The following is a 70,557-nucleotide window of genomic DNA, read 5'->3' as shown; positions in this document are numbered from 1 at the left end:
TTCAATAAAGTTTGTCTTATTGGCCCTCGGCTTGGCCGGGGCTTTTTGATCACCATACTTCACTTGTCTTCTTGCGTTATTTAATTGAGCGTTTTTTCGTTTTTACCTTCGGCCTGGCCGAGGCAGTTAGAATGCGTATCTCAACTGTGTTTAACGTCTTTTTCTTGAACATGTTAGCATGTTGGTCGCCTCCTCTTTCACTCTCGGTCTAGCCGAGGCGTCGGAGTTGCGCTTCCCAACCGCCGTTGTGAACATGTTAGCGTATCGACCGTTGTGTCCTCTGCCAGGCCTTCGGTTGGCCGAGGCGACTAGAGGTTACGGCGCGACAGCGTATGTTGGCGTATCGACCGTTGTGTCCCCTGCCAGGCCTTCGGTGGGCCGAGGCGACTAGGGGTTACGGCGCGACAGCGTTTGTTAGCGTATCGACCGTTGTGTCCCCTGTCAGGCCTTCGGTGGGCCGAGGCGACTAGGGGTTACGGCGCTACAGCGTCTGTTAGCGTATCGACCGTTGTGTCCCCTGCCAGGCCTTCGGTGGGCCGAGGCGACTAAGGGTTACGGCGCGACAACGTTTGTTAGCGTATCGACCGTTGTGTCCCCTGCCAGGCCTTCGGTGGGCCGAGGCGACTAGGGGTTACAGCGCGACAGCGTTCGTATCTGCCAACTGCGCTGGTAGTGACGGCCGTGGCTTCTATTTCTTGGGGTGACTGCCCGGCTTGGGCCGTGGCGTCTACCTCGATATGACTAAGGAGGGGATAAACACTTTGATGGAAAACTTGGATGATTCTTCATTAGATGTGAACATGCGTCGGGGTGCCAACAATTGTTTTGGACACCTCCGCCGCTATACAAAGTATTTCCTGAGATTGTCAGTGTTCCAATGACTCATTAAAGGCACACCCTCCATGTCAGTCAGCCGGTATGTACCCGGCCTCATCTCTTCAACCACTTTGTAGGGACCCTCCCAGTTGGCCGTTAATTTACCATGGACGTTTCCTTTGTTGGTGGCGGCCGACTTTCTTAGGACTAGATCCCCTACTTTTAAGTCCCTTTTGTGGACTCTTCGGTTGTAGGCTCTTCTCATTCGGTTTTGGTACACTGCCAGGTTGAGGCGTGCTGTATCTCGGCTTTCTTCGACCAGGTCAAGGGAGGCTTTCAGGGCTTCCTCGTTTTCAACCGGGTTAAAGGTGGCCGTTCTGAATGTCGGCACCGTGGCTTCAATTGGCAGGACTGCTTCGGACCCGTAGACTAAGTGGAATGGACTGTACCCCGTTGCTTCTTTCTCCGTGGTTCGAAGGGACCACAGGACGCCGGGTAGCTCATCGGCCCATCTTCCCTTTAGGTCTTCAAGTTTCTTCTTCAAACCGTTGAGGATTGTTTTATTGGCTGCCTCCGTCTGTCCGTTGCTCTGTGGGTGGCAGACGGAGGAGTATGCAAATTTGATACCGAGCTCTTCCAACCAGCTCATTATTGTGTCACTCCAAAACTCTCGGCCGTGGTCAAATACCATGACTTGGGGTAACCCAAAACGAGTTATGACATTTTCCCAGTTTACCTTTCTCACGGCCGCCGTGGTCTTCGCAGGTACTGCTACAGCTTCAACCCATTTGGTGAAGTAATCAACGGCGACGATCAAGAACTTTCTTCCTCCGGAGGCCGTCGGAAATGGCCCTAGCAGATCCATCCCCCACTGTGCAAAAGGAAGGGGACTAAGTACCGGCTGCAGGTCTCGGAAAGGGGCATGTATCACCGGGGCATGCATTTGACAGTTGTTGCACTTTTTGGTTTTGGCTCTGGAATCCTCAAGCATGGTTGGCCAGAAGTAGCCGGCTCGGAGAGCTTTGTGGGCTAGTGTTCTTGCCCCCATGTGATGGCCGCAGATGCCTTCGTGAATTTCTGTCAGAATTAGCTCTGCGTCGGCTGGGCCGACACATTTCAGGAGTGGCCTTATCACGGACCTCCTGTACAATTCCCCTTCAAATACCAGGTACCTTGCTGCGATCCTCTTTATCTTCTGCGAGAGACTGCGGTCCTCCGGTAATTCATTCGTTAATTTGTATTTCATTATCGGAGTCATCCACGTCGTCTCGGTCTCTATGTTACCCACCATGCCGACGGCCTCAGTAATGCTCTTGGCATTCCCGATGTCCACCAAAGCACGGTTGGTGACATTCTTGATGGTTGAACGGCAAGCTTTGAGAGAGCGTCGGCTCGGTTGTTCTCCGACACAGGAATGCATTGTATCCGAAAAGATTTCAATTTTGAAGTGTCGCCTTTTACCCTTTCCGGGTATCTTACCATCCCGTCGTCTCGAGTCTCGTACTCTCTCCTACGATTTGATTAGCCACTAAAAGTGAATCTGTTTTCAGAATGATGTGCTCCGCCCCGGCAGCCCTAGCTAGCTCGACTCCGGTTATCACCGCCTCGTATTCGGATTCGTTGTTCGAGGCCGGGAAGGTAAATTTCAAGGCATACTCAAACTCGTCCCCGTTTGGGCTGATGATAAGGATGCCGGCTCCTGAGCTGTTCGTCGTTGAGGATCCGTCGGTGTATACTTCCCATACTCCGGGGTGTGATTCTTCTTGGTAAGTGCACTCGGCAAGGAAGTCCGCAAGTGCCTGCCCCTTTATCGAGGGCCTCGGCTTGTATTGAATGCCGAAGCCGGATAGCTCTACGCCCATTTGATGAGCTGCGGATTGCTCAAATTTTTCCAATGCTTTCTCCAATGGTTGGTCTGTTAAGACCGTCACGGGATGTGCGTCGAAGTAGGGTTTCAGTTTCCTTGCGGCGACGACGACGGCAAAGGCTGCTTTTTCAATCAGCGGGTAATTTCTCTCGGCGGGCAACAACGTATGGCTAACAAAGTAGATTGGGTGTTGCTGTTTGTCTTCTTCCCGATGATCACTAAGATCGACCGTGGCCGAGGTAATGCGCTATGTACGGATATAGCGTCTCCCAAAGATCGGCACCGGACGGGGTTGGGAGAGTCTGAAGATGAGCTTTCAGTTGCTTGAAAGCTGTGCTCTGTTCCTCCCCCCAGCTGAAGTCCTTATTCCCCTTCAACACTTTGAAGAATGGGGTGCTCTTGTCGGCTGACCGGGAGATGAAACGGGCTAGAGCCGCCATCCTCCCAGTCAGCATCATAACCTTTTTTCGATTTTTCGGCTCCGGCAGGTCCAGGATTGCTTGGACTTTGTCTGGGTTGGCATCAATTCCCCTGGCGCTGACAAGTACGCCGAGGAACTTACCTGCCCGGACACCGAAGTTGCATTTCATTGGGTTGAGCTTCATCTTGTATTTCCTTAGTGAACAAAATGTCTCGTGTAAATCGGCTAAGTGCTCGCCATCAGACTTGCTTTTTACAATAGCATCGTCGACGTAAGCCTCAATGTTTTGCCCTTTTTTATTTTGGAACACTTTGTCCACCAGTCTTGTGTAAGTTGCGCCGGTGTTCTTCAAACCAAACGGCATCATTTTATACATGTATGTGCCGTTAGCATTGATGAATGCGCATTTAGGCATGTCTTCCTCGGCCATGAATACCTGATGATACCCTGAGAAGGCGTCCAGTAGGCTCAGCATAGTGTAGCTTGCCGTCGCGTCGATTAAACTATCTATTCGAGGCAAGGGATATCAATCTTTGGGGCATGCTTTATTAAGGTTGGTAAAATCCACACACATTCTCCATGCCCCTGATGATTTCTACACCATTACAACATTAGCTAACCACTCAGGGTAAGTACAAGGCATGATAAAGCCCGCCGCTAGTAATTTGTCTACTTCGGCTTTGATGGCTTCGTCTTTCTCGGCTGATGAGTTCCTCATCCTCTGCTTGACAGGGCGAGCGGTGGAGAGCACGTTCAGCTTGTAAACAATTACCTCCCGGCTCACGCCTGGCATCTCGGCCGCTGAGTACGCGAAGACGTCTTTGTTTTTCTTCAGCAGGTCTAGGAGAGCGGCCCTGAATTTCGGATCCAGGTTAACACCGATAGTTACGGTGCGCCCTGGGTCAATTTCCACCTCTTCAGTCTCGGCCCCCTCGACCATGCCGACAGTTGCATCCATGTGGTCGCCCTCCTGTTGTAAGGATGGGCTCTTCCCCTTCTCGGACTTCTTTGCCACTTTGAGGGATTGCATGTTGCACCCTATGGCAGATATCTGGACGTTGACCACCTCGTCCTTTTCGTCCTTTGAGACGAGCTTATGCGCTTCCCCCCGGTCCGAGACATACATCAGTGTCAGGGCCCGGATGGACATTCTGCGTCGGCCTCGCTCGAGTGACTCGGCTATGAGGCGTTGTAGGCGGACGAGCCGTCAATGACCACGAACTCGGCTAGGACATTCTTAGCCGCATTCCCCTCACCGAACATCTTGGCGTCGATTGACCCGGGGTACCAGGCCGGCCCGGAAAAGTCAGACACGGATTGGTGCAGGGCTCAAGTCCTCGACTTTCAGGCCGAGGTTGAGAAAGCACTCCCGAACATGATGTTTGTGTAGGCGCTGTGTCAATCGGGCACCTCTTCACCAGGTGGTTGGCTATGTCCAAGTGGACTACAAGTGGGTCGCTGTGAGGGGCGATGACTCCCTCGTAGTCCTTCCTCCCAATAGTCATATCGGGGATGTTGGAAGCGGGGGTTGCTGTGTTGGGCACAAAGTTGATGGCCTGATATAGTTCATTCAGGTGCCGTTTGTGCCCATGAGCGAACCCATCGTTCTCGTTGCCCCCGATGACAACATGGATCACTCCTATCCTTTCAAAGACGGATTTCTTATTTGAGCCGCCGGCGTCAGTCTTTTGGCCTTTGGCAACGTATTTGTCGAGGCTCCCCTTCCGGATCAGCTCTTCGATGGCATTCTTGAGATCTAGCGATGCGTCGATTAGGTGACCGGTGTGGCCATGGTACTCGCAGTACTGGCTCGTGTCACCGTCACACCTCGGCCTGGGGGGCCTTTCCCACTTCTGGCCCTCGTTCTTGCTCAGGGCGAAAACCTCGGCGGCAGATACGACCAGGAGGGTGTGGCCATTGAACCGTTTCTGGTAATGTGGCCCTGAACTCCCCCCGGCGCCCGCCGAGTTCTGTTTCCTAGCAGATCTGTCAGACCGTGACCTATTATTGTCACGGCGTCCTTCGCCCGGGTTGTCCTCCCGGTGGCTCTTCTTCTCTAAGTGCCCAGCCTCGCTGTGGCTTACCCAGGTCTTGTGATAATCCTCCACCTTGATGGCTTGGTCGGCCATATTCCTAGCGGCGTCTAAGCCCAGGCCTCCGTACTTGATGAGTTCGTTTTTTAAGTCTCCCCTTGGGAGGCCTTTCATCAGCGCGAAGGCCGCCAGCTCGGGATTCAGCTCTCGAATCTGCTGAACCTTGGCGTCGAACCTCTTCACATAGCTTCGTAGAGACTCGCCCCCCTCCTGTCTGATAGTCAGGAGATACGATGTCTCCACGGCCCTCCTCTTATTGCAAGAGTACTGGGCTAAAAAGGCGTCCCTTAAGTCGGCGTAACAGTATACCGAGCCGTCGGGCAGCCCCTTGTACCAACTTTGAGCCATCCCGTGCAAGGTCGTTGGGAAGACTCGGCACCAGACCTCATCGGGTTGTTCCCACACCGACATGTACGACTCAAAGGCCTCGGCATGGTCGGTGGGGTCGTTATCCCCTTTGTATGTGAGCGCCGGCAACTTTAGCTTGGTTGGCACGGTGGTGTCAAGGACGTAGGCAATGAGGGGCTGTCTGACCACGTGTCGAACGACACGCGGCGATCGGCTCCTCGCATTCCTAGTCCGGCTCCTCTCCTCGTAGCGGGAAGGGCTTCTCCTCCGACTCTGGTGAGTCGGGCTTCTTCTCCGACTCTGGTGAGTCGGACTCCTCTCACTCCTCTGGGGCATGCCTCGTCGGTGCTGCGGCGACGCCGTCCTTCCGCGAGTGCGGGAAGGACTCAGGTCTACCACTAGCACTCTGGGCTCCTCCGGCGTCTTGACAGGGCCAGCTTCCTCCAATGCTCCGTTCAAGTCTTTTGGAGTCACATTTTGGGCCCTGGTCTCCTGGACGGGTGTCGCCGCTCTTGTCGGTGTGACAGTGTGAGCCGGCGTACTACCAATTAGGTCCAGGAGTAGCTTCAGTTTAGCTGCGTCAACCACATGTCCCATGATGGTGACCTGGTCGGCGGGCAGCGGCGTATCTGGTATTATTGGCATCCCATATTCCGGTTGGATTACTCGACCGGTGGAGGGCTGCGCAACTCCAGAATTGTGGACAGTATCATCTTGGCAGAATTCGGTTTCGTCAGTCACGAATACCTCTTGTTGTTTCGACATCTTCTTAGCTTTTTGGGTGGTTTTTGCTTTGAGTTTTTTTTTGTTTGGGAATGAATGTGACTAGCTTCTAGTATCTTTCCCCACAGACGGCGCCAATTGTTCCGGGTGTAATTCCAGAGCAGTTATTTGTTACCACCCGTGCTTGTAGAATGACGTCTTTGGTTGAATCCTCCTTTCGGTCTCCTGAAACGATGAACAAACTGAGGGCTCGGCTTTGGACCGAGCGAACTCACTCCGACGCTCAAGTCAGTAAACTTAGAGAGATAAGTTGTTGTTACTTGGCGAAGTATATTTTGTAGAGAGATAAGGAAGATATTACCAGATGAATAGTGATTCTTAGGTTAAATTGTGGATCCTTTCCTCAATAAAAGTTGAGGAGTATTTATAGACTTTCACCTTTTGTCACGTAGTGGCCAAGTGGCCAGCAGGTGGAAAGACTGATCTACCCTCGGCCGAGGGACCCATGGTAGGCCGGCGGGCCCTGTTGACTCGCCGCCGAGGGTTCTTGGATATGAGTTCGCGGATATGTGCCCTGGCTGACTAGTTGTCCCAGCCGAGACCCAAGAGACAGGCCGACGGGCTGCGTCGGTTAGGCTGTCTAAGTCGTTGACTTACTTGTGGATATCTTTGACCTTGCTCAATATGTTGACTCGGTCAGCGGGTGCAGAATATGCCCCATCAATTTGCCCCCAGCGTAGTCTATGCCGTGGTATGGGCTCCGATGTGTGTTGAGCGTATATTCTGCGCAAGTAAAAATTTTTCTGCCCCGGCTTTTTATACCTCGGCTTGGTCATGCTTAGGCCGTACCATATCCCCCCTCCACATGGATGTGTAATGGACATCTGATGTGGAAAAGAAAATGTCGCCGGCTGAGACCAGGGTGGAGAGTGCCGGTGGTTTTTGATTGCCCCCAGCCGGTGCTGTCTAGCTTGGTTGATCATGTGGCCGGCGGAGAACAGATACTTATGAATATGTTGCGGAAGATGAATAGGCAAGGAGATATGAAGTGGCGTGTTGAAGACGCTTGGTCACTGTTGCATTGATTGACGTTCAACTGTTGCAACGATTGACATTCCGTGGTTGCATGTCCGACACGTGTACGCATTGCCGATTGGTGACGTTTCATGGGCTGTGCCCTGATTGGTCCCTCTTTATGGGCTTTCCTCTATAAATAGGGCAGTTAGTCCCTGAAATTGGCCACCAATTTCATTTTCTCTAAAATTTTCTTCTCTCTAAATTTTCAAGGGCTTCTTTCTCTTCAAATCTTCAGAGTCGTTACTTCGGCTAGTGCTTTTCTTCAAGGTAAACAAACAAATTTTCTCAATCTTTTATTTTGTTAAGTAATTGTTGCTACCATGTCTTCTGCGATCTTAGGGACTAGTAAGCTGCGCAGGGGGTTCCTCGTCGCGTCCTGATGAGGAGGAAGTATTGGTTGTCACTCCGTTGAACGTTGGAGGTCCTAGGTCTCCTTCTCCCGAAGTTGATCCACAAGTTTTGGAGGAATGGGAGGATGAGGATGTAGCTGATGAAGACTTTGATGATGACGGTGAGGAAAGGATTCCTACTGGTGATGAGAGGCCGCATCTCCTGGATCACGGCGAGGCCTGCATGACTGGTCCTGACCGTGCCTGGACCAATAAGTTCGCCAGTTGTTCCGGTGGAACTCTTTTCGAGGGTCATTTCTCCTTCGGTGATGGGTACAAAATTGTTATCCCTGAGAAGGGTCAGGCGGTCTGTTGCCCTCCCCCGGGTCATATCGGCGTATATATCAGGCACCTGGAGTATGGGCTCCGGTTTCCTTTGAACGAATACGTCATGGCCAACATCAAAGCTATGAACGTCGTTGTGGCTCAACTGCATCCGCTGGCCATTAGGACGATAGTTGGCTTCGTATGACTCTGTCTCTTTAAGGGGGAGGTCCCTACGGTTAACTTATCCCGCCGGCTTCATCATCTTCGGCCATCGACCCCCGGTAAAGTGGGGTGGTACAGCGTGCAGGTGGAGTCGGGCTACGTTTCCGTTGATAAGCTTTCCTCCTGCAAGGACTGGAAAGAGCGGTGGGTGTACGTTAAGGTCTTGGGATGACTATCCACGCCCGGTCCTTCCAAAGCACCAAGTTAATTTGCGGACGAGAGTAAGGCGGAGCATGACAAATGGGTCTCCGGAAACACCTTAAAATGGATGCCGCCAAGGTTTATCTCAAACGCAGATGAGAAACGGGCGTCTGTTGTTTGATCCGAGAAGGGATGGGTGCCCCCGACTCAGATTATTCTTGAGGATGAGCCGTTTTGCGCGTCGGCCTCATACCGCCCTCAACCGGGGTGAGTAGGGTCGGTGTGAGGCCCGTCTTTTCTGTTATGCTCTGTTATGCTCTTGTTTTTAGAGCTTTGTTTTATTACTTCTTTCATGTAACTCTTGTTTGGTTTCTTGCAGACCGGTTTGGCCAGGATGCATGCGAGAGGACCTTGAAGAGGTTAGGGCTTGATAAGGACGGGAAGGTCGTTCGGCCGGCGTCCTCGGCCGACGCGCGTGATCGTAGACTGGCTCCCAACGAACTTATGGACAAGCAACTGAAGGCACTGGATCCGGCGGCGGCTCAAGCACGGGTTCTCGGTGGCGTGCCGAAGAGAAAAAAGAAGGCGGCGTCCCGTTCGGCGACGGCGTCAGTCCCAACTCCCTCTTCAACCCCAGCGGTCCAGAAGGAGCATGTGGAGGTCGTCGATATCACCGAGGAGGTGGTGACCGTTGCGAAGGGCCCTCCTCTTCCAAAGAAGAGAAAAGAGCCACTGCCGTCTTCTACCGTTGCCGGGGAAAAGAATGATCCATCCGGTCCTCCATTTAAGAAGGTCCAGACTGGTACGGATCTAACCTGTGGTTCAGACTTAGCTGGTTCATTATGCATTCCCGATGACAGACTCTCTGCTGTGTGTCGATGAATGTTGACATGGATGCGCTGTGTGAATTTTTTGTAGATCCGCCGTCGGCAGCCGTCGTTCTTACTGAACGGCAATTAGAGAAGCAGCCTGAGAATGCGGGTGATAGAAATGTCACCATTATACCTTTCTCATTTCCCCTCTCATTTTCTCTCTCTAATCTATTCTCTCTCATTTCACTTACCCATAATCTTCTAATTCACCCACTTACTATTAATGAACAAAACATTAAGCACTGTAATGGTTGTCGGAGGGTGGTGGCTTGGGCGTTGGGTACACATTATACTTCGCCGTGATTAGTTATGACGGCTATATTGCTATGTCGTCAGCGAAGAAGTCCATTGACCGGTCGACCATACAGACCGTGGTAAGGTGCAGTCGTAGCCGTTGCGGTGGTGGGCCGGTGATTGATGGTGATAAGGAATTGTTGGTGTGAACTACTGTACTACGTTGATGTATTACCTGACTTGTTTTATCAATTTGTTTAGTCTGTACTACTTTGTTGATGTACTACATTGACTAATTTGATAATGCACACGTACTATATTGATAACCAACAATCCAACACAGCCAAATCCTCCCACCATCGTACCACTTTTCCAACGCCGGCGGACGACCAACGATGACTGGCTGAAGTAACCAACACCAACAAATCCGCCATACTACACTTATTAGTCATTAGCTCTTAATTAATTTAGACATAAACCCTAATTTTAAAAAAAAGGAACAAAATTATAAAAAAGAGTCAAATTAATAATTATTATAGGATTAACGAATTGAATACTTATTGAATAATTATTCGTAGGTGAAGAATTGAAGAAATTTGAAGTGGTTGGAGAAGGTTAAGTTTCAATCATCGAGAGAAGGTAGAGAGATTTAGGTTTAATGGTTTTTAGTCAAGGGTAGACAAATGGAAAGTTTGATGAAAAAAGTACTGAAATGAGTAAAGTGTACTGCGAAAATAAATTCCGATATTATAATAGCGCCTGTTATTATGACCCGTGCATTTTTTGCACGGGTGTAAAACTAGTACACAAAATCTCATTGAAGACGGCACGTATCCGTCACTTTGGAGTGACGGATACCATTTTCTCTCACAAATGACCCAAATAGAGGAGAGAGGGAAGCACATGAGAGTGCCCCCACCTTGTCCCCCCTATCTGTTTTGTGAGTGACATTACCCGTCACTTGCTCCGACCCGTCTTCAGCAAGACTAACTGAAACTAGTATGAGGTAAATCTGATAGATGATGTATAAAATTGAAAGTTTATATTTCCACGGAGTTTTTTGTTAATGCCACGACATTGATAGAGTAAATAGAAGAATCTTTACTATTCACCCACCAACAAATTTCGTGGTACTAACACTTTCATTCGTGGTGTTATAGCATCCCATAAAATTTAATGTGGCTTTAAATAAAAAAATAATAAAAATTAATAAAAAGTTGATGCGAAAAGTCTTAATAATAATCTCATCCTTACTATCACCATCTCGTTGCTACTTTCCTTTATCCATACTTGGTAGTTGGTACTTTTGTGGGCACTTTCCTTGAAGGCAAATTCGGCGTCCGCACCGAAAAGTCGTCGTCATTTAATAGTTGGTTACTAATTGACTAAACAAAGATTCTCAAGACGGACTATTTTACGGATAGTCTCTTTCTCATAATATGTACTTCCTTTGTCACGGTTAATTATTGTCCTTTTGTTTTGGTACAAAGACCAAGAAAGAAGGATTGAGCCAATTCCCTATTTACTAAATAAATAGGTGAAACTAGGAGTTTTCCCGCTCAAATCACCCTTAACTACAAATGGGGCCTTAATAGTAAATAAGTTTGATTATTCTAAAATATTGGGCTTAAACTTTTATTTATTCTATACAAATGTTGGCCTACTTTATACGAGTAATTCTTATTTCTCAATATTGGTAGAGAAATATAGACTACCATATATTTTACGTATGATATATTTCATGATATATGTCAGTTTGTAAGATTACTAGGAGTATATATTTTACTCTTATTATTGTCGTCGTCGTCGTCGTCGTCATCATCATCATCATCATCACATTTTAACCATTTTTATTTTAATTATTATATTAAATAATTTTCTCCATCACAATTATCTTCGTCTCTTATTTGAAAAATACGTAGCCGAAATACTAATTAGTGTAATTTTATAAAATACGAAAATCTCCCTAATATACAACACCAAAAACACAGTTTTTATTAAAATTAGTAAATATAATGATATTTTGATTTTTCGTATGTAATATTGTCCTCAAGTTTTCGCTTTTCTATCTTATAATAATTAATAGAACACATCAATATTGTAGACCCTAACAATAAATTTAAAGTGTAATTATTAATAATGCTAATTTCTATATATTAATACAATTTAAACAATTTAAAATACCGTGCATTTGCACGAGATCTAAACTAGTTATTAAATGACAGGTGAAACAAATTGAATGTAAATGATCAAATTTCTCATTAAGTTCATTTTTAAAATAGAAATGACAACAATTCATTGAGATACCCTAATATGAAAAAGGACAACAAATGACCGGGACAGAGGGAGTAAGTGGTAAATCAAGTGAGGATTAAATGGAGCATTACACTTGCCCTTCCATTTATGATATTTTGATAGGCGTACTATTCATCTTCAATTTATGACGGATAATGCCCGTTTTTAATGAGAGAAATCGTTGATTAAAAGAATGTAATTATCTTGCGAAGACTTGGAAAAAAGAAATTGATTTAAAAACAGGCAAATTGGAGGCATGAGCTGCATGGAGTATTGGCGCCTAGTGCAGTAGCGTCTTTAAATTATACATCCTTATCCCACGTGATCCACAGATCTTAACATTCATTCATTTACACAAATTAAAACTTGAATTTCCTTATCAATTCCCAAATCAACAACAATGGAGCTTTCTGGGTTTGGAAGAGATGGAATTTACAGATCACTAAGACCATCTTTAAACTTCCCTAAAGACCCTAATTTAAGTATGGTCTCATTTCTGTTCAGAAACATTTCTTCTTTATCTAATAAACCTGCTTTAATTGATTCTGATTCTGGACAAGTTTTGAATTTTTCCCAGCTTAAATCCATGGTTGCTAAGGTTTCCCATGGAATTATCAACATGGGTATTAATAAAGGAGATGTTGTTCTCATTTTCGCTCCGAATTCATTCCAATATCCTGTTATTTTTCTGGGTATTATTGCTACTGGTGCAATTGCTACTACTGTTAATCCTGTTTATACTGTTTCTGAGATTAACAAACAAGTTAATGACTGTAAGCCAAAATTGATTGTTACAGTCCCAGAATTATGGGATAAAGTCAACCATCTTAACTTGCCTGCATTGATCATAGGGTCAAAGGGTAATATTAATAGTAATAAATTAGTTTATTTTAGTGATTTGGTAAATGGGGTTGAGGTAGATTTACCTAAGGTTTTGATCAGACAGACTGATACAGCTGCACTGTTGTATTCATCAGGTACAACTGGTGTTAGTAAGGGTGTAATTCTGAGTCATAGAAATTTTATCACGGCCGCGATTATGGTTACGACTGATCAAGTAAATGAAGGTGAAATGGACTATGTGTTCATCTGTGTAATTCCAATGTTTCATGTTTTTGGATTGTCTGTCATTCTGTACTCTCAACTGCAGATAGGTAATGCTGTAGTTACAATGGCTAAATTTGATTTGGAACTGATGTTGAAAGCTATTGAGAAGTATAGGATTACACATTTGTGGGTTGTTCCTCCTGTAGTGCTTGCTTTGGTTAAGCACAGCGCGGTTAATAAGTATGATCTGTCGTCTTTGAAGCAAATTGGTTCCGGGGCTGCTCCTCTTGGAAAGGAGATTATGTCTGAATGCTCGAAAAAATTGCCTCATGCTTGGATTCTGCAGGTAAATTTTCCATTTGCTGAGTTGCTTTTCTGATGTTGGCTTATTGCTTCAGAGTTCTTTTGTTCTTTAGTCTTTGAGACGCGATAATTGGAGGACGATTGTATTATTCTAGGTCCAATTGGCAATACTGAACTCATAACTCGGTGGTGGAACAGATTTTTCTTTGTGATCTAGAATGCAAACGATGAATGTCAGCCGACCCCAAATCATTTTGGGATTAAGGCTCTTTTGTTGTTGTTGTTGTTGTTGTTGTTGTTGTTGTTGTTGTTGAAACCGGTTATTTCAGATTTCAGAGTTTAGGGCCATAATCAGTTGGTCATTCTCTGAAGTAATTTCTGATCTTGTTACTTGGATTAAAATTTGATTGCTTAAGCACCCATTTTTGTGTAATACTTTCAGGGTTATGGCATGACAGAAACATGTGGAATGATAAGTTTGGAACACCCAAAGCTTGGTGCTCGGAATTCTGGTTCATCTGGGTTATTGGTCCCAGAACTTGAAGCTAAGATAGTTGACGTAGGCACACTGAAGCCTCTTCCTCCCAAACAACTCGGTGAAGTATGGGTTCGTGGGCCTAATATCATGGAAGGTATGATTTTCATTACTGAAATATTCTGCAGTTTTTCATATAACTATGCCCGGTTGCCTGAAAACATTTCTTCCAGATAAATGCAGTTATCCTGGAACTATGTAATACTGAAATCGGCAACTGTAGTTTTTTAAGCCTGAGCAAGTATTTAAGTATATGATGTATAGCAATTCTCAGAACTAGAGTTGACTGTTAAAAACTTAAAATGGTGAACTATAGTGCAGCGGAATTGGAATCGCTTATCTATAACATAACATACACCTTGAAGTTGTTTTTGTAATCTCTTCGATCTCCAGAAATTACGCCTCAATTTGAAGTGTGGTAAATGTATGTGTACTTGAGTTAGAAATTTTTCCGCCCAAATAAAAACTTGACGTACTGTCAATCAACAGGTTATTTAAACAATGCTCAAGCCACGAAGTCAACAGTTGATGGTCAAAGGTGGTTGCACACCGGGGATCTTGGGTATTTTGACGAAGAAGGGAAACTGTATGTGGTTGACAGACTTAAGGAGCTTATCAAATACAAAGGCTATCAGGTACTTCGGAATGAAAGTAACTAGAATTGGTTTTGTCGCTTATTTGCATCATTGCATGCTGTCTGATTTTGTAGTCATGTTTCTACATCTTCACTTTTACTTGCCAAATACAAAGGCTATCAGGTCCAATTCTCACCAAGTTTCGTAAATAGCGCGCGCACACATACACAACCTCCTAAAAAAACTATTACTTACATTTTTTCAGTTAGAAATTCAGTTTCGTTTGAATAAACATTATGATCTTGTTTTTCTTCAGGTTGCGCCAGCAGAGCTTGAAGATGTTCTTATATCCCATCCTGAATTATTAGACGCGGCTGTAGTTCCGTAAGTCATTGCTACAAAACACCTTTCTGTAATCTACGTACTGGCCTATATATGGAAGACTAGGCATTTTGTTAACCAATCATTGATCCTTCTTCCTGTTGGCAGTTTACCTGATGACGATGCAGGTGAAGTTCCAATTGCATATGTTGTTCGATCACCACAAAGTTCCCTTAAGGAAGACGATGTGATCAAATTTGTTGCAGACCAGGTAGAGTACATCACCCTCTTTAGCTTTAAGTCAGTACTCGTCCAACAACAACGACAACATTACCTCAGAGACGACTTTTTTTTTTGCGCTTGTGGGACAACCCCATAAGAAAAGATACGGCATTTTGGTGCTTCTTCATAGACAAACTCGCATGAGTCATATCGACTGACCACTGCTTCATCAACTACATCATTGTTTCAAAATGATCATGGATTGTTTTCATTGATACAGGTTGCGCCTTACAAGAGGATAAGGAAGGTTATATTTTTGAGCAGTATCCCAAAGTCAGCTGCTGGAAAGCTTCTCAGACGAGAGCTCATCGAGAGATCACGGTCTAAGTTATGATGTCCTGCATTTGTGCCTGCTGTTATGTTGAAGCTTTCTTGCAGCTGATATGTAAGTGGGAAGTGTGTGTTCAAGCTGCAAAATCAAGGATTTAAAAGCAAAACAATTCATTCTTGTATAATATTTCTTTTCCTGCCCTCTAAGTTAATAAACTGATTGCTTTAAAAATATAAAGTTAATAAATGAAGCACGGGTTTTACTACACGGGTTTTAGATTGAGAATGATGTATTTTTCGATCTAATGTTGTACTGTAATCTAATGTGCATCTTTTTTTCCAACAACTTGAATTTGTGCTTAATGTTGTTGGCTTTGGAGAAAGAAGTACAACTCTCAAAACTCTTGTTACTTTGAGAAAGAAAGGCATTTGCAGAAGACTATATAGATAATGAATGGAACCATTTTCTCAAAAGTGCTTTTTTTTTTTTTTTTTTGGCAAAATATACGATTAAAATCGATTTTGCACTAATATGGTTCTAGGTGTTATTGATTCTCATCGTTTTAAAATTCGCTGTTTACAAATCCAGATGATAAACGTGTAAAATCCTAAAACATTAAGACTAAATTCTATTACCATCTGTAAATCGTGTTAAAATGCTTCTAAGTACCTAAGATCGTAAAATTTACTCTATTACATTACTTTATCCCTTTAAATTTTAATCTATATCCTAAATTCACTTGATTTTTAAATCTTAATACTATTGTTCCTTGATCATGTTAAATTGAAGCACGGGTTTTACTCTCAACTTGTAATAACTAGTGTATTTTTCGTGTAAAAAATGCATTTTTTACTCGAAAAATACACGGGTTTTAGATTGAAAATGATGTATTTTGTAATCTAATGTTTGTAATCTAACGTGCATCTGTATTTCGAACAACTTGGATTTGTGGTTAATGTTGTTGGCTTTGAAGAAAGTAAACTCTCAAAAATCTTGTTTCTTTGAGAAAGAAGCATTTGCAGAAAACTATATAGATAATGAATGGAACAATTTTCTCGAAAGTGTTACGATTAACCTTTCATCGATTTTGCACTAATATGGTTCTAGGTGTTATTGATTCCCATCGTGTTAAAATTCTATGTTTATAAATTCAAATGATAAAATTGTCTTAATGTTGTAGGATTTTAGTCTTAATGTCGTATTAAAATTTGGGCGCCACCCTCTCACATGGGGTGTGTGGGGGACCCTTTCCCATGCACTAATATGGTTTTAGGTGTTATTCTTCATGTAAGTACCTAAGATCGTAAAATTTACTCTATTACATTACTACTTTATTAGTGAGGATCATTTTTCCCATTTTACATTTTGATAGATCAACAAATTAATATATATATTATATTTTGCCACAAATGATGTGTCAAAATATAAGTTGTGTGACACACACAATGGAACACAAAAGTGGGACAGATGGTCCTTTATCCCTCTAGATTTTAATCTATATCCAACTCACTTAATTTTCAAATCTTAATACTATTGTTCCTTGATCATGTTATATGAATCTATTCCTAGTGTTAACTACGGAGTACATGATATAAATCATGAACAATGCTACTCTAGAATAAAGTGTTCATTTTCAACATCAATTGAATGAATTACTAAATTTGTTAAGATTTACCAAATTCATCATATCTTAATGCCTATTGATTATATGTTAAATTCAATAGAATTAAAATTTAACTTGATAGTGTTGACTTAATAATAAAATAATATTTTTTTTCTTATTTTTATTTCCATCAATATTATTTTCGCCATCTAATAAAAGCACACATTTCCTCCATACAAAGAGTTACGTTTATCTAACACGGTTTTACATTAATTTTTAATGGATAAAACTAATTATTACCAAATCCTTTTTACAATAAAGGAAAATGAAAGGACGTCACCGAATGACACTCAAATTGGGCACCAACCTCTCACATGGGGTAAGTGAGAACCTTTCAATTAAGAATGCATGTAAAAGTGTAACACCCAATTTAAGATGACACCCTATCACTACTTTACGATAAATTTATACAAAATCGTCTTACAACATTACTAGAGACATAATGCGAAATGTGGAGAAATAGGGGAATGAAGGAAGTAGAGAAAGGGGAGCGCGTCATAAAACAAAATCCGTAGAGAACAAGTCAGTCCAAAAATACACAAAGACCAACGAAACGACAAACTCACTCCCGTACTCATTACTGCAACAACAACAACAAATACTGCATCAGTCTCCTCCTCCTTCTTCCTCCCCACTAATATTTCTGCTCTTTCTCTCTCTTTTTCCTCCCACTTTCCTCTTAAACCCTTCACAAAACCCTCTCACCATAATTCACCATTTTTCTTCCAATTTCTCTAGATTCTTCTAACAATGGCCAAGGTATTATTCACTACTCGTATTTTTTTCATTTCATTCATCATTTTTTATTTTTATTATTGTTTTTTTCTATATAAATATAACCTTTCTGTTTTCGTAGGGAAAGAAAAACGGTTCAAATTCCGGTGGAGATAACAACAACAACAACAACAACAACAACAACAATAACAACAACGGCGGCAACAACAACAACGGCGGCGGTGGAGAGAAAGGCGGAGGCGGTGACTACTTGAACATCGTTCTGAAGGTTGATCGACACTGCGAAGGTTGCACTCAGAGAATTCGGAAGTGCCTTCTTTCCTTTTCTGGTAGTTCTTCACTCTGTTCCTTTTCCGTACTTTTTTTGGGTGAAAACTCTGTTTTTCAGGTTGTTGATGATTCCGTGTTGTTGATTTTTATGTGGTTATGGTACACAAAAGAAGATGTTGATCAATGTGTACAAGTTTCGTAGTTCCTTAATTTCAACGAATAATGTGATTAATATTAGTAATTTTTCCTTTTTTAAAACTCTGTTTTTCTTCTATTTCTGATAATATTTCTGTTTTATAATTTTTATGCTTTAATCTGACCGTGTTCTTCAATTTCAACGATTAATGTGACTAATATTCGTAATTTTTCCTTTTATAAAACTCTGTTTTTGTTCTATTTTTGATAATATTCCTGTTTTTGTTCTATTTTTGATAATATTTCTGTTTTGTAATTTTTATGCTTTAATCAAGCCATAAAACAAAATCAAAATAAAATTTTTAATGAATTGTTATTATTTACAGTAAAATCGAAATCGAAAGGGGAAATAATGGCCGTACTAGGAAATTGGAGTTTTGTAAAGTGGAAAATGAAATGAGTGGGTTAACATTGTTGAAAATTGGTATAATAATATAATATGGCTAACAAATTTGGGGATTATGTTGTGAATCATGGAATAGGTGTTCATACGGTGAGTTTCGAAGGCGAAACCACGGTGAAGATTGTTGCCAAGAAGAATATTGATGCTGTAAAAGTCACAGAACATTTGAAGAAGAAATTGTCGAAAATGGCGGAACTCATATCTCCTAAACCTCCAAAAAAAGACGATCAAAAGAAGGACAATAACAAACCAGCTGATGATAAGAAGCCCAAAGAGAAAGAGGTATTAATATTTAATTTTAATTTAATTTAATTGTTCAAGTTCATTAATTTCCAGGGTTTTCACAAACCCTGGAACAATTCATTCATCCGTTAAATTTTGACCATTTTGGGTATAATTGAGGTTGTTAATTAATTGGTCTAAGAATTTATGTAATTCATTAAATTGTTGGGTATTTATTTTGAAATTGATTCATTATATTTATAAATTCAAGGCTGATTATTTTGACCACTTTTCTTTCATTCATTCAAAATGTTGCAAGTAATTTATGACTCCGATGTTACAACTTACAAGTAATTCTCATGTACGACGGTTGTACTCGTGTTTTTACTGCCTTGTAGCATTAAATATTAATACCCTTGATTTACTGTTTTCATAATACTTGCTATGGTTTTGCCTGCAGCTTCCTATAGCTACTGTCATACTCAAGATCCAATGCCACTGTACAGGTTGTTGTGAGAAGACCTACAAAGCTCTCTCCTCTCACAAAGGTCTGAAATGTTTATTTTCAAAAACTTGAGATTCTTATTCTATTTTGGTGACTTAGAATTAGTACAATTTCTGAAATCTTAGAGCACGCCAATGTGACGGCAGTGGTGGTCTTGTGGAGCGAGGGGGGCTAGTAGGGCGGCCGCCCCGCTGACGTTTAAAATTTTTGAAATTTTTAGTTCAAATTTTCGAAATTTTTGAGACCCCTTATAATTAGAGCGGGCTATCAGCACGGGCTGACCCGCCCCGCCTCGCCTTGACCCGTTATTTTATGAAACTTGGCCTGACCCGGCTCGGTCGTGGCTTGCCCTGGCCCCGGGCCCGGTCCTAAAGTTCTAGCCCGGCCTTGACCTGCCATTTTAACAAAAACGATAAGGAATAAAAATAAATTGGCAAGGCCCGTCAGCCCGACCCGCTTGTGGCCCGCCTCGGGCCTGGTCCAGGTCAAACATATCCCGGCCCGAGTATAGGTCTACTTATAATATTACCCTTTTGCCTCCGTTGAAAATTTTTCGCGCCCGCTGACTACGCCACTGTGACGGTGAAACTTGTGTATAGGGGTGTATGAGGTGAACATTGACAAGGAGAAGGACTTGGTGACAGTGAAGGGGAAAGTGGATGGGAAGCAGATGGTAGAGAGCATAAACAAAAAACTGAAGAAACCAGTAGAGATTGTCCCTGAGAAGAAAAATCAGAAAGACAAGAAAGATGGAGGAGATGGTGAAAAGAAGCAGGAAAACAACAGTGGTGGCGGTGGCGGTACCAAAGGTGGCGAGAAGGTGCCATATGATGCTGAGGGATACCGGTATCAATATGCTTACGGGTACGGGTATGGACCAATTGTAATTGATCGTGCAACACATTTCTTTAGTGATGAGAACGCAACTGGCTGCTCGATTATGTGATCCATGATGTCCTGGTTAGGTTAGATATAACTAGTAGGGGTAACATTGGAGTATATAGCAGAAGAGCACCACTGTTTTTAGGATTTTTGACTTCTCTGGTATTCATGTTGTTAAGGCATTTGCTATGCTCAACTGTTTGGGTATTTGAAGATCACACTATTACATGTAAGTAAACTTCACAATCTTTTGTAAGAGGTTAACGGAATAGTGTCTCGTCTGAGATTATGAGAATTTGTGTTATGTTATATGGTTTATTGGTTATTTCCGTGATAGTGTATAGTAATTATGCGGTATATTTCATGCGTAAAGCGATTTTAAGTAAAGTAAAGCTAAGTCTTTATAAATACAACTAGTTAAGTAGATGCATTTGTGTTTATGATAGTGATGATCGTGGTAAAATTTGTTGAATGTTGTTAATTTATTGCCTCTGAACTAGTAACTTTTTTGGTGAAGTTGAAAAGGTTGAAATTCGTTAATTTCGTGAAACGGAGTGAAAGTATTTACAAATAAACAAATATTTACTCCGTCTCAATCATTCGTTTGTCATTGATTAAATATCTCACAAAGAATAAAAAAAGGTAGATGAATGATTGAGACAAATAGATGTGACAAGTTAAAGTGAATGAGTTTGTGGTATAAGTTATTCGTATAAGATGGTGGTAAATTTTGTAAAATGTCTTACCGTTTTGTCATCCAATCATGGTAAAATACGTATACCTCTTGCAATAATAATAACAAAGACGAATGCTGTAATAATACTTGAACTATATACAAAAATACAATGGTGCAATTTGTGCGGTATTATTTAAAAATTCAAAATTTATTTAGAGGTAAAACCATACAACTAGTTAAAGCGAACGAATTTGTGATAATAGTGGTCAATTTTAGTCAAAAGTTTAGTTGAAACTTTTTTATGGTGTTGTTTGGCTTTGCTTATGGAAAATGACTTTTCCTTTTCAAAAGGAGTTTATGCACAAGTTACTTTTCGGAAAAGTTTTAGTTGTTTGGCCATACTTTTGTAAAAGCGGTTTCTCACAAAATTTATATGTTTGGCCCAACTACTTTAATACAACTTTTGTTTGCTTATTTGATTCTTTATGTAAAAAGTAGAAGTAGAAGTAGAAGTAGTAAATATCTACTTCTCCTTTTGGGGGTGAATAATCAGTTTTTGACTTCTCAAAAGTACTTTTAAAACTCTCTAATTTACCATGTTTGGCCAAGCTACTACTTTTTCAATTACAAAAGCACTTTTTAAGCTTGGCCAAACAGCACCTATAAGATGGAAAAAGCCTAAACTAGCTAATTAAATGAAATGAAACAAGCAAATTTTATAATAAATAAATAAATAATTTATAAACCTCTCGTATTGGAAAATATGTTTATATCAATGAAATAAACGAAACCTATTAAAACTAATACGAAGCACTCGCTATAAGTTCCTCCCTATAATAATAATCCGCATTAGTCTTCCTTAAGACGGATCAAATGCAAAGATTTGAACATCCGAGTTGGAAAGGTGACAAATAATTGGAAGAAGCGGATAGCAAAGTCAAGGTGGTCCAACAAACAATAGGTGACAAACTGACAAATAATAGGTTGAGGCGGGATAGCAGAATGAGGGTTGTTGAAGGGGATTTGTATGGTTAAAACAGGAAATTTCAGCATTAAAATGATGCTCTCTTTTTTGCAGTCTTTTTTTTTTTTTTTTTTTTTTTTTTTTGTCTACATATCTGCAGACTACAGTGCTCGTACTACACCATTTTTACAACCAGCAGAGATGCTAATGCTACTTTTCATTTCAAAATAGCCTCTTTGTTAAATAAAACAAATGCTCATGTTACACTGCAGTTATTAACGCTTGTTTTACAAAACAGCTTGTCAATGCTCCAAATCTGCAACAATTATGGCCAACATGAATCCATGATCGCGAACATGAAATTGATTGTTGTTCGGTTTGAGGGGTGAGCATCGGTCCATGATCGGATTGGATTGGCCCAAATCGGACCGAGCCGAAAATAATTTTTTTTGTGGACCGAATATTAAATCCAAGACTTTCGGTCTTGTACAGCACCGAACTGAAATATTAGGTCCGGTACAATCTCAGGCTCTTGGAATCTCAGGGGCGGATTTAAAAGTTCAACGGGGGGATCATTTGACAACAACTTCTCTTGTAAATTTTTCAGAATTAAAATTGCTTTAAATCACATGCCAAGGTTAATAATATTTCATGTAAAATACATGACTTGCACTTATTTCTTACTTTATCTATATTTGTTATAAACTTCAAATGTTTTTACCAGTTACAAATAGAGACAAACGGAAAATCACATGCCAAGCTTGTCTTCTGAGATGGCTCATGGCTCCAAATCTGCAACAATTATGGCCTATGTCAGGCCCTTTGTTGAACACAAACGCCTCGACTGCCATCGGCTCGGAATGTTCCCCCGTCAGAACAAACTGTTCGAACATTTTCAATGGCAATTGGCCAACGCCATAAGAAATTCAGCTTTGCTTTTGTCACTCACAGTGTCCATTTTATTATGAACCTACATGAAAAAACTTGGTTTTCAGTGATCTTTATGTATAACAAACAATGAGTCTGGTATAAAACCGTCTCACTCTAACGTGAGAAACCTACATACACCATTATGCATTCCTCGTTTCATTAAGGGCTAATTCGTTGGTCTCACATGTAAGCACTTGTCATAAAGGTTTTCGTTTTACAACCAATCAAAACGAGAAAAAGACAACAATTTACAAATAACAAAACAAGTGTCCCGACTTTGGCTAGTGAACTTTTACCGCTATTCACACAAAATACAATAATTACGACTCTTTTGAAAAGAAAATATAAAGGTAGTTGTTTTGAAAAACGAAATATGACATATTTGCCATGAATATACCTTTACATATATATTTAGTGAAATTAATAGTCTAAGTTGACGATGGAACTCAAAATGGGATAGATAATAATCCTTACTATTGCCCTTCCTAATAACATATGGAGTAACTGATAATATGCAGATCAAACATGATTTCAGCTCAAAAAAGAGAATCTACATGACAGGTTTGGTTTCCATGACTTCCCACATACAAATCGTGTTGCCCAATTAATAGTAACATAATCTTACCATAAAACAAATCTCGACACCTATCCAAAGAGCACGAGCCTGAGATGAACCAATTAGCTACCAAACAGAAAATCAGTAGCCGACAGACTGTGTTCTTGAACCTTCCCACCAATATTTACTATAATTCACACATATCCTAATGATTAGAATATACAATTAATAATTCTCTGCTAAAAGCCCGCTTCATAGCTCATATCTATGTTCCTTAGATACTTCCTTTTAGTTGTATGTCGTATATCGACATGACAGTTTGACGTTTCATTTTCGACCAAAACAAGAATTAGTCACAAACTAGCACATCCGGGTTTCTCACTTGCTCTAGTGTCCAAAGCTGAGTGGCCCAAGCCATGTAACATGGCTTCCAACTATAATTAAATTACAACTAATCTACATATACAAAACTCTGTGTTAGATGATTTTTGAAAATTTTTGACCAATCATATGAAACAAAAAGGGAAAGAGAGAAAATCACCTGTCTGCATGTCAAGAGATACCATCGTGATTGTCTTCAGGTATGAGGCTAACGCCATTATCCTTGAGGGCATTCACAACGGCCCAAACCTTGGTCCTGTTTTTGAAGCCTTTTTTCTCCACCTCCTTATTTATGTCAACATGAATCCCTCGCCCTTGTCCATTTTCTAGGCCCTCAACCTTTAAGCGCCTTGCTAAGACCTCGCCAACAACTGCAGCTGCCTTTGCATTACAAGAACGACCACATTCAAACGTTGTTTTGAGAGCATGCTCAGCTGTTGAGGCCGTTGCAACAATCCTCCCATTGTTCCTATCTATTACATTTGCAGTAATGTACTTCAGAGACATGAACAACTTCAGAGCGTACCTTTTCGAAACTACCATTCTTTATTTGTCCAGGTGAACTAACTAGAATCAAATTGTGGTGGGAGCACGTGCCCTAATGATGTAATCCTAAGTTTTCAAACAAAAGACGAGTAAGGAAGAATCCAATTTAACAGTAGTTATGACTTATGAGTAAGAAAAATTGCCTTGATCAAACAACTCAACACATGATCAGCCAAAAAATGCACCTAAGAAACAGCAGAACCAAACAAGCTTGAGAAAAACGAAATAGTTGAAATATGTCAAAACTTTCACTCTCCACAAGTAGGAATCTCCTTTACAAACAGGGCTTTTCATACAAAACAAAACATGCCTAAAACAAACCCCATAGATCATCAAAAAATGCCCTGATCTCTTTTCTCTTCTATTTGATGTACAGTGGGTTTGAAAAACTCATCGAGATTTTAAACTAAGAGATCCTTTACAAGGCTGGGATAAATGTATTGTATAGTATTCACAAAACTTCTCAATTTCAAGCTGCAGCGACATTAGCATTAACTCGTTATCTATATACCAGCTATACAAAGGTTTAATTGCAGTAGCAGAGATTTGTACCTTTTCCTACTCTTTTGACCTGATTCCTGGTATATACAGTATACTTATAAGATGCAACTACCTTGCCTAAGTGTGTGTTTGGATGGAGGAATTTGGAGGGAAAGGAAAGGGAGGGAGAGTAACGAATTTAAAATTCCTTATTTGGGTACCAAATAAGGATGGAGGAAAATCGAGGGGGAGGGATTTGGAGGAATCCGTTTTCCCTCCTCCAAGGCAAACCAAAATCCTTACACCATAGGAAAGATTTGGAGGGAAATTGTATCCAAACATCCACTCCCCATATTCCCTCCCCTTCTCTCCGCTCCTTTTCCTTTCCCCTATCCCCCTCCCCTTCCTTTCCCTCCTATTTTGCTATCCAAACAAGCCCTAAGTGTTGACTAAAATATACAAGAAGTCACTTTCAAACAACAAAAAATACATATATACAAGAAGTGGAAATGTGGAATATGACAAAATAATATTCAAATAAGACCATAAAATCAAGCAACTTTTTTTTATTTCAGAAATCCTCTGTTCTAGAAATTAGTAATCCCCAAAATCCCAAATGAAAGGACTACTAAAGGATCTTTAAGACTAAACATTACCAGATATTTAAAAATGTACTGTTTGTACATATTCTTAGTTTTTTGAAGAAAAAAATTGCAATGAAGGCTCATACTTAACGAGCATTTACCAATTTTTCGTCAAAATTGCAAGCCTAAAGACGGTTTTCATACTATATAAGTATATTACGTATGTCTAGCAGTCTAGTACACACCATTGTCTTTCATCACATTTAGAGGCAAATCATTATTTGATTAAAAAATAAAAAGAAGATCCACGAATGTGCTAAACTAACATGTAATTAAACTGTTTGATCAAGTAACCAAAAAAGATCCACCAACGTTCAAGTTGATCCTTGATGCCTTCTGAAACTTATTATCAGACACTATCACTTTCAGTCACTGCTATATTATCATTTTCATAACGAAAAACCATCTTATGAATACTACTCCGCAGTTAACGTGGTCTTTTCATACTGAGTCACTGCTAACAGACCTTCCTCGTCATTTCATAACGAATAACCATCTTCAAATTTTACGACTTCAGAGTCCATCCACCAAACATCTCCCCCCCTCCGGATCAAAAATATGCGCTTTGGCTATATAAGTTAATGTTTGAAGTTCTAAATTTTTTGATGAAATCACAATGTACAGAGAATGATCGATTTCTAAGCGCGTTACGGACCAGCAATATGAACAACTTTTGCCCCTTGCACATCATCCATCTTATTAACTTCTGTAGATGTACATCAGTTTCAAACAGTTTTTTTAATGACTTCACAAACATCAAATTTACGCGAACTATGTTGGCTTATTTCAGAGGCGAAAACCCACAAAATATTTCCCCACAATTCGATAACCAACCATCAATTTACGCAAACTATGTTTGCTTATTTCAGAGGCGAAAACCCACAAAATATTTCCCCACAATTCAATAACCAACCATCAATTTAACATGAACTATCGATCTTTGCTTTTTTTTTTTTTTACTAAAACAGGCTCGTCATTCATTATCTTCCAAAACATTGCCAATTCTTTGAGTAAGTTTTGTGCCTGATCGGTTCACGCAATTCAGCAAACACATGGTGTTCATTGTTGAAAACATTTTCTAATCATCGTTATTGTAAAGTAATCGATGTCAATAGTCGTCATAACTTGAGTTTCACAAATTCTCGTTTAAAACGGCATTATCCGTTTAAGCTTAACACGGGTCAAGTATGAGTTCTACATTTGCGTATAAGAAAAAGGAAAAACACCAAAGTGAGAGAAGAAAAGAACAACAAGTATGAGACTGACCGGAAAATGAGGTTGAAGGTTTGAGCACCAAGTGGTATTTGTTTCTGCCTACAAATTCATTTGATAGATAGGATAGGTAAGATCCATCGACATATACACCATTACACCATGATTGCGAATAGGGCAGAGTACGGATCGGGTATTTGATCCAAAGTGCTAGTTCGGATCGGATATCCATATTAAAAATCCTGAAATTAGATATCCGATATCCAAACCAAATGTTTCGGATATCCAATGTTCGGGTATCCAAAATAATCGGATCGGATGCGGATATCCATCGGATATCCATACTTTTGAATTTACTTTAAAATTAAGCTTGAAACACGATTATATTCATAGTCTTACATGATGATTTTCTTTAATATTCTTATTCCAATGTTCTCGACATAAAATTTAAGTACCACCTAGATATTTCTCTAATATTTTAAACATTAATTAAGTTGTTATATCAAATAAAATTTTATTTTCTCGAAATTATACTAGAAAACTATAGTTTCGGATCAGATCGGATATCCAAATGTTTTAATTCTAATATCCATATCCAAACCAAAACCAAAGATTTCGGATCAGATATCCAAACCAAACTTAACTTTCGGATCGGATATCCAAACATTCAGATCGGATACGGATCGGATATCGGATCAATTTGGATAATCGGATTTTTTGCTCTGCCCTAATTGCGAACATGCAATTATTGTTACTTGGTTTTTGAAGTGAGGATCAATTTTAGGGGTGAGCATCGGATCGGATTGGACTGGTCCAAATTGGATCGAGTCGAAAATATTTTTTGGTGGGCCGAAGATTAAACATAAGACTTTCGGGGTCATAGGCATTATCGAACTTGAAATATTTGGTCCGACACGATCTCAGTTTCTCAAAATCTTAGGGGCGGATTTAGGGGGTGCCTACCTTGCGTTTGATATAAGATGGGGTTAAATAGATACTTCATTTGTCCTGGTCATTTGTTATCATTTTTCATTTTTGGGTGTCTCGGTTAATTATTATCATTTCTATTTTAAGAATGAATTTGATGAGCAATTTGATTATTTACACACAATTTGTTTCACTTGTCATTTACTAATTGGCGTCCACCTCTTTCTTGGTCTTTGTGTCAAAAACAAAGGATAACAATTGAACGAGACTGAGAGAGTAAAATTTATGGTGTTGCCACGGACAAGCAGTAGTTGGAGAGCAATAGTATAGAATACTCCTTGGATAGTAACACATTTTCTTCTCTTTCAAAGGATTACATTAATTTAGTTCCGTTAATTTGTATTAAAGATTCTGACTTTATTTAATCTAGCTTCTTCTTATGTTCACCTATTCAATCTTATCTTGGTATGCATTTTCCTTTCCCTCATCTTTTATTTAAGTTATGTACTTTCAATTTCCTAGTTTTATAGATATAGTGTTTAATTTAATTAAAGTTTCAATCTTTAGTAGTTTAATTATGTTTATCTCATGTTTATTGTTAATAAGTAGTTTAGTTAGTGTTTATTTGATTATGTTAGAGTAGAGTAATTAATTAGGGGAAAGTGATTAGTGTATTAAATTGGGATTTCATTTAATGGGTAGTCATTATTATCGCTATCGTTAAGTCATTTGTGTTAATTTGTCACTTAATTGGTACTTTAATGTGTTGTGTAACCCTAATGACGATTAGTGTTATTTGACCTTGTTATTGAGTCGGTGTGGAAGACCCGATACTTGATTAGACGCATTTAGGGTGAGACCGTTTCTTATTATTGTCACGGGAGTGAGTAATAGGGTGGGTCGGGTACTGAGTGACTCGAGAGAGTATTAAGGCCTCGTTTTAGCACTTTTAGTTGTCGATTAGTGAATCTTTAAACCCTATTGAGAACTCTATTAGATACATGAACCTCCTTAATCCCCCTAACTCCCTTAATTAGTCATCTTATATCTACTTTCATTGTTTACTTGTTAGCTGGTCATTCATTTCTTGTTTTAGTTACTTTTAGTATATTTCCAACATCAATCTTATTAACCGACTAGACCACAACGAAGACCGAGACTTATAAACCATTTCTAACACACCATCCTTGTAGATTCGACATCCTACTTCCCTACTACATAGTTTGGTTGTATGGTTAATTTGTTTGATAGGCTTAGGCGACAAAAGCCTCATCAGTGACATGGTGGTTGGTGGTGGTGGGGCAGGTGGTCGTTACAAACCAGAGGATGAGTTGAGAAAATGGAAGAAGGAATAGAAGGATAAAATGGTCAATTATATCCATAATTGAGTCCACCAATGAACACCACCTTTTAAATGTTGTTTATTTATTACCACTAATAATAAATGGTGTTGATTTTCGCAGTACACATTTTACTCATCACAGTACGCAGTTGACAATTATACCCTCTCATTTTCCATTCCATTTTCTCTTTCTAACTTCTCTCTAATGTATTATCTCTAATTTCGCATCTTCATTTTCCTCTAATTTTACCTTGTACTGTACTGTTGTATTCATAAACGATCTATGTACTACATTGAAAAAAAAAATCAAAACAATTACCACTACCACGTACAGTAGCAGACTAGCAATTACAGAGTATATTGAAAAAAATCCCAATCAAAACTATGTACCAGTATTACGCTTATACTACTCCATTCACCACCGCCACACTGCCAACACTCGCCGACGGCGCCTGCCCATGTTGCCGGGCGACATCCGACTACACTCAATATACACACTATTCCACACCAATTAACAATAATTAGTTTGAAACATAAACCCTAATTTAAAAAAGATACGGAGTACAAATTAAAACTATAACAAAGAGTCAATTTGGTTATTAGTAATGCCGTAATGGACTAGTGGATTAAATACACGTTCTATATTCGAATAATCATTCATAATTGAATAATTTGAAGGAGGTGGAAGAAAGTGAAGTATTTAACAATAGAGATAAGGTAGAGAGAATTATGTTTGATATTTTTAGTCAAGGGTAGAGAAATGGAAAGTTTGGTGGAAAATGTACTGAAATGAGTAAAATATGTACTGCGAAAATAAATTACGTAATAAATAGACTTTCTTTTTCCACAATGGAGCCGTCTCATATGGTGTCGGGTGTCACGAAGAATGAATAAAATAAAATAATAAAAAAGTTGATAAAAATATCTATGTATCACACAAAGACGGAAAAGTCGAACACGACACGGTAGAGTAGAGTATAAAAAGTGATATCACCACATGTTTTAGAAGCCCTTTTAAATCCTCACATCTGGGATTGTGAGAGACAATATAAACTCTCTCTCTCTCTTTTTTCTTCGTTACCTAACTTTCCCACCGTCCAAACCCTAAACCTAGATCTATCGCCGCCGAATTCCTTCTCCTCTCATCGCACCAACCCTAATTTCGCACTGGTAATTTTCACTTTTATTCTTCTTCTTCTTAATTATCATTAATCGCAATTGATTTTGAATTATTGTTGTAATTGTTTTCAATCAATTAATTAATTTTGGCAGAAAAATGGTGTCTGACGCAAGCAAGAAGAAGGCGGCGCAGAAGAAGGCGGCGGCAGCGGCGAAGAGAGGTAACAAAGCTGCAGCAGCATCCGCATCGGCGAAAGCAGCATCTATTGGTCAAGGTGGTGCTGATCAGTTAGCTGATGAAGTTGACCAATTGCTTTTATCTGATCGTACTTGTACTGGAATTCTTTGCTCTCATCCTTTATCCAGAGATATTCGGGTATGACCCCTCATCTTTCGGGTTTAGATCTATCTATTCTAATTTATTCTATTTCGTTGGCTCTGATGATTATGGTTAAGGACGATTATTTGTTTGTTTTTAGATTTTGGAAATTTATTCTATGATTGAAGCTATGTTAATTTCGCAAGCTTATTGGATCTGTGTTCGGCTTTCTAATGCCTAGTACTTCGTTGTCGTGTTTAGTACTCCCTCTGTCCCGGTCATTAGTTGTCTTTTCTATTTTGGGTGTCTAATTCAATTTTTGTCCTTTCTATTTTAAAAATGCATTTGATGAACAATTTGGTTATTCACACACAATTTGGTCCACATGTCATTTAGTTATTGGCTCTCCACTCTTTCCCGGGTCTTTGTGCCAAAACCAAATGACAACAAATGACCGTGACGGAGGGAGTATGATATTGTATGATAAAGAAGTGACACGAAGTAGTATTAATACTCCCTCCGTCCTAGTCATTTGTTTACCTTTGGTTTTGGCACAAAGACCAGAGTAAGAGGAGGGGGCCAATCATTAAATGACAGGTGGACCAAATTTGAGTGTATATAATCAAATTGCTCATTAAATGCATTTTTAAAATAGAAAGTTAAACATTCACTGAGAGTCCGAGACATCCAAAAATAGAATAGATAAATAAATGACCGGGACAATGAAAGTATATATTAGCCGAGTGGAAATCTACAAAGTAAACGCCATTGTTGCTTTGTGATTTTCCGGTCTTAATAGTACCTGTGGATCTGCTTTACTTTTTCCGGACAATATGCTTACTCATATAGCATGAGTGGGATTTGTTTGTATCCTAGTTAGTAGGGTTTGGTTTAGTATATAATCAAGGAATTATATATCATTGTTTGCTTTTCTTTATTTATTCTGTTTTTTGGTTCATTCTTTCCAGCTTGTATTAAAAATTTGGTAGCTGTTCAATTTCTAATCATGTGGCATAACTGGACCTAAATTCTAAAGCCGAGTTCTTTATACTAATGTTTCCAGCTCTGTTTTGCATTTGTTAAGTGGTTGTCTGTTGTGCATAATATGAGCCTTTATCTTAAAAGTAGTATTTACATCTACTTGTTTCATATGTTCTGTTTTTTCTACTACTAGTTACTCCCTACGCAGTATTATCTTTGAGGCTGTTGCTGTAGAGTGTAGACATCTACTTAGACTTTGTACCCTGATAATGTTTCAAATACTCTGTATTCTGTAAGCCTTTTGGTCCATGCAAATTTAAAATCGGTTATTCATCCAGGTATACCACAATACTTCTGTGTCTGTGTGGTTGGTGTTAAACATGTGTCTGGGAACTGGTGTGCATGGTTTGTCATTTGGCTTTTGTGCTTCCATGTGTTTTCATGCACATGATTGTTTGGCATTGGCTAGTCTAGCATATAGCCTGTTCTTGTTAGATGTGATACACTTTAGACCAACACTTTTGCAAATTGTCTGTCAACTTGGTGTAATAATTTCATGTAGAATTTCAATAATTTATTCTGAATGCCCAAAAGACAATGTCATGATTCCTGCATTGTCGAAGTTTTTTTTTGGTGTGTAAAATATTGCCTCTATCTTATTCGTAACTGATTCTGTTGGTTTTGTATCTATTTCTGATCTCTATTCTTCGTTCAATTTCTTCATGCAGATAGAATCTTTATCCGTTACTTTCCATGGACATGATCTGGTGGTTGATTCTTTATTGGAGCTTAATTATGGGAGGTTTGTTGCTCTTTTAGACTCTCTAAAATTACATTTTCAGTGAATTATTTCTGGAAGTAGCCTTGCCTGATGCCAATACTTGCATATACAGACGTTATGGTTTGCTTGGGCTTAATGGTTGTGGGAAGTCCACCCTTCTTACTGCCATAGGATTGCGGGAGCTTCCAATTCCCGATCACATGGATATCTATCATTTGACCAGAGAGATCGAAGCCTCTGATATGTCTGCCCTTGATGCTGTAATATGCTGTGATGAAGAGAGGATGAAGTTAGAGCAAGAAGCTGAAGCATTGGCTGCACAGGTATGCACTTTATATGTATTGATGGTAGTAGCAGTAGTTAATTAGTTATTTATATGGTCCTTAAAAAGATCAATCTAATTTTTTTGTTAATTTAATTGAGTACCTGTATCATGACTTGTTTGTTTGGCTTTAGGATGATGGTGGCGGTGACAGACTTGACCGTATATATGAGCGTTTGGATGCTATGGATGCTTCAACTGCAGAAAAGCGTGCTGCTGAAATTCTGAATGGTCTCGGTTTTAACAAGGAGATGCAAGCAAAGAAGACCAAGGATTTTTCTGGTGGTTGGAGGATGAGAATTGCACTAGCACGTTCTTTGTTTATGAATCCTACAATTTTGCTCTTGGATGAACCTACTAATCATCTTGGTAAAGTTATCTTTCTCTTATCACATCCTCCTTGATAGTTTATTGGGGATAAACTTTTTTTTCCCCTGAATCATGTTCACTCTCATTCCATTTCCTTTTTTGGGTTCCCTTTATTTGATATATCATAATAAATGTTAAGGAACTGATTGAGTACTTTTAAAAAAGGTGTTCGATTGCACATACTCCCTCCTCTTCATTGATATCTCCCTCTTTCAAAATGATACTCCCTCCGTCCCGGTCAATTGTTGTCCTTTCGTTTTGGCACAAAGATTAAGGAATGAGGAAAAGACCAATAACTAAATGACAAGTGGAACAAATTGAATGAGAATGATCAAATTACTCATCAAGTTCATTCTTAAAATAGAAAGGACAACAAATGACTGAGACACCCCAAAATGGAAAAGGACAACAAATGACCGGGACAGAGGGAGTACATCATTTGAAAGAAAATAAGAAACAATATGAAGTGGGGAGGGGAAAAAAATATGTTGGCCTCTTGCATGATAGGGGGCCCGATGTATGCAACCTTATCCGTGTCAGCAACACAAAGGGTGTTTCTGAATGACCCATGACTAAACTTCCATTGAGAGCATCAAATGACTGGTATTTCACATAGAAAGGAGTGCAACCACTTTAGTGAGCCATGTTGCTTTATGCCTTGTAATCGAGAATCAAAGTCTCAGAGAGTAACCTAATGAGTCTTTGGCTTCCTTGGGAATAGTAACTTGCATGAGAAGGAGGTACAACAACAAAATTACATCAATTCCTTAATGCTCCCACAAATTGCAGGGTAAGTTGCCCGATAGGAAGTAAATAACCCAAAAGATATAGTAGAAGGAAAAAAAAATTTAAATACTAGATTAACAAGTAAATTGAAGAAATTTAAGAAAAGGAGGATTGCCTTTTTACACCCTTCGTTTTGGTATTTTTGGATGAGTCAAATGGTATTTATGTCCTGATAGTCATCAAGTCATGTTTGGTGTGCTGTGTTGTTTTCAAAGTTATGTTGGTGTTGCTGTCAACATTTTCTATCTTTCTTGTGAGAACCTCACTGATATTCTTTGTTTTTTTTGTCTGCCACGCTACAGATCTTGAAGCTTGTGTTTGGCTGGAGGAGAGTCTGAAGAAATTCAATCGTATTCTTGTTGTAGTGTCACATTCCCAAGATTTCTTGAATGGTGTCTGCACAAATATCATCCACATGCAAAGCAAGCAGTTGAAAATTTATACTGGAAACTTTGATCAGTATCTTCAAACCCGTGCCGAGCTTGAAGAAAATCAGATGAAACAGTACAAATGGGAGCAGGACCAAATTGAAAGAGTACACAGCTAACAGCTAACATGAAAGAGTACATCGCCCGGTTCGGTCACGGTTCAGCTAAGTTAGCCCGGCAAGCTCAGAGCAAAGAGAAAACCCTTGCAAAGATGGAAAGGGGAGGATTGACTGAGAAGGTTGCCCGAGACCAAGTTTTGGTGTTCCGTTTCACAGATGTCGGAAAGCTCCCCCCTCCAGTCTTACAGTTTGTGGAGGTGTCATTTGGCTATACGCCAGAGAATATTTTATACAAAAACCTTGACTTTGGTGTGGACCTTGACTCGAGGATCGCTCTGGTGGGTCCTAATGGAGCAGGAAAGAGTACACTTCTGAAGCTGATGACAGGAGAACTGGCCCCGGTCGAAGGCACTGTGAGGCGGCACAACCACCTGAGGATCGCCCAATACCATCAACATCTTGCGGAAAAGCTCGACATGGAAATGTCAGCTTTACAATATATGATGAGAGAGTACCCGGGGACAGAAGAAGAGAAAATGAGGGCGGCAATAGGAAGGTTTGGGCTGTCAGGCAAACCTCAGGTGATGGCCATGAAAAACTTATCAGATGGACAACGTAGCCGTGTTATATTTGCATGGTTGGCATATAGGCAGCCTCAAATGTTGTTGCTGGATGAGCCTACTAATCATTTGGATATTGAGACGATTGATTCATTGGCCGAGGCCTTGAATGAGTGGGATGGTGGTATGGTTCTTGTTAGCCATGACTTTAGGCTCATCAATCAGGTTGCACATGAGATATGGGTGTGCGAAAATCAAACCGTATCGCGCTGGGGAGGTGATATCATTCAGTTCAAGGAGCATCTCAAGAAGAGAGCTGGATTATAAATTGAAGCCAACAATTTTGATGGGTGTTCCCAGGTATTATGAATTATGCAGTTATATTATTAGTGCTATCGCTCTTGGCGCCTTTTTGAGCTCTCCACTTATTAGTGCTATCTGGGATTTGGCGAGACATTGAAGGCTAGAGGCCGGCTTAGGTCGGGCTTGGGCCCGCCGGTGAAGCTGACTCTTTCCCTCATTGTTGAGAGGTGATATTTTGTTTTTGCTTTTTTTTCTATTGAACCTTTTGCATAAGAGACCTGGTGCCTTGCTAGGAATATTGTCCTGTTTCTGTAAACCAGAGTACGTACTGACGATGATGAACTTGCATGTTTGAGATAATCACATTATTAATAGTATATTTTTCTAGCTTATAATTCATCAGCTACAGCATACAGCCGTGGACAAATTGTCGATCTAGGTTGAAGGTGAGACCCATGATACCCGGTGACAATTTATCGAGATGCTAAATTTCTATATCAATGAAGTGAGAAACTACGTTTATGTTGCTCTTAGCTTGATACAAGTAGTTCTTAACTACTTCCGCAAAGTAAGTGAAGTGTGCAAACAAATTCCTGGTACAAAAACTTTTAATCTTAACGGACTAACAATTCTCAACATATGATGAAGGCCAAAATGAATGAACAAGCGATCGTCTTTAATTAACCTCGTCAGAGTCGTGACGGTTCTGTTCTTGACACCTACCAGTCCAAAGAACCAACTATTTCAGAAGGGTTTCTCATTTCTCCCAACGGATCTCTCTCTTTGTTTGGGTGCTGCTGCTTATCGAAACTAACAGATAATATCGAATAATAAATAATTGATGAACCTTTGATTTGATCCATGGATTGAAAAACGTAAAATTATAAACTGCTATACCGCGCATCATACATTGCTGTACACACAAATAAATTTCGATATTTATTTCAGCATGGCATCTGGAACTTGTCCATCTACCGAATGGAGGGAGTGTAGATGCTTTATAATAAGACGACGAGTGGGCTGTTACAGGCCTATAAATCCCTCTCCAATAAGTCGAATTTAAAATCCAAATAATTCAGACCGATAAGTAAAGGCTTCACTTGACTTTCAATAATGATTTTTGGAAGGAGGGTCTTGATTGAAAAATGATTGATTTGATGAGGACGGACTTTTTTTTTTTCACAATTTGACTCTTTGTCATAACATGAGATTTAAAGTGTTTCCATGTCTTGACCTTTAAAGAAGACTGTTTAATAGAACTTGAAGAAGTGATATATAGTTTTTTAACTGTAGTTTATAAGAAAAAGTAGTGAAACAACCGTTTTCTTCCCAGAAGTCAGTAAGGAAATTGCTGATGCATACAGAATTGTGGGTGAAGTTAAAACTGCTAATCAAGGACTTTCGGTTCTCGGATAATCTCAAGTACAATTAAAACTCAATACCTATAATCACGAGTTCATCGAATTCCTGACAACCATGCACCATCGTGCAATCAGCCATTCAACATGCAAGTAACTAGCAAATTCTCAACGGTTCTTAAAAAAAATCATTAACCCGAACAAAACCATCGTTTACAACTATACTGCATTTTTTGCTGCATACTTAGATACAAGGCTAATCTCATATACAAAGAACAACCGATTGATATCAGGAGTTATGGAATCCCATAAACCTGATGTATTACTCTACAGAGATGAAGATATACACAATGATCGAGAGTAAATTATAGACCGAGTCAAAGGTTAGTCTATTGTATTGTTCCAACGAATGCGGAACAGTGGTCTAAGGGTGTGTTTGGATTGAGGGATTTAGAGGGGAAAAAAAAGGAGGGAGAGTAGAGGATTTTAAATCCCTTGTTTGGTGGAGGGAAATGGAGGGGGAGGGATTTGGAAGGATCTATTTTCCCTCCTCAAGGCAAATCAAAATCTCTTCACAATAGGCAAAATTTGGAGGAAAATTGTATCCAAACACCCACATCCCATTTCCCTCCCTTTCCCTTTCCTCCCTTTCTCTTCCCTCCTTACGCTTCCCCTCCCTTTCCCTCCATTTTTGCTATCCAAACACACTCTAAGACTCTAAGTTACAGACATAAGAGAGAATAGAAGGCCAATGGGATGAAGGCATTGTCTAGTTGTGCTGTATAAGCCTCCAACAACCCACTTGCTATTACTGCTACTATAAGTGAGCTCCAGTTCTGCACAATTTCATAAATATATTTTATCAATGTAAATCTCATTTCACATAAAACCGTGACGCTTGTATAGGGCGGTCTTATACTCTCACATGTGAGGTAAACCCAAATCATTACGTATACCACATTTAATGATTGTGAGTTTTGTATGAGGCGTGAGATGACCCAAATACTTGTATGTTATTCATTTAATTACATGGTTGGTCTCTCCTGTAAGACTGTGTCATATACGTTTTTGTGTCCGCTTGCAGGGGTAACGCGTTGGTCTCACGTGAATAACCGCCTCACACAAGTTTTTTGTTCACATAAATCCAATGCAAGGACATGTTATAAGTATGTAACATGACAAATACCTGTATATATCCGGTAGATGCCAGAAGTGGTAGGAGGAAAGAGCATGCTGCCATGACGGAAGTGATGCCTGCAGCTGTGCCTTCGATGGTTTTCTCTGACCACACAAAGTCGAGACAAGTAAAAGGTTTAGAGATTTGAGTATCCAAATGACGCGTTAATCCAACAGATAAACGCTGCTGTATATACTATAAAGTGACTTACTGCCTGTCTTGCTCCACCGTAGTACACCATACTTGTGGCCAACCATGGACGCCTATTTAGATAGAAAATAGGCACTAAATATCAAACACCGTGACGTGCAAATGTGCAATAGTTCCACTAACCCCAAATAAAGGAACAAAGAGGGAGAATAAACCCATAAATGAACCAAGGAAAAAAAGTTCTTGATTTGTAATCTTCACTTTCTTGCTCAGCCACAAAGTTTGCGGATAAATCAATATGAAAAGGCATATTGTAAATAGTTCCTACCAACTATACAAAAGATATAAAATGAATCCATCATACAACAACAACATTATCCCAGGTGCCTCAATGGCTCCCGCAAATTGAGAGGTACCCAGCCTTCCCCTTGTGTAAACAACACAAAGGCTATTTCCGAATGATCCAATATGAAAATTGTGTCAAGAACCGCATCAAAGGACATGCTAATCACTGGAGAGAAGCGCAACCGCTTTAGTGAGTCATTTTGATTTATTCCATCATAATCCAGAACCAAAGAGTAATGAGTCTTTGGCTCCATTGGAAATATGGAAATAAATTCAACTCCAAGTCGTACATCAAAGAATCAGGCAATCAAACTGTAAGTACTCTGCAATTGCTTCTTTATTGCTTTGAGTGGTAGCCTAATTAGACGTATTCAGTGATATGAAAAGCAGCATCAAAAATTCTTATTGAACCAGAACTAACCATTGTATCTCCAATTCCAAGGCTCAAAATTCCAGCAAATGGTGCAAGTGGTCGGTCATTAAAACCTGATGACATCCACATAGGCAAAGCACATCCCAACAAAAGAGAAAAGTGGCTGAAAGAGAACAAAACTAGGATATCAGTGACTGCTACTGCCTAGCATACTGAAGTATCCTCCACCTGTCATGCATAAGAAGTCTTACCTAACAACAAGAAGATCAGAGTCACGATGGTCAGTAAAAGCGTTCATGAAACCATGGATCATCTCCCCCAAAGGCCAAATTCTCCATACCTGTTCCAGACAAATGGAGATTAGGAAGTGAACTAATAATTATGATATAGCTAAAATCAAGTGAAGGAGATTAAAAAATAGATAGAGACTCAGAGCATACGCAGATGCTTATATAGAAAGGTTACTAAATAACATAGGTAGTATTGTAGTATTCCTCTGTGGATGTAAAAGTATAATTGGTGCCATTCGCTAGAGTTATTTAATTTGCATGGCAATGTATTTTCTCAAGAATTCTTTTAATTACGCCCTTTATCCATGCACAATCTTAGTATCTCCTTTGTTCCCCACATCACGACCTATCCCATCTCACTCAACTTTCTTACTCAAAACCCATTGCTCTTAGGAGACATCTTATTCAATTGAAGTTCCAAGAGCTTTTTTCTTTGCCCCCCCATTCCCATCTTCCTTCCCCTGCTTCTCCTTCATAGTTGTTTTTTTTTTTCCCCATTGTGATGAAAGATCATTGTGATGAAAGATAAGTGAAACAGAAAATAATGAAGAAAGAGAAAGTGGTTATGGAAATTAAGGCGAACCAATTTTTCCATGGCCATTATGGGAGTTTGAACCATCAGGATGTTTCAAGACAAGAAGTTTAATGCAAATATTTCCATAAAATGGAGAGCCACATAACACGGAGAAGACCAAAATCTAAGAAGCCATCCACAACAACAAATACAGGTTTTAATAGGCCCCATAACCTCCCTATGAGAAGTCAACAAGACAAGTACTATCCAATCCCCAAATCCCTTAGAGATAAAATCAAGAGAATTATGAAAGTTGTAAGCATCAATCTTCTTTCAATTATAAATATAATTTTGTTCCATATTATTTTTGTTCAACGTCAGTTCTTATCGCCGGTTTAAAATTTTCATGGTTTGCCTATTCAGTTATTGGTTTGGCCTCCAATGGTTCACCAATTTTTTAGGGGGTACTAGCGTGTTAACTATTTATTACCAGCTTTAGGAAGAAGTATTAATCATCACTATCTATTTAAGATACAACAGCAATGAAGTATAAGTAGAACTTACACGAATAATTTCCAAAACTAAGAAAACTGCTAATGCAGCACCAAAAGCAAGATTCAGAAAATTTGGCTGCAAAAAGATGAAGAAAACAATCATTAGGCATCGCTTATATATTTCACACAGACACGAGATTTTTGAAACAGAAAATTGGATACCTGAAGAATAAGGGCTGGAACAAACATAGCAACAGCCATCAAATGATAATATTTTCGCAGGAGGATCCTTTCTACCTTACTACCTTTGGAAATGTCGTAAAATCGATGAACTGAGACACAAATGACACCCACCCAGTACATGCACAGAGACAGTCTCTTGAATGGTTCAGAGAAAACAAATGAAAGGACCCTGCTCAAGAGATAAATAGAGTCAAGATATACTCTCCATATCAATAGTTGGGTACACAAAGTTGCTCAAAATTTTAGTCGAGGAAAATTCCTTCACGGAATATAGAAATAAGCTGAAGCATATCACTTTTAGAAACAGTGTTATTTAAACCTACTCCCTGACAGTCACAGTAAGTTCAAATGTATGCCTTGCCTCTAATAAAGCTGCTAAGAACAAAAATTGACAGCTGCTATGCAGCTGTAAATGTAAACACAACTTGTAGTTATGTACATCCCCTACTCTTCCTAGCTCTTACATGACATTTAAGCTTTATCTTATGCACCACATAAGGCAACCAAAACTATGGGCCGTATCGGGCCAAGTTGGCCGGAACATGTTATAAGTCAATCTTCTCGACCGATGTTTTCCTATTTTTAATTTACTCAATGCATCTCAGGACATCTCAGATCGGTGGCCAGCAATACTCATACCATCCCCGGCGATACAAGACGTATCGGCCGAGATTTTAAACCTGGTTAGACTCTGCATGACTAAAAGTTTTAGACACGAGGACACTGTTCTAAAATGAAAATGAGGATACAAGTGCGGAGACACATTTATAAAGCAAAAATACGCTTCTACACTTGAAATATTTCAATATTTTAAAGTATAACGGGAAGAAATTTGAAAATACGACTCAAAATCATTTAAGTATATGACGTACTAAATGTTATGTGCCCTCTTCCTCTATTTTTGTGATGCAAGCCTTACTAGCTTAGCTCTTTTAGGACAAGTGTCGGACTAATAAGTGTCCGGTATAAAATCCATACCCATACCCAAATCCATGATATGCCGTGTCGGTACAATCCTAAAAGCAAAGAGCCGAAGTAACATAGCTTATAGATACAACTGTAAGTCAGGGTCCTACTATGCAAGACAACATCCCCTTGTCATCCCTTAACCAAGAAGAATACATAACCTACACGAGAAACAATATGCAGAAAATGGTGGCCAAAGCACAATATTCATATTTTTCATTTGACCTTCTCGTTTTATGATTTTGGCTAATTATAGATCTATGAAGACATTATCAAACTTGAAGAAAGTGAGGAGAACAAAGTACACAATGCAGAAAAATGTGGCCTTACCAGAGCAAAGGATGCACTTGAAAATCATGAACAAATTGTGCCCACAAGGGAATAACTGCAGTTGAGCTAATAACCAGCAGTGTAAAGAACAAAATGGATTTCCCACTCTCACTCTGAATCCTAAAGCTTGATCTGGTATAGCGATCGACAACTTGGAGACAAAATCTCAAAATCAAAGGAAAGAGTAGAAGGCCAAGCAAATAAACCTGCAATAAGATGACAGAAAGTTTGTGAGAATGCTATATCTACATTGTTTGTGTAGACATAATAACCTAACAAACTCAATCAAACAAAAAAAGGGAAGTAATCTACCTGAATGATGGTGCTTATCTCACTTCTTTTTATGATGTATTCCACAGAAACCGCATCTGATGATATGAAGTGGCGCATTATCTGCTTAGTACATGACATTGCCTTTAATTATAATTGATGGATAGAAAATAAGAAGAAAACCACAAGTGCAATTACAAGTTTAAGGTAGAAACCTTCATCAATGTCGACCTAAGCATGTCTCCAGCATATGTAGTAAGACCAACTGTCACCAAAAGTCCCTCTCCTATAACAAGGAAAGAAAAACTGAAACATGCATTTAGTAGGGTAACCGATAGAGAGTACATGATATACGATATACATAAACCTCTATATCAAACAGCTCTTGCTGATTGACAGTGATTTGATACATTGGAAATAGCAAGCACCATTTATAATCATGGAGTTGAGAAGAAAGAAAAGCTAGTGTAAGAGGTCCAAAATATTCTAATTGTATGAAGTCTCTTATTGAGAATTTAAACATACTGGTGAGCCAACCGCATTTCCGAGTATCTTCTGTTTTTTCTGAAATTCTGACTGATCTTTTGACAACATTTTTTATCATAATCTTTGTTAGACCTGTCAACGAGTCTGGTCATACGAGTCGGGTCAAATACGGGTTGGGAGTCGGGTTAGTCGAGTAAAAAATAGTCCTATGACTCCTTTTTTTAACCATTTTTTAAATCAATTTTTTTTTTTAAATATTAAATCCATTTAATATTTTAATCATGATCTTTGTTTACGGTTGTCATATTGAAATAATTATAGCAATTAAGTGTATATTGAAATAATTACAGCAATTATATTAATATTAAATTATATTAATATTAAATCCATTTAATATATTAATATTTCTGGACAGACGGGTTGTAGGTCAAGATTTTCGGTCTTGACCCTGGAAAAAACGGCTCGGCCGGGTGGCGTTTAAGGGTCGGGTCAGATTTTGACAGGTCTAAATTCTAAGTTAGAACCGTAACAACAGATGTTGCTGAGTAAATCTTTTCTCATCAATAAATGACTTGCAAAGTGCACTCTGTCGTCTTTATCTCAATAAATGAGGCAAAAAAAAAGGAGGAACAAAAACCAGTAAAGCGTATACCTATAGAAGCACATGACGGGAAACTACAGAAAATGTGCTGAATCAACTTGATGGCAGCTACTCCATGGCCCAGCATCCAAAAAACTAACATTACCAGGTGCAGCCCTTGAAAAAAATACAAAAGAACCAATCATACAAAAATCTAAAGGGACCTATGTCAAAATACGAAAGAAACAGCAAACTACACTAATTTTGTATCATTGCATCAGAAGGGCACAATATTTGTACTCGTATCAAACGTACCAGAATAAGAATCACCGAGTTGAAGAACTATGTAACCTAGAGCCGACAACACTGCACTAGCAAAGCCAAGCTTCACCACAAGATTGCTGCGGCGTAATTGCTGAACAAAATGGCCGACAAACAGGAGCACGCTGAAACAGCTCATATATGCAGCCCAATAGAGCAACTTTTCATACTGAAAATCTGCACAATGTCGAAATCTTTGTTCATTCAAAACAGAGCCAAGGAGTAATACATAATTGAAACTCAAAATCGCCCATATATAAGTCAGTACTTCCAACAACAACAACAACATCAGAGCCTTAATCCCAAAATGATTTGGGGTCGGCTGACATGAAAAATATTTGCCTAAGTTCTACTTGGAATATTTCAAAATAATAGGCCAGACCATGGTATTAAATCGATGCCAGAGCAGCAGATAATGGCCTCTTTCTAAGGTTTGAAGATTACTGCAACCACATTTTGAGGCAGCCTCATTTGTGGTCTGGTGATCACAATTGGAATAGAACAATCAACTCGGCGATCTAGACAAAATAATAGTGATATATAATACTCATTTGCAATATACCATGCTTTATTTACACATTCTCTTAAAAAAGAGATCTAGTTAAATAAGACCTTTTTTTTGGGACGGGGATACATGAAGTTAATGGATTACCACTAACCCCTACAAACAGAAATTATAACTAATGTACTTGTAAATCCTCATCTAAGAAATTATTAGGAGGAGGAAATGATTTGTAGGTGGACCCAAGGAAATGCTGATTGGCTGTTAAAAGGTCCCAGCCTCAAGGTATTGTCAATACACTTACTATATAGACGTAAAATCCACGGTAACATAGTGAATAGAATGTTGGGACTCCTGGAATTTTTCCAGGATGGATTTCAAGTTGAGACTCAAGACTTAACTTAATGATTCTCATGCCTTTCTTGGAGTGTTGACTGAATAATGCTCTGTCAGAGTTGTTTCTCTGCAAACTCTTCACAAGAGCAATTGAGGAATTCGGGATTCAACTAATATAGTCAAACATCCTCATTGCCTACCTCTATCAGACATTAATCTTCTTGGTCTCAGCTAATATAATCAAGCATTAAGAAAAGTCTAACGGAAATTTAACTTTCCCTTCCAGCCAAGTGAAACAATTGAATTTGACAAACTGGTTCCTAATCACGCATCCTAATTATTAATTGTTTAGATTGATAAAATTCATCAGTCCTTTATCATTAAAATAACTCCTGGCATTGTTCAATAAACAACTAATGGCAGGTAACAAATAGCTTATTTGGTGCTTATATGGCAAAGCTGTTACAATAGCTCCATTGACCCAACTTCTTGGGACAACTGTGTTCGAAATTATTTCGTAAACTTAGCAGACTGCAGTAAACATTTTCTTTTTTACAAGTATTCAGTTATTCACAGAAAGCTGTTAACAAAAACCAACATTACCCTAGTGCCTCGCCTGCCTAAGGTAAGGGGGATCCGCTATATGCAGTCTTACCTCTTTGTTAACAACACAAATAAGTTCTTACTGAATTACCCATAATGAATAAAACATCGGTATTTCAAATTCATAAAAAATGTTTGCTTTGAGGGCATTGTGTGCTGAATTTCGGCGATAAGCTTGGTTCATTAAGCAGAATGGAGGAACATTTTCAAAAAAGAACACTTTACACATAACATTTTAAAAAAAGAACACTTTACATGCGAAAAAGGGTATACCTGTCGCCGCAACTTGACCCAATGCCAATCCTCTAGAGAGCTGAATTAACTTAGAAAGCATCAAAGCAGGCAATGTAACTGCTCCTAGCAATGTCCCGGACGACGCACCAGGCCTACAACGACAAATCAATCATAATCACAACATATTCACTAAATTATCGCATCAAATTGAATAGAATTCAGATTTCTATAACCTAAACCCTAGAAACGTTGAGTATAACGAAATTAGCAGCTAGAAATTACAATTTCAAAAACAATTAAAAATAGGACTGACCTGGTGCGGAAAGTGATTAAAGAAGGAGAATTCTCAAGAGAAATCTCGACGAAGAGAGCGACGACAGCGAGGAAAGAAAGCGCAATTGATTCGAAAAAGAGAGAAGTAAAAGGGACGGAGTAAAGAATACGCGTGAGAAGGAAGAAAACGACAGCTCTCTCGCCGTTAAGGAGAGAGAATAGAGACGCCATTGTTGAAGGAGAATTAGGAATCATGAAGGTTTCATCTGCGGATTTTGTTTGGCGCGCTCTGAATTGGGTGAATTTGGTTAGGAGTGCGGTGGAGTTGGTTGGAATTTGATCACATTGGTGGCTGGATTTTTACGGTATCAAACATTCAATTCAAATCCGTGTTTTGGTGATTTGTTGATACCAGGTTTTAAGTCTTTTAACGACGTCACATGATCCAATGGCAAGTTGACACGTTATATTTTGTATTGGCAAATTCACATTTAAGATACAACAAGTCTCCCTCAACAAATTCTCATTTGTGACGGGTATTATCCATCACAAGCTTGTGACGACGGATCAAGTATTACAAGCTTGTGACGGATAATTCCCGTTACAAATTGGAATTTGTGGTCACAACAAATATAAAGACTACTGAGTATGAATTAACCTTAATTTAATGGAACCTCCAAAATCATTTCATATTTCATGAGGAGGTCTGATGGTTATGAAGGAGTGAAGAAAAAAATAATAAAAAAATTGAGCTTGTTAAAAGTGATTTTGATGATTATGGAGTGTTATATATAATACTCCATCTGTCCGATCATTTGTTTACATAATCTATACTCCCTTAGTATCAGACCAATGGTAACACTTGCTTAATACGGTTGTACCACACCAATGGTAACATTCCTTATTTGGCCCATAACATTACCAAATTATTCTTATACCCATTTGATATTTACATAAAATGTCACTATATACCCCACCCACCAACTCACAATTAAACCCACAATTACATACCCCACCTATTTTCTTCCCTCTTTACCCCTTCTTTTATCTTCTTTTCTTAAAAACCCCATTTTTTACCGCGTTACCATTTGTATGGTACGGAGGGAGTATTTGAGTATCTCCTATTTGTTTACCTTTCTATATTGAAAATATTTTTAAAAGGTTATATAATGACAATATTCCCCCCCCCCCCCCCTCCTTGGTCTTTGTACTAAAACCAAAGGTAAACAAATGCCGGGACAAAGGGAGTATTATTCCGCGAGAATTGAGGTTGAAAAAGGGTTGTTTGGAGATCGAGACTGGAGTCTAAGTATAGAGTGATAGATGAACCAACTCAACTAAAATCTTAAGGTGATAGTTGAGGCCCAACTATTATAAATATTCCTATTACGCCCCCTCACTCAAATGCCCGTCGGGCTTGAAGAGTGGTTAGTTGTGCACCGGCTCCCCCGTACCGATTTGAACCCGTGACCTTCGGTCACACTGGCTCTGATACCATGATAGATGAACCAACTCAACCAAAATCTTAAGATGATGGTTGATACCCAACTATTATAAATATTCCTATTATAGAGTTGGGTAAACAGTAGAAAATATAAAAACAGACCGCATTAACTTACAAGTTACAAACCAAAAAAAATTAGGGGTACAAAGTAGAATTTCCAAAAAAATGAAATACTCGTATATGCAAACCACTTTCATACGTTTCTCATTGATTTACGACGACACATTCTAGTACCACATAAACCCGATCCTACGCAAAAACTTAGCAATATGAAGACCAAGAGCCGATATCCAAGTGCCATAAGAAAGAGCGCCATCAAATTGTTCCACTTGCCATTAACGCTTGGGGAGATATCATACGCACTACTAACGGCCTGATAACCCGATATGGCCCTCACCGCTCCCACTGAGAAGTTCGTCCCAACATACTCGTTCTCCAAAAGTCCCTGGTTTTTGTTCAGGAGCAAACACTAGGATTCAGCAGTGGCGAATGCATGTTATAGGACCGAGGATCCTCAAATACCAAAAATCAGAATGCACACTTTTTGTGCTTAAAAAAATGTTCGTTTGTATGTGTTTTTCCGTATTATAATATTTTAAAAATGACACCCTGAATTACATGCGCTTCAATATTAGAGTAAGTGGATTATACATCCGATATAGTACATCAGATGCTGTAGTTTTTGAGCATTAAGATAAAAGTTTTTGAGTTTTATTATAAAGTTTTTGAGTTCATTTACTTAAGCATTAATCTCAAAAAGTCACATTATAACTCGAAAAAATTATACATAAGCTCAGAAAAATTTGATTTTTGATATCATAAAACTAAAATGTAATTTATAAACTCTATATTACTAAAAAAAAAATACACAAAAACTCAAAAAGTCATTAAATATGAGGTAGTACATCTGATGTACAATCCTTTTTCTCTTCTACATTACTGTGATGCAGCTATTCACCAATGCGAATCATGACGCAGTTTTTCATCTATGCATCATAAGGAAACAATCTCGTAATCTCTTACGAGATTGCGTATACCTGACTTTTTACCTTACCATGTAAGAAGTAATGTTCTGTAATATTTTTTAAAATATCCAATGCACCCTAAAGACTGACTTTTCTTTGTTTAACCCTGGGTTACAGGGTCACTATGGTTTACGCTATTAGGACCAATAAAAACCATTTATGTCCGTGATAATAGACAAGGCATGTGGAAAAAATCGAATTACTTGCCTGGATGGAGTAAGTGTGAAGAGCAATATAGGACAAAGGGTAATTCCAAAGGGTACCGGGCAAATCACTCCGGAGTCTGAAGTATCCTGCTGAAAGCATCATAGTGATCTGCAGACAGAAGGTACTCATCATGTCGGCATTAATCTATTTGCAATTACATTTCATAGTTTCAACTTTCAACAGTTGATCAGTTTAAGGAGCCATTTACTTATATAAAGGTAAAATCAAGTTGAGGGGGATTGCCCTTGCCATGAAACACATAAAGCCATAAAGGTGGAATCCAATAAACAGTAAATTACATCGACAAGATACTAATTCATAATATAAAGAAGCATCAACGCCTCAACGGTATACAAAATTTCAAGGTAAGGATGAGAGATCAAAAAGTCATTTAGACTTAATTAATTAAACTTGGAACCACCGACTCAAAACGGCCCAAAACCTGCACTTGACCCTATGTTACTCAGACTCGTCTACTCCTATCCGGCAAAATACGTATCGGAGTATCTGATACGGCTATTTTGTGCGAAATTTTCAATATTTTGGTCTAAAATGAAGTAACAAAGTGTCGTATCGTATCCGACAAAATACGTATCGGATATGGAATACGGCAACTAAGTGAAGTATTGGAGTAACAAAGACTTGACCCATACTCGAAATGATCTAACAAAAAGTGCACCAGAAACAAACCGTTTACCGGGACCTATAAAATACGATTTCTAGCCTTCATACAGTAATAACTATACGGCCTAATTACCTATATGATTCTCAATGAGGAACGGTGCTTCATTCAGTTAGTTATTTAAAGGAATCAGAAGAAAGCAACTTACTTGAACAAGAACTAGTGTCAAAATGCTCCAGAAAACATCAAGCTGAACAGCTGCAACTGCTAGCAATAAACCTTCGTTGACCAGAAGGCACATAAAGAAGTTCAACACGAAGTACATCAACAAGCTAAATTCATCTCGTAGCCCAATCAGAAAATAGAAGACGAGACTTGATGATATAGCAATCAGGAACAAGAAAGGGATGCTTGATAGAAGTTGTCCAAGAAGGAAGACAATCGGTCCAGAATGCTTATTTGACGCTTCACAGGCATATGTCTGCACATTATCATCACTTGATGTTTTAACTCTTTTACTGATAAAGTGCAATAGAAGAACTGGTAGGAAAAATCGCCAGCACTAAGATTCCAAAAGATGAATAAAAGAAATGAAACAGTAGTTTTGAGAAAATACGGAGAAAAATGAGAGGTAGTCTTGTAGGTCTAACCTTGATTTCATTCATATGTGCTGTAACTCCTGCAATGCTTAGAAGTGATGTAAACGACACAAATACAAAAATCGCAGCAACTCTAACCTGCCAATCAAGACACGAACACAGATATGTTAAATGAGAAACGACCTACAACCAATACCTTGGATTCCAACAAAGTAACTTTTTTTAATCACTTAGAAGTCTTTAAACCATAGTGAGTGTAAAGTTCCAGTCTGCATGTGTCTACAACAGTTAGAAATGTTGTCAATTCGCTATTATCTCAAATATACAATGTCTACAATTTTTTAAAAACAATAATAAGAAATATTTTCTTTGATAGATCAAACATCGCAACTTTTCGATTGCATCTCTAAATTAATTTGGCGAACTAATATTTGTCGACCCCTAAAGCCATGACAAAAGGGGAAAGTATAGGACACAGGTCACAAGAAAAAAAAAAAGATACCAAATAAGTGAGGGTGACACTACTAGACATTTCAAAACTGATGAGCTTCAAAAGAGCAGGTACATCATTGGCTCATTGCTACTAAAGATTGCTACTAAAGATTGTTCGTCCACCATAAAGAATTCCACCAACAGCGAACCAAAGAAGACCGAAAATAAAAATAAACATGGAATGATTTTGAGCAGTTACCACTACAGAAGATAAAGAATGCCCTAAGCCAGAGAAAACAGTGCCAATACAGAGTGCCAGAAGCATAAAGAGTACAAGCCGAAGCCAATAGTATTTCCATTCTCTGGACATCACTAATAAAGATCTCCATATCAGAACTGCAATCTTTGTCGCCTTGCCAGCCTTTCCTCTACTTTTCAAAAGAGGGCCTTCCTGAATGACAAATTTAAAGCCAGGTAATGTGATGTATTAGCTTACCACAACCTACAATTATTAGGCAAAATCTAATTTTAGAGGAAAATCAACAGTCTCCAAGGTTTTCTATGCAACTTCACTGAAACTCCGACTGCAAGGAAAAATAAATAAAAGAGAGAGAGAGATATCTTTTGTTGGTCAAACATTGCCAGTATCAGAATTCACCTTGGGCTTCTACTTTAGCCCTCAAAATGTAGATAACTTCATACTTGTCCCTTTTAGTAAATGTCTAATAAAAAAGCAATTAACTTATGTCCCAAGATTTGTGACATTACCATGCATTGGTGAGGTATCTCTTACCTACCAGATACTTCATAGATGTTCCTAACCATTTGATAATAAAATTAACCCCAGTGCCTCAATGACTCTCACTCGAGCCGAGAAAGAGGGTCGGAAATATGCGGCCTTACCCCTGCATGGGCTATTTCTAAATGACCCATAAGATTCACGTTGACCAAATGATACTTCACAATAAAAGAAGTGCATGTTTAGTGATCCACTTTGCTTTGTGTAGAAGATGACATTCAACTAATAAAAAACTTATGCTAGCATCCGCATGCGCGCCAGCACAAACACCACTAGTCCGAAGCAAGACAAATGTGGCTCCATAATAGTGGGGTTTTAAACAATTATCTGTCATGTGTTGGTTATGAACCTATTTTTCCTTTCTTCAGGGTGAATAAAGACCATATAACTCCAAGAGTAAATAGCAGCAACAAACCTTTTCTGTGAGCTTTAGGATCATTGCCTCAACAGCGGCAGCATCTGCGGATGACTTAAAAGTTGCTTCAAGAGTACGAATAGCAACTGCAGTGTCCATATTCACTGATGACAAGTCTCCGTGATCATCCTGTGGATGGTTATGATTTTCTAATTCAGATAGAAAATTAGGATAAAAACACTCAAATGTTTCACACAGGAAGCTAATTGTGTAAAATAAAAAAGACTTAATTAGGAACATTCTTCTTAAGGAGAGAAATTAAAACATGAAGAACCATACCTGTAAGTTCTTACACATTGCAATGATTCTATCGAAGTCTGTATTAATTGCTCGCAGGAAGTGATCAGAAGGACTTTGCATTATAGGGCATGGAAATCCAGCATTTGAGAAGTGCTTCATTAGCAAATAATGACCATTCAGTTTATAGAACAATGCCAGGTCTAGAATTTATATAAAACTTAAAAGATAAACACCAAACCAAAAAAAGTTGGTTACAGAAACATCAAATCTCTAACTGCGTGATGCCGCATCTAATCTTATACCCTTTTCAAATAAATGAATTGAGAGAAAAATTATCTGTAGTTAGTGATTTGCAATTATCACTTAAAGTGACATAAAGAAACAAGTAGTATGACAAACAACCCCAACATGAAAACTCATGCAATTTACAGGATTGGGTAATTTATAGGATAGACCGGGAAAAAAAATCCTGGAGCAAAAACCACAAAAGCATGTAATTATATCAAAACATTCAACAGTCAATCATGTCTTTACCTGTAAGCAGGCCAGTGTTTCTCCGAAGAAAAGTGTGTTCCCGTTTGAGAGCAGACAAATACGATCAAAAAGGCCAAAGACTTCTGTGCTGCTCTGATATATTGTGAATATAAGGGTGCACCCTGTGCTCGCAAGCTTCTTCAACGTAACCATCATAAGAAGTGCGGAAACACTGATATACAACAACTCATAAATTAACTTTTTGACAGAAACATTAGTTCCATAAATAATAGACACACATCTACAAACAATATAAAAAACCAAATACAAATCTATAAATATCGAAGAAAATTATCTTCCTTAGAACGAAGATCACTAGTATAAAAATTTAATGATTTTGAACGCCCTCTATTACCAATATTTCTTGATACAGCCCACAAATTTAATGATTTTGAACGCCCTCTATTACCATCATCTCAGCTAATAGTGAAGGCTTTTCTCTGGCCAGTTCAAGAAACATAAACTACAACTTTATCCATGCCAGAGAGAAAGAGAGAGGTTTGAGTAACATAGAATAAAAAGTGGAAACACAAAAAAGTTCAGCAGCAGCTGACCTGTCAAGATGATAGAGAGGTTCATCAATAAATATAATATGTGGTCTCATCACAAGCTCACGAGCAATGCTGACACGCCTTCTTTCGCCACTACGAAGTCCCTTCATGTAGCAGTGGCCACCTATCAATTTGTTAGCGTAATCACTCAAAGACATGGAGATTAACGCGTCTTCCACGACACTCTTCTTCTGACAAAGGAAACCAGGAAGTTGAAGCAATGCTGAATAATAGAGGAACTCCCTCACAGTTAGAGATCCTATCAGCGCTGTTTCCCTTTCCACATAACCCTGCATTATACAAGCAAAAACGAAATTTTATGGTACCGTACCAAAATAAAATCAGATGTTCCATGTCTCACAAATTGTTTACGTGTGCTTTTAGATCATTTATTGATGCAAACACATGCAACTAGGTAAATGGTCAACTATACAGCTCCCTATGATCTTATCCTGTCAATCTCCTACCCTGGCATTAATCCTGCACACCTCCGCCCTCACTGCTCACCACCTCTCAGACGCAGTTCCACCCTATGAAGATACTAATCACCCAAGGACACCCACCTTCGCACTAGATCTGACAAGCAACAACCAGAAGCACATCTCTTTGTCCTTCCACCCACGAGCAGGACATAAGCATCAGACTAAAATGCAAGTGTAAAATCACCCATTCCTCCATGAATTCAGCCTTGCCCCCCTCCTCCTTGTGACCACCTTTGCACATCCTTGCACGCTCCATTCTACCGCAAAACAGAAGTAGTCCCGTGTGCCTGCACATCTTCTCCCTGGCTGCTACTATAAGGTAGAGGCAAGTGTCCTTGGTAACTAGAGGTAAGGTATGAGCTTGGGTTTGGTCGAAACTAAATCTAGGGTGGAGACGGAGTTGGTTGGGTGTGGTCATGCATTAAGGAACCACAAATGAAACTACACGGTCAACAGGTTTTCATCTTAAAGAGAGCTTAATCTAATATACTTGAATAAAAGAAAAGGAGAAAGGAGCTACAAATATTTAGAGAGGTCTAAAAACAAGTCAGGCAGATAGTGTCCAGTATTTACTAGTATGACATTATTTTCCAATGATTTCATTTGCAATCTTTACTTTTATTCATCTGTTAGTTCCTTTGATGAGACATTTCAAGTTCAAACTGTGCAAATAAATGTTTGAGTACGATTGAACTGTTCTAAGTAATGTTTCATGTCGAATTGTCAATACGCAGCAACAAGACGTATAGAAAAAAAGATATATGAACATATATAGAGATAACCCAAAACATGATTATCAAAAAAAAAAAAAAATTAATAATGATGAGCAGATGAATACATTCACTAAAATTAATCATCAGAAAATTACTGAAAACAATGGTAGAAATTAATCACTAAGAACTCACATAGGATCCGTATGGCAAGTAAGATTTCATTCCGTTGATAAATACTTCACCGTACATTCTAGCCGAATGTGGGAGTCTTCCTACAAGGTAAGAAGAAAAACATGTTCAAGATAAAGGAAATCTCATAACTTGACATTAACTACAAAGAATCATGCTCAATCTCAGCTGCAAACAACTCAAGTATAAGAAAAATCAAACCTGCAAGAGCCCTTAGCATGGTAGACTTTCCAGACTTGGCAGGACCCATTATAACAGTCATTGTTCCCGGCAATGCATACCCAGTTGAGCTCTTTATAACTTTATCAGAGTACTTCCGTTTACCCTTAATCATCACAGTTAAATCCTTCCAAACAATTGAAGCACCACCCATTTTCCTAGAGATGGTACCTTCTAGAACAGTCGGAGAAGCCAGTGACCCACTATTAAATTTCGACAAACTGGGAGAACCCGGAGTAGTGGCAACATTAATTGAATCAACTCCCTCATCTACCCTAACATCAACATCAGTATCATCACCCCAATCAGGAGAATCCTCAAATGAAATGGGTTGTCTAAGCGACCCGGGTTTCCTTAAATAGAAGAAATTACTGGAAGGAACCCTACTGGTGGCAGGACTACTAGCCGACGAAGATGATGACCTATAATTATCTGGCTGAGACTGTATTTCTTCCATTTCTCAATTTTTAGTTTTCCAACTCTAATACTTCCAATAACCCTTTTCCAGATTAATCTCCTCCAATAAAACTTCGAAAACAATAATCTCTAATACTCAAAATGTAGCTTCAAAACCCTTACAAAACTACCTGTAATCAAAAACCCACATTTAAACCATACAGCAAAATCACACTAGTATGCTAACATACTACAATTAAACATCTTAATTTCCAGGTCATCTAATCCGAGTGCCGGTTTGAGTTTCATATTAGAAAAATCATACTCCCTGAGTCCCGACCAATTGTTGTCCATTGGTTTTGGCACAAAAACCAAGGAAAGAGGAAGGGACTAATTACTAAATGATAAGTGGAACAAATTGAGTGTGAATGATCAAATTGCTCATCAAGTTCATTCTTAAAATAGAAACGACAACAATTGACTGAGACAAAAGGACAACAAATGACCGGCTTACCATACCGTACAGTCCGTACTCATGCTAGATTTGCTGAATAACAAATACCCAGAAAAGGAAACAAAACATTATCTTAAAAAACCCATTTAAGTAACATTTCACCAAAAAATACTAACCATATCTCAAATACAGCTTAAATAAATGTATAAAATGCGCAAATAAGTGGCGGAGCTAGGGGAGGGTTAGCAGGGACGCTCGCTCACATGGAATATTAAAAATAAACATTAGAATTCAAAATTAAGAATAAGCATGCATTCAACATATAGTATAATTAAATGAGAAAGAGTGTGAAAAACATATTGATGAAAAAGGTAATTAACAAACCTTGGAAATGGATCTGAGTAAGGTAATAATAACAAGAGTGGAGAAGAAGAGTTGAGTGATGTTTTGTTGTTGGAGTGAAGAACAAGTGACGAACAGCAAACACTAAAAAACAGTGAGACTGTGATTGAGTGAAGGTTTCATTAATACGACAATATATCATTTGACTTGCTTTCCACACCTAAACACATTCATTTCTATTATCACAAATTCCTGTTTAAGACGGATCATTCCGTCTTTCCAAAAAAAGACGGTATTTTGTTACTATTTTATAGTCATATGTAATCATAATGGTCCCGTAAATATTACGCTTATGAAAACTTGTTTTTCAAAAGTCGTCACATTTAACTGTAAAATGGTCTGAAAATTCCGTCTTTTTATTTAGCCATAATAGTCCGTTTGAAAGGAGACCAACTGTTCTATTATTAATTCACTTTTTTTTTTCTCTGTCTCTTCAAACATTATCTCCTTTTGCTTTTTCTTGGTTTATTCTATTTTACTTTTCATTATTATTAAGTGGGTAGTATTTCTTTTTTTAGGGAATGGAATAATTCTTGTTGGTAATCATTTTCACAAAGATTTTCATTTGTTTTTGTACAATCTTCCAATTGAGCGGAGACACGGTACATTATTACCGCAATATTTAAAAGAAACGGTGTTACTTATTGTATTTAATAACCTTTATTTTATTTTGAGGATTGGAATTGATGGGCGTATTTCGCACTCGCTGATTTGAGTCAACATATGAAGAAGGTCAAAGATATCCACAAAGAAGTCAACGTATTAGAAACCTTTAACTGACACACTGGCTGGCTTTGTCACTTGGGTCTCGGTCCCGACAACTAGCCGGCCGAGAGGCACATCCGCGTACTCATATCCAAGACCCCTCGGCATGGAGTCAACCAGGCCCGCCGGCCTGCCATGGGTTCCTCGGCCGAGGGTAGAACATTCTTTCCACCTGCTAGCCACTTGGCCACTACGTGACATAAGGTGAAAGTCTATAAATACTCCTCAATCCTCATTGAGAAAACGATCCCGAAAACTATCCTAAAACTCACTAAATAATCTGGTATAAACTCCCTTATCTCTCTACAATATACTTTGCCAAGTACCATACAACTTATCTCTTTAAGTTTACTGACTTGAGCGTCGGAGTGAGTACGCTCGGTACCAAGCCGAGCCCTCAGTTTGTTCATCTTAAACAAGAAAGAGCGAAAGGAAGAGTCAAGCAAAAACATCGTTCAACAAGCTTACGTGGTCACAAATCCTGCTCCGGAATTACACCCGGAACAGGAATAATAATCTATATTTCTTGTGTTTTTGTTAATTAAACTAATTCTTGTACCCGTGAAAATCACCGGGTGCATTTTAGGTAATAGCGTAAGCTAACACTGAAATGCAAATTCTTTGTATAGAACTGTTGATATTTCTTTACGCGTGTTGTCTTACATTTAGATGCAAAATGTACCTGAAGTGTAAGTTTGTGATTTATTTTTGGAAACCACTACAACATTTTTGTACCCTAACACGGTAACATCCATGAATTAAGAAGTTGTACACTTCAACGGCAAGGTCGCACATCAAACCCACACGAGTTATATCACAGTCGGTTTTGGGCAGCGTCTCTGCTCTTGAACTTCAGGCCTCCAAATATTCACTTGATACAACATCCACTAAACCTGCTTAAACCTACGTTCCTTAAACTACCATACGATCTGACCTAAAACATAAATGTAATAACAGTGCAAACCATATCCTCGGAAACTGAGCGACTACAACTGAGAAATCAGAAACCCTAAACATTGATCAAACCACGGAGCCAACTTGCGGAACACCTTCCACTATACAAAGGGTATGTAACACATTGCTGAAACACATTTTTGGTACAATTCTTTTGAGAAGATAACTTGATGGCTTAAGACGGGAAAGGGGTAGATACTAGAAGCAAAATTGTTGGCCTAAATCTCGATGGTTTCAGAGAGTAGGGCATCAAAATTAGTAATATGCGTTCCAAAGGCAGGAATGCTGAGAGATCGTCTCTTCATCTTGACATTACCTGATGGGATAGTCTTCTTATCCATCTTAGTAAACACGGAAGGGTAGAACAGGTCAGTTACCGGTTCACTTCTTGTTCTCGAGAACATGTCAAATGTTGGTTGGTATTTATCTACTTTCTTCATATTATTTACATCCTCAGTCAAGTAGGCGTTTCCCTGTTCATCCTGCATTGCCAGATCGTCATACTCTTCATCTGACTTTGTTGATTCCTCGTCAACAGACCCTTCTATCTGAGTAAAGCACATTATAACGTCAGTTAATCCATTTCTTCAGATATTCGTCTAACATACATTCGAATAAACTTCCTTTGTTTGGTCGATGAAATTGGCTTTTAACAAAATAGAGGCGGTTACCAGGCGGGATGGAGAAAGTGGAACTTACGGAAGCTGATAATAGCCCATTAAGATTTCTATGAAATAACGAAACAAGCACTTTGACAATATTCGACTAAAGGAATTCTAGACTGCCAACAACAAATAAGGATTTTGATAATAGCCTATTGAAGATGATTTCAATGAAAACAGCCAAGAACGGCCAAACAAGCACTTTTACTACAGTGAATTAGACAGAACTGCAAGAAATAACAAGAAAATTCGACAGAATATTTCGCTATTAGAATTTAGGTATCCTCAAGGAAAAAATTATGTTCAATCATTGTTAATACAACGGAAAAATTGGGTATACCTCTTCCTGGGTATGCATGTCATCATCACTGAGGTCCTCATCACTGCTGACCTCAGATGGGTCATCAACCTCCTCGTCGCTGCCAAAAGCCGAAAAGTCTTCCTTGGGCTGAGAAAAAAATATAAAATATAATCAGTCAGTCTTAGCAAAGCTAACGAAACTAAAGCATTCATTTGGTTCTTTAGGAGCTTTACGTTTCTGGTTTTGTAAAAGCTTAAAAACATTGTAATTTTCTGTTTACCTAAATTGCCGGCTTAATACTAATTAATAACAACATCCACTTTCCGTCTCCAATCTTTGGCCAAGGTTGCATACACATGGTCTTTGAAGCACTGGGTGATGTATCAATTATGGTGTTGATAATGAATGAACTACGCCAAAGGGACATAGTGCCTTCTAGCTATGTTACTCCGACACTTCACTTAGTTGCTGTGTCGCGTGTCAGACACGTGTCGGTGTTCGACACGACACGACACTTCGACACTTCAATTTAGACCACAAAACAGGAAAATTCACGCCAAATAACCGTGTCCGACACGCCGACACGTGTCGGGCACCGACACGTGTCGGCGTGTCTGAGTAACACAGCCTTCTAGGTTATACCAAGGAAAGGAGAGTCAACAAAATAACCCTAATAAGTGCAAAGTTACCTCTTTCGCAGTCCCATCAGACATGTGCGGTGAACTGCAGGAGGATGAATAATATCTACCGACAGTCTCAGTACCAGTCCAATCCGCTTTAGATTCATCAATGCTACTGGAATGACTTGTGCCCCCAGTATCGCTCGGCCAAGCACTTAAACCAAAATGACCAAACTGAAGATTGACTGGTTCTGCCTTGCCTATTTGCAGTGGTCCATACATTGGAGTTCCTATCTCATTGTCGCCTCCCAAAACCGGTTTGCCATTACTATCAATGGAATTGACTGGCCAAGCCTTAGCAACCGAACCATCATTATTAAGAAGAGCCATTAGATGTCTTGATGACCCTTGCCTTTGAATTAGTTGAAACATCCCTTTAGAGCTCAAAGAATCAGCCGCACATTGATTCCTGAACTCCTCATATACAGCAGTCACTGTGTTAGTGGCAGGATCAAACAGCTGTTCTCCTGCCTCACGCCGCCGTAGACTGCTGAAAAGCGTGGCATGAATTGCTGCAACGCTTTTGTCGACATTAGTGTTATTGATCTTCGGTACAAGATGCTTGTCAGCTCTATTACATAGGTATTCTTGAATTGTTCTAATATTCCTAATGTACTTAACATATTTGTTTTTGGTAGGGTCCAAAGTCATATACTTTGCTCGCACAGCAAACCTTTCCAAGTGTTTATCTTCATTAGTGATATATATCATGAATGGTACAATAGACGGATGTTTCTTCATAAGCCCCATCTACACAAAAAAGAAGACAGTTAGCAACGTGCTTGTATGACACGGTCTCACATCTGGAACCACCGAAATATTTATGTGCTTTTGAGTTGGTGTCGCATGTGGGACTGTCTCAAATCAGTATTTGTGGATTAGTCAAAGCTTCCACTTATAAACGGGTAAAAAAAAAATGCAGGAAGTAAAACTACTACTCACCACGAAGTTAAGACTCAAGTGTACCCCTTCAATAATAACAGATTCTTTTCGCTCTTCCCAAGCAGTAATAAGACGATCAAGACTCTCTATGACCATTTCACTTTGGGCCTTATATCCTTGAATTGCCATTTGTTTCGGGCTGATCAGTTGCGCATTATTTGCACCCTCTTCAACCTTTTGATGATCAGAATTCCCATTTAGAACATTGTCGGATAAACCATCCTTATAAATTGAATGACCAACTGTAACCTTCGTAGCCTTCCTTTTAGCCTTTGCTTCTGCAACGGCAATAGGATCTAAGAAGTCTCCTGCATGGTAAGTAGAAGCCCACAGCAAAGGGTTCTGTTTCTCATCCACAAAGCTTCTCATCATGTGCCGTATAGAATCAGTTGACACAACTGTCGTGATTCCCAACCTGCTGCCCTGCAACGCGTGGACTACGATAATCTTTGTAGTTGCTTTTAGTAAAAGAAACGTTTACATGCAATTATGCAATAAAAAAAATCGCTAACATAGAACAATAATACCACAACACTAATCCAGTGGTAAGTAGAACACTTAATAGCATCAATTGGAAGAGAAGCATAACTTGAGGTAGTCCAGTAACCAATGATACCAATGTTATTAATATCTTAAGGCAAAATAAGCATTATGAGCACAAGTATTTTACACTGTTGAGTGTTGGCGGCATAAGATACACGCGTGGGCATCAATTTAAAAAGGACTGTAACAATAGTGACATAAACTTAATTTTATAGGAGAGAACATAACAATACCAGCAATGAAGATAATGTAGACTTGCCACAACCACTAGTTCCACATAATAGTACAGTCACAGACTCCTTCCTTTCACGCATTCTGGAACCAGAAAAGTAATCCCACCAAACAAGACGATGAGAAAAAATAGTTAGCAACAAGTAAAACTCGAAAGTATAAAAATAAACCTAAATCGTCTAAGGAAAATAACATTTTCAGAACTACTCATTTAAGTAATAACTTTGGTGATACTTATATAAATGAAGCGAATTTTCGATAAAGGGTGTAGCGTGTGGGAATAGTAAAATAGATTATACTTCCACATGCTATGAATATTTCTAAAGAACTCTATGATATCTAAGACTATACTTTCAGGAGGTAAGCAACCAACCTTAGCGGCTGAAGCAACCATGACAACAAGCTTCGTCAAGAATCTCAGAAATACTTTCCTCGGGAAAAGAAAAAAGAATCTCAGAAAATACAGGAAAATTTTACAACATAACCCAAGCCACTACTTTAATTTTTAGATAAGATTTCCATGAACCATGTAGAATACATACGTCCGTATTCACTTAACTTCAACAGGATAAGAATGTACCATTTGTTGAGAACCCTAGTTATAGGTAGTACGAATTTAGAGTGGAGTAATTTCCGATATTGATGCAACACACTGCAATCTATGTCTAATGTAATTTGTTAGACACCCTAATTTAAGAACGATAAGAGAGAAAGAAAGAGAGCACCGCAAAAGTAAAGTGACAAACAATTTTATCCAAATGGGAAAACAAAAGAAAACACAGATCCAGTATCCGCAGTAATTTTGGAAATTTGCGGTAGAGAGAACAAAAATTACCTGCAAGCCAAAATCAGATCCTCCCTCTGCTTGGGGCCCACATATTTATATTCAGAAAGGGCATCACACACAACATCTAAGAACTTGTCTCTCCCAATGAACACAGTTGTACGCATTTTGTAAACCTCCGAATACAGATTTTTGGTTCCAGCATCCGTCTCAATAACTAAACCGTTCCTCATTGGATTTCTAACCAGGTGATTACCAATAGACAATGAATCTTGTATTTTTGATCCTAAATAAGATACATTGGCACCAAATACATCCATTCTCGCTGCTGTGTCAATTAAGCTTTGACTTTTCACCATGTCAAAGACCCTCTTGCTAATCTGTCCAGTTTAATGAAAAAGTTTGACATGTTAAGGCCAATAGCTGACAGAAGTGACAGGTCGCCGAATGAACCAAGCAACTACATAGATTTGAAGGTTACTCAGGCAAAAAATATGTTATATGCGAATTTCATTCGATTGATCAATGGTATTCTCATTGGTTCCAAAGTAATTAAGGAAACACAAGAATTTAAGAATTTAATTTAGTTGCATTAATATATGTTGGAAGTAAGTTGATATGAGATTAATAGAATGCATCACAAACAATATGGTGGGACTAGTAGAAGAGATAGTTAACACAATCATGTTTGAGCTATCAAGATATTGTTCTTTGTATACTAGATACACAAAATCATTGTAAAACGACACTCTCCCGACAGCTGCACTACTCTGCAGAAAAACCTGGTTCAGATATTCTCTCAATAACAACTGAAGGAAGCAAAGACTGCCACTTTGAATCTTGTTTTACCCATTAATGTCATGTATGAAATATTCTGTCAACCAATTAGAGCATAAGCCGTAAGTCTCTACCTATGAGTGAAGCCGCTCCAGAAGACACTAGTAATCGCACATTCAAACAGAAACATTTTAGGAATCAAACCTATGTTACTCCGACTCAGCAGAGAAGTGTCATGTCCAACACACATATCGGAGTGTCTAACACAGAATATTGAAAACTTGGCTGGCGATATGGGGCTCGGTTAAATGAGTGTCTTACCAAATTTTTAGACACAGATACGACACGTCTCATAGCTTTTGTTATAATTTTTCATTTTGTTTTTCAAATGTGAACCCTATATAGGGTAATCTCTTTTTATGTGTTATTACATGAAATGAGAACATCTTTATTAGGTAAAAACTAGAGAAGAAAATTAAACAAAGTTAAATCATTAAATGCCAATTGTTTAAAAGATTTAAACCCCTTTTGGATTTAAATACCTTTTTCTCATCTTGCTCGATTGACAACACTGAAACCAAACAGGTGACATTAGTGTCAGTGATGTGTCCGTGTCGTGTCTGAAATTGGTGTATCGGACGCGTGTCATGTGTAGTGTGCCGATTAAGATTAAGTGAAGTGACAGGGTAACATAGATTCAAACCAAATTGGCCTTATGCCAGTAATATCAATTCCTCACCAACAATAAAAGAAGAACCTTCTTTAGAATTTTACAAGCTAAAAGTGCAGAATATTTTCAATCAATTTCTTTATTCCTTCTTAAGTATCTCTTGATGCACCACTAATGTACAAAGGCATCAGAAGTGATAAAAGTCAAGAGTACGGCTGCTTTAATTGACAATAGGCCGAAGCTAAACACACACGGTATCTAGAAATAGAACAACATCAATAAAGCCACCGTAGTTCTTCAGAACTCTATTAGGAGAAAAAAAGTCTTAGATATCTATCAATGAAAACATTCAAAGAACCGAACAAGATTACAACAGCAACAAACATTACCATGTACAGACACCCGTCGTGTACGCATTTGTAATCATGCCAAACCCATGATACCAGTAGGAATAACAATTATAGACAAAAGCATTACCTTTATTCCATCTATGATATTGATACCATAACCTCAAATCTCAATTTTGTTCACGGTCACAATATTATACTCCTATTACCTATAGCAGCCGAATTTGATAAATGCAACAAAATATACAGTAAAATACAGTGATTGTGATCTTTAAATCTCAATTTTGTTCATGGTCGCACTATTACCTACTGCAGTCGAATTTGCTAAATGCAAATGGTGGAGTTTCAAGTTGTAGAGCAAGGATATTTCATCAACATACATTTACTAGAAGTTAGATGACCGCAAGCAAAGATGTAATATATACCTTAAACGCATGGCGAGCTTTACATCCCATAAACTGCAGTGTACACTGCAGAACAGAACGCGTATACCGGAACGATCCCTTGTCAAGTTTCTCAGTATCTCTTTTGTTATTATCCCCATCTACAACCACAATATACACAACTTTGCTAGTTTCCGCCATTTCCCTACAATTTTTTCTTGGGCATCAGAACCTTTTTAAGTAAAAAATCACATGCAAATACAAAAACCAGTACGCAACTGTAATACCAGCAGTTAACATGACAATCAAACTAAGAATCTTACAAAAGAAATCAAATTAATTTAGCACTCAACATGCAGATTCCCATTTTAAGTGACTACACCTTTAAGGGTTTAAGAAATTTGTTCAAACCAATTTCCACATGCAATATCACATTACTACCGCTAATACTCCCTCCGTCTCAATTATTATATTTTTTTTTTGAATGTTATTTGAATGCAAATTCTATTGCACAACCGTTTGTACAAAAAAATGTGACCACCTTTTTGGTAATTTTTTTTGATGACTAAGGGTTTAATCCCGGGCACATGCAATACCCTGCAAACCCCATGTGTGGGGTATCATTACATTCTCTATGAATGTTATTTGAACGCAAATTCTATTGCACGACCGTTCGTACAAAAAAATGTGACCACCTTTTTGGTAAATTTTTTTTGATGACGAGGGGTTTAATCCTCGGGGACATGCACATGTGTGGGGTAAGACATCTTTAGGATGACAGGTAACCGCGCAGCACAACTTTTTGGTAATTAGTGACAACTTATTACAACTAAGAAATGACCAATTTTTTCAAATGGTCACTAGTTACCGTTAAGTGGTCAGTATTTACCAAACAAATGGTCACTTTTGCCAAAAGAACAGTCGTAAAATAGTATCGTTACTTAATTAAAGATAAATAAATGATTATTAAATGATCATTAAGTAAATAAATACTGGGCATTAAACATGAAACGCGGCGTTTAATACCTGGGAAAATAGTGATTTCTTATTATTATGACTAAAAAATGACCATTTTTTTTTTCAAAGCGGTCACTATTAATCAAAAAGAAAACCGGAAAAAACCGTGGTACAATTGAATTACTGATTGATTAATGAAAGTGAAAATGTGGATGGTAAAATAGAAAAAAGAATGGAAAAAATACCTGGGAAAAAGAGTGAAGGATGATCTGGAGAAACAGTGAGAGAGAAGAAGTGAAATGAAATTATACTTATAAAAGAAGTTTAAAGGGTTTTAATAGGATCGACGATATCTACTATGTTGAATAGGAGTAGTAGGAGTAACAGACATAGTTACACCATTACCGAGGAGGAGAAGGAGAAGAAGAGGAAGAGGAAATTGACAGATTGAAGAGTGAAGTGTCGACATTGCCACGCATCAGAGCCAACCTTGTTCCACGAGTCTTTTGCTGCTTCTCTTCTCTCCCCCTTTTCCCGCCACCCCACCCCACACACTTTGCTTTTCCCTTTTTATATTGAAAAAAAACTTGTATTCTTGCGACTTGCGAGTCTTGCTCTCTTCACATCTTTTGCGTTTGTCTCCCTCATTTTTGTGTCCCTTGCGGCTGGACCTATTAAACGTGTCAATTGTGTTTGGTTCGGACGAAGTGAATTTAGGTTTGTAAACATTTGGGTTATGAATTTGGGTGGTTTTTAAGTTTATTATTCTTAAGTTACTATTTTGAATGCCCGTGCGTTGCAACGGGGTAATTAACTTATTTATAATGCAAAAAAAAATGTTATAAGGGTTTAATGTTTACATTCTATGTCTAATGATTTGTTTACATATTATTAAAATATCTCTTTTCAAAAAAATAAAAGATTAATATATACATGGGTTAACTTTTATTTATAATCATATAATCACCCTACCTTATACTAATCTTTCGGTATGGGACAATTCTACTATTTATAAGTAATATATTCACCAAACTTGGATTATTTTTCTGATGTGGGACAATTCTGCTATTTATACTTAGCATATATTCATCAAATCTGCATTGTTTTTCAAAGTGGGACAAATAACATACTCAGAATTACACCATCTTTTTTGCACTTAGTTCGACATCCAACCAGATCCCGAATACTGAATACGGATAATTGTTACTCATTATATCTAATAATTATATTTAAATTTAATAATATGATCAAGTACTCTTCATTAATATTTGTACGTTGTTTTTCTTCAAAAAAAATTTATCATAATTGAGATACGGAAATTTTCCGTGGTACCCCTTAATTTTGTCTTATTTTCCATGTTACCCCTACTTTTAAGAATCTGCCTATGATACCCTTGAGATTCCATTTTTTTGCCCATGGTACCCCCTAATGTAAAGGCTGTTAAATGGACGTTAAGTTTGATGGCGTGTCAATAAAATAACAATTAAAAATAATACCCCCTTTATTGTTTTATTGGTACGGATATCTCTCTCTTTTAAATGAAAATTTAATTAACTATATCATTATAATATTGGAAATTTCTCATGGTAACCTTTAACTTTGATAGATTACACATGGTACCCCTAATTTTAAGTTTCTACAAATGGTACCCCTGTATTCACCTTTTTCTTTCCCAGAATATCATTTGACAACTTTCATCATAACGTCATTACTCCTATGACTTGTGACGCCTTTTTCTTTTATTATCTATTACACAAACACTTAATCTTTTAATTCCTAAATCCATATTTTATTTAATAAACTAACATTTAATACCTAAATAACAAAACACAAATAGCATGGCATGCTCAATTACTTTGAGAGATTCAATATATTTGGGGTGATACCTAAGTTCCAAGGATAAATCTTATTTATAATCATGGGATCACCCCATCTTATGATAATCTTCTGATATGGGACAATTCAACTATTTATACGTAGTATATATTTATCACACCTACATTATTTTTCAATGTGAGACGAATAACATATTTAAAAGTACACCATATTTTTTGAACCTAATTCGACATCCAACCCGATTTAATAATAAGCAAATACTATATTATATATTAATATTCATACGTTTGTTTTCTATTTTTTTTATCATAATTAAAATATGTGCAAATGATATGAACCTATACTCTAATGATAGATTTTTTTAACACAATTCTAATTATATTATTTAAAGGTATTATATCACTACTACAGATACAACCTATAACAACGGGTAAAAACCGTTGTAAAATAAAAAAGCGGACGTTGTTAATGCGGCCGTTGTAGAAGGTATTTACAACGGTTTGCTTATTTAGTGAAACCGTTGTCTAAAGTATTCACCACGGTTAAAAGCCGTTGTTGTTGGGTGTTCTCCGTTGTGGAAAGTGTTTCAAAATTTTGGAGGGAATCATATAACAACGGTTGTCGTATGTATAACCGTTGTTGTAACTTTCCCTCCAAAATTATGAAGTCTTTTGACAACGGGTTTATGTTACATACCCGTTGTTGAAATTGTTAGTAACAACGGTTCTTTGTTTAATACCCGTTGTTGTAATTTTACCTCCAAAATTGTGAATACTTTTAACAACGGTTCTTTGATTAAAACCTGTTGTTGAATATTATGCGCGGGTATTTGTAAATGTCATTCACAACGGTGTTAGTTTTATTAACCGTTGTGAAAGGTATTCACAACGGTTTTTTTTAGTAACCGTTTTTATTACGTACACCTAATGTTCTGAAAAATTAAATTTGTTTCATGCCATTCAAAAACCCGCATATATCAATGAAACACCATATACCAAAGACCAAAGATAAATCATAGTGGGTTCATCGAACTCAATAGATTCAATTCAACCACATACAACAGCAGCATCATATATATATATATATACATAATTACAAGGAGTTGAATTTACATGAACTAATTAATCATTCCCTAACTTCAACAAAAAAATTACTAATAAGCTGATCTAAACTGTGAGTATAGTATCATGCATTTCTATCTATATATATTCTAAGACGTAGTTGCCCCACATGTCTCTTACCTCGTCTATATCTATACTTGAGTATTGCTCAATCTGTTGTGTTGGTTGATTACATACTGCGGAAAAAACAAAGAGAATACATTATGGTATATATAGCAGCAAGCAAGACAACATTAGCAACATCATGGTATATATAGCAGCAATTGCAAGACAACATTAGCTCTAATTTAAAAAAAAGTAATAAACACATGTTTAAATTATTACTAACCCTTTCTGGAATAACGAGATATCTTCGCCTAATAATCTCCAACATGAACCGACAAGCGTAGTATCCACATTGTATGCTATCTGGTGGCAAGAGGGGCCTATTATTACATAAAAAAACAGACGAGAGAAGGCTCACATCAGAATCTTGAACTTTAGGTATTGTATTAGTATTAAACACAGATTTTGCACTTAATGTTATTGTATTTGAGCACGTACCCCTGTTATCGTAAAAAAATCAGGGCCAACATCAGAATCGTTCGTGGGTTGATCCTCCTCGTTTGCTCTTTTCTTCTTAAAGGCCCTTTTTTTAAAAAATAAAAAAGGAGGCAGAAACTAATTTTTTTAGGGGCAAAAATATGAACGAGCTTTTTTCTATAAATAAAAATTGAAAATGTTATTATAAATAAATCAGTATTATAAACTTACATTTTAATCAAGTGCTTAAAAGTCTCGCTTGGTTGATGATGTAAAGAGTCCAACCGAAAACTTTTTCTTTGTCGGCATGATGGTCGCTAGCACCCAATGAGTCCTACATCAAGAGACATCATCATTATTAACAAGTACATATATTAGTTATGAAAATGCAATTGTAGGGGGAAACGTAATATTAATTTGTTTATTACCCTTTTTCATTATAAACGCCAAAAATCAGCTTCTTGGTTGTCGCCAATTCTTTGAGCAATATAATCTACCCGTTGTTCGAACGTGAAATCCGGAATAAATAAAGATAAAACAAAGGGGCACATGAATCCGTATTGATCAGATGGAATATTCTTCTCGGGGATCACTCTGGTATGCAATATCCTACATTATTACGGTATTAATTCCGGTATTTAAAACACTATCTACCTAGTAGTCAGAATATTAGACTATGAAATTATTTATTAAGAAACTTACTTCATCCAAACAAATATGTGTTGGACATCAACGGGTCTAGTCCACCCCATACGGCTAGCGAGATCCCATGATATGCATGCTTGGCGCTCAACCCCTAGAATATCCTCCTCGAGCGGAATAATTATCAGTTGCTCGGAGGCTATGCGATGGCCAGCCTCCTCATACAGTCTCATCATCGTCCCCGTTCTTACTTTTTGCATGTAATCCTTCCCTTTATATTTTGTGGAGTTTATACTCCTAACTTTCACTAGGGAAATAATGAGTCTTTGATGTGGTGCTACTACCGTGAGCCTACACATGTAGTATAGATAATTAAAATAATAAAAAATCCAAAGGTAACATATCCTAGTTGGAGTAATAAAAATAAAAGCGTACTTAATTAAATACCTCGTCAACCCGCTCTTTCAATGATGAGGTAGTAGTAGCGAGTAAGACTGGGACTTAGGCTTATCGGTCTTTTTGTCCCCTACACAAAATTACCATGCTTTTTATAAATACGGACAAAATATAAATAAAGGGGCGAGGTTAATTTTTAAAAAAATGGAGAAGTTAATTAAATACATACCTCATCAAGTTGTTGTGAAGTCGAGGTTGTTGGCATGTCTGTGGACTTAGGCTTATCCGCCAAAGCCGCCTTTTTTGTTCCCTACAAAAAAAAATAACATATAAATTTAACATATAAAAACATTCAACAATTAAAAATGTAACACATATATATATATATAAAGGTATTTCTTCTAACCCCAATCGCTTTCCATTTGCTCACGCGGAGGCGGCGGAGATATCTTCGCCAAGTAGATGTGAGTATCAGGCCATTGGATGAAACTTCCAAGCGCATCTCCCAGAATGGTAATGTCGTCACGAATCGGGACAGCGGTGGAAATTTTTCATAGCCTGGATTGATTTGTAGTTATCTCTACTATTCTATGATTCGGCAAAAGTTTTTCGCCGTGAACTACGATTTCGCTGCCGCAGTTTGTTTTCTACGAGACCCGGCCAACACGCACGGTGGCTTTTCGATTCTATTAGGGTCAAGCAAGAATAATGGCCTATTGTTTACGGCTTTGAAGAATATACACATACATATACATTATTATATATATCTTTGCAAAAACGCTTCAAAGATTCAAAAGATTTTGCAAAAACGCTTTTGTCTCGGGCCGATTTTTGCACAAACTTCAAACATTCATATAAATTTAACTAATTAAACACTTCATGCATACCTTCGAAAACAGGAACCGACTTGAAGGGGATGTATCTTTATTTTCCATCGCCCCGTCTTCTCATCAAGTTGCATCTCCTTTTCGGACCCATTATTTACCTAATAAAATTAACCAATTCAATGGCACCATGTCGAAGTTGGCGGTGAACACACCCCCGATCTTACCCAAAAAAAAAAACAAAAGAAAAATAAGGAAGTATATTAGGTACCTGATCGGCTTTAGTTGTTACAACTTCGGAAGCATTATTAGGTACCGATCTTTCGAATCTCGTTGACCGATACTTCCTTCTCATGTATTGCCAAGGTAGTAGCGGCCTCTTCACCAATCTGTTGTACCTTATTATTACCCCTTTAGAAATGACATCCTCCATCATCTTCACTTCTTCTTCGGAAAGCTTACCTCCAAAGATTCAGCTTTAGTAGTACGGATGCCATTAATCAAGCCGCTTGCCAAGAATGTAATGTGTCGCAATTTTTATCCCAACAATAACATGTGAATTGAACTTAAATGAAAATAATAGAATAAATGTTACCATGTCGGCGTTCTCGGACTTAGTCTTCCTTTTCTTCTTTATTTGGGCAGTTTTCCCATAATATTTCGTTACTCCAACCTGTAACGGGACGCCCCTCAAACGACCGGATGTTGGTCGGCCGATCGCTCTAGCAAGAACGTCATTACGACCCTTTGGGAGTGAATTTCCCTTCTTCTACCTCTTTCACTACTTTATCCTATATAATATATTAAATAAACTTCAAATTATATTTGTGACTAAAATAATAAAGTTAGTAATGAACTCGTCAAATCGAATAAAATAATGCTTACTATGTTGGCCAAAACTTCCGATCATATTTGTCGGCGACGAGGGATCCTTTAGGCGTGTGCCCTTGTTTATAAGTTACATGCCGATCCACCTCTTTCACTCCCTTTGCCACCTACACATTAACATGGTAACATTTATACACGTAAATGTGTATCAATGCAAGTCCAAGTGTGATTAAAAAAATAAAGTCTCACAGGGCAATAATGCATGCTACTTACGAGGTCCTCTTCTATCTTTCTCAGAACCGCCTCGAGAACCATAGAATTTCCCCTTCTTGCATGAAATGTTAGCACGATTTCTTTTGCTAACGGCCTTCAAATAATTATATAAAAGCGCAAGTAGATGAGATAATAAAAAGATTATATAAAGGACTCATTAATTAAAAAAATGATAGGTAAATCGTTAAAAGGAGAGGATATTTAACTTTGAAACTTCTCGTAGTTCTCATCTTTTTGAAAAGATCCCATTCTTCCCGCTTGATGGTGGGACACTTGTTTTCCGGTGGGCTCTTACGCATCTCCCCGTTGCCTTGTCCACATACAACCAATCCCTAGCAACGCCACACTTCCACCGCTGTGGACATCACCGCCTTATGCATTAAATACTCATCATGACTTTCATCGGGTATAATAAAGCCTTCCTTTATACGAGCCAAGTATAACTCCGCCAATTTTGGATTCAAACTTTTAACATCCTCTAAATAGATAGGCACAAACTGTCTTGTGCAAGCACCAATCCAATCGGAGAAAAGACCCGCATTTGGACCAAGAGGGAAACCCTTCTCACTCCATGTTATTTCGAACTACTGTTTAGCGGCTATAGCTGCAAGGACTTTCTTGCACTTCGTAGCACCCTTCTCACCAGGCTTATTATCACCAGGCTCATTATTCTTTTGACTTCTTTTACGTTTTTCACCCATGATAATCCTAAAAACCAAATATGAATGATATAGCTGGATATGAACAACTTAACAACGTACATGCAGAGTATTATCTAAAACCCTAAACCCTAATAGGAATGAAAACTTAAAACAACAGATTGAGCTTCTAA

General features: G+C 38.5%; 7 protein-coding genes across 10 annotated transcripts; 3 read left to right on the top strand and 4 right to left on the bottom strand.

The window, feature by feature from the left end:
* Window positions 1-12,028: 12,028 nt before the first annotated feature.
* LOC141596066 (putative CoA ligase CCL7) lies at window positions 12,029-15,364 on the top strand. The gene is made up of 6 exons (XM_074416088.1): window positions 12,029-13,158; window positions 13,558-13,747; window positions 14,140-14,285; window positions 14,542-14,609; window positions 14,715-14,817; window positions 15,049-15,364. The coding sequence occupies exons 1-6, from the start codon at window positions 12,166-12,168 to the stop codon at window positions 15,160-15,162; spliced, it is 1,614 nt and encodes a 537-aa protein (XP_074272189.1). The 5' UTR covers window positions 12,029-12,165; the 3' UTR covers window positions 15,163-15,364.
* A 1,863-nt stretch (window positions 15,365-17,227) lies between these two features.
* LOC141648765 (heavy metal-associated isoprenylated plant protein 1-like) lies at window positions 17,228-20,306 on the top strand. Its single transcript, XM_074457501.1, has 5 exons — window positions 17,228-17,521; window positions 17,619-17,826; window positions 18,445-18,647; window positions 19,048-19,135; window positions 19,692-20,306. The coding sequence occupies exons 1-5, from the start codon at window positions 17,513-17,515 to the stop codon at window positions 20,036-20,038; spliced, it is 855 nt and encodes a 284-aa protein (XP_074313602.1). The 5' UTR covers window positions 17,228-17,512; the 3' UTR covers window positions 20,039-20,306.
* Window positions 20,307-22,189: 1,883 nt separating this feature from the next.
* Window positions 22,190-26,664, bottom strand: LOC141596057 (uncharacterized). Its single transcript, XM_074416076.1, has 3 exons — window positions 26,418-26,664; window positions 23,642-24,093; window positions 22,190-22,584 (listed from the first exon to the last, which is right to left on the bottom strand). The coding sequence occupies exon 2, from the start codon at window positions 24,022-24,024 to the stop codon at window positions 23,653-23,655; it is 372 nt and encodes a 123-aa protein (XP_074272177.1). The 5' UTR covers window positions 24,025-24,093; window positions 26,418-26,664; the 3' UTR covers window positions 22,190-22,584; window positions 23,642-23,652.
* Window positions 26,665-29,640: 2,976 nt separating this feature from the next.
* On the top strand, window positions 29,641-35,058 carry LOC141596050 (ABC transporter F family member 1). Its single transcript, XM_074416064.1, is given in 7 exon segments — window positions 29,641-29,802; window positions 29,905-30,127; window positions 31,780-31,853; window positions 31,945-32,155; window positions 32,289-32,523; window positions 33,612-33,856; window positions 33,859-35,058. Coding segments are annotated over 6 exon segments (1,809 nt in total). The 5' UTR covers window positions 29,641-29,802; window positions 29,905-29,908; the 3' UTR covers window positions 34,684-35,058.
* Window positions 35,059-36,182: 1,124 nt separating this feature from the next.
* On the bottom strand, window positions 36,183-44,903 carry LOC141596034 (dolichol kinase EVAN). 3 transcript variants are annotated; one of them, XM_074416051.1, is made up of 15 exons: window positions 44,545-44,903; window positions 44,271-44,383; window positions 42,551-42,733; window positions 42,308-42,412; window positions 41,385-41,455; window positions 41,212-41,292; window positions 40,900-41,105; window positions 39,583-39,772; window positions 39,431-39,496; window positions 38,314-38,402; window positions 38,111-38,225; window positions 37,406-37,457; window positions 37,204-37,298; window positions 36,726-36,853; window positions 36,183-36,441 (listed from the first exon to the last, which is right to left on the bottom strand). In XM_074416051.1, exons 1-14 carry the CDS (start codon window positions 44,757-44,759, stop codon window positions 36,740-36,742), a joined length of 1,695 nt encoding a protein of 564 aa, XP_074272152.1. In that variant the 5' UTR covers window positions 44,760-44,903; the 3' UTR covers window positions 36,183-36,441; window positions 36,726-36,739. The 3 variants fall into 3 exon arrangements, with proteins under 3 accessions (XP_074272152.1, XP_074272142.1, XP_074272137.1); XM_074416036.1 differs by having other exon boundaries at window positions 36,283-36,447; window positions 36,733-36,853; window positions 44,545-44,855; XM_074416041.1 differs by having other exon boundaries at window positions 36,183-36,853.
* Window positions 44,904-46,006: 1,103 nt separating this feature from the next.
* LOC141596025 (ABC transporter G family member 3) lies at window positions 46,007-54,508 on the bottom strand. Its single transcript, XM_074416025.1, has 12 exons — window positions 54,270-54,508; window positions 53,018-53,622; window positions 52,820-52,899; window positions 51,436-51,722; window positions 50,882-51,053; window positions 50,387-50,500; window positions 50,108-50,236; window positions 49,153-49,344; window positions 48,513-48,599; window positions 48,071-48,343; window positions 47,241-47,348; window positions 46,007-46,453 (listed from the first exon to the last, which is right to left on the bottom strand). The coding sequence occupies exons 2-12, from the start codon at window positions 53,490-53,492 to the stop codon at window positions 46,202-46,204; spliced, it is 2,169 nt and encodes a 722-aa protein (XP_074272126.1). The 5' UTR covers window positions 53,493-53,622; window positions 54,270-54,508; the 3' UTR covers window positions 46,007-46,201.
* Window positions 54,509-55,661: 1,153 nt separating this feature from the next.
* On the bottom strand, window positions 55,662-63,987 carry LOC141596014 (P-loop NTPase domain-containing protein LPA1 homolog 1-like). Of its 2 annotated transcripts, none has more exons than XM_074416009.1 (8): window positions 63,529-63,987; window positions 62,369-62,531; window positions 60,201-60,529; window positions 59,368-59,449; window positions 58,592-59,014; window positions 57,659-58,399; window positions 57,009-57,116; window positions 55,662-56,554 (listed from the first exon to the last, which is right to left on the bottom strand). In XM_074416009.1, the coding sequence occupies exons 2-8, from the start codon at window positions 62,525-62,527 to the stop codon at window positions 56,225-56,227; spliced, it is 2,172 nt and encodes a 723-aa protein (XP_074272110.1). In that variant the 5' UTR covers window positions 62,528-62,531; window positions 63,529-63,987; the 3' UTR covers window positions 55,662-56,224. The 2 variants fall into 2 exon arrangements, with proteins under 2 accessions (XP_074272110.1, XP_074272114.1); XM_074416013.1 differs by lacking the exon at window positions 63,529-63,987 and adding an exon at window positions 62,709-62,733.
* Between the last annotated feature and the right edge of the window lie 6,570 nt (window positions 63,988-70,557).

Source organism: Silene latifolia, chromosome 1, assembly GCF_048544455.1.
Source record: "Silene latifolia isolate original U9 population chromosome 1, ASM4854445v1, whole genome shotgun sequence".
Taxonomy (NCBI): Eukaryota; Viridiplantae; Streptophyta; class Magnoliopsida; order Caryophyllales; family Caryophyllaceae; genus Silene; species Silene latifolia.
The sequence above is the reverse complement of the archived record's forward strand: the minus strand, read 5'-3'. Positions and strand labels throughout refer to the sequence as shown.

Bases quoted from the DNA above. Each gene is read 5' to 3' on its own strand.
- LOC141596066 (XM_074416088.1), top strand. From the start codon at position 12,166: ATGGAGCTTTCTGGGTTTGGAAGAGATGGAATTTACAGATCACTAAGA. The intron at 13,159-13,557 runs GTAAATTTTCCA...TAATACTTTCAG, and splicing joins CTCATGCTTGGATTCTGCAG to GGTTATGGCATGACAGAAAC. The intron at 14,610-14,714 runs GTAAGTCATTGC...TCCTGTTGGCAG, and splicing joins TTAGACGCGGCTGTAGTTCC to TTTACCTGATGACGATGCAG.
- LOC141648765 (XM_074457501.1), top strand. The intron at 17,827-18,444 runs GTAGTTCTTCAC...ATCATGGAATAG, and splicing joins GTGCCTTCTTTCCTTTTCTG to GTGTTCATACGGTGAGTTTC. The intron at 18,648-19,047 runs GTATTAATATTT...TTTTGCCTGCAG, and splicing joins AGAAGCCCAAAGAGAAAGAG to CTTCCTATAGCTACTGTCAT.
- LOC141596057 (XM_074416076.1), bottom strand. From the start codon at position 24,024: ATGGTAGTTTCGAAAAGGTACGCTCTGAAGTTGTTCATGTCTCTGAAG.
- LOC141596034 (XM_074416041.1), bottom strand. From the start codon at position 44,759: ATGATTCCTAATTCTCCTTCAACAATGGCGTCTCTATTCTCTCTCCTT. The intron at 42,413-42,550 runs GTACGTTTGATA...ATTTTTTTCAAG, and splicing joins ACTCGGTGATTCTTATTCTG to GGCTGCACCTGGTAATGTTA. The intron at 39,497-39,582 runs GTATCCAATTTT...ATCTTTTTGCAG, and splicing joins TTCCAGCCCTTATTCTTCAG to CCAAATTTTCTGAATCTTGC.
- LOC141596025 (XM_074416025.1), bottom strand. From the start codon at position 53,492: ATGGAAGAAATACAGTCTCAGCCAGATAATTATAGGTCATCATCTTCG. The intron at 51,723-52,819 runs GTGAGTTCTTAG...TGTATAATGCAG, and splicing joins ACTTGCCATACGGATCCTAT to GGTTATGTGGAAAGGGAAAC. The intron at 46,454-47,240 runs GCAAGTAATTCG...AACAAAAACCAG, and splicing joins TTCACACTTACTCCATCCAG to GGACTTTTGGAGAACGAGTA.
- LOC141596014 (XM_074416009.1), bottom strand. From the start codon at position 62,527: ATGGCGGAAACTAGCAAAGTTGTGTATATTGTGGTTGTAGATGGGGAT. The intron at 60,530-62,368 runs GTATATATTACA...TAAACTGGACAG, and splicing joins AAGCTCGCCATGCGTTTAAG to ATTAGCAAGAGGGTCTTTGA. The intron at 57,117-57,658 runs GTAACTTTGCAC...TTTTTTTCTCAG, and splicing joins CTGATGGGACTGCGAAAGAG to CCCAAGGAAGACTTTTCGGC.